Source organism: Arachis hypogaea, chromosome 7, assembly GCF_003086295.3.
Source record: "Arachis hypogaea cultivar Tifrunner chromosome 7, arahy.Tifrunner.gnm2.J5K5, whole genome shotgun sequence".
Taxonomy (NCBI): Eukaryota; Viridiplantae; Streptophyta; class Magnoliopsida; order Fabales; family Fabaceae; genus Arachis; species Arachis hypogaea.
In genome coordinates this window covers 8237409-8301890 of record NC_092042.1, presented here as the reverse complement: position 1 = coordinate 8301890, position 64482 = coordinate 8237409, and the positions used below count along the sequence as shown (strand labels likewise).

The 64482-nt window shown below is 31.3% G+C and overlaps 6 protein-coding genes and 1 long non-coding RNA gene across 11 annotated transcripts; 3 read left to right on the top strand and 4 right to left on the bottom strand.

Moving 5' to 3' along the window:
• The first annotated feature begins 13735 nt into the window (after positions 1–13735).
• On the top strand, positions 13736–15574 carry LOC140174194 (uncharacterized). The gene is made up of 3 exons (XR_011863417.1): positions 13736–13996; positions 15162–15215; positions 15319–15574. It is a non-coding gene; the product is annotated as an uncharacterized lncRNA (long non-coding RNA).
• Positions 15575–22302: 6728 nt separating this feature from the next.
• On the bottom strand, positions 22303–25056 carry LOC112703951 (protein LURP-one-related 10). Its single transcript, XM_025755560.2, has 3 exons — positions 24679–25056; positions 24027–24254; positions 22303–22708 (listed from the first exon to the last, which is right to left on the bottom strand). The coding sequence occupies exons 1-3, from the start codon at positions 25006–25008 to the stop codon at positions 22577–22579; spliced, it is 690 nt and encodes a 229-aa protein (XP_025611345.1). The 5' UTR covers positions 25009–25056; the 3' UTR covers positions 22303–22576.
• A 731-nt stretch (positions 25057–25787) lies between these two features.
• Positions 25788–29439, bottom strand: LOC112702315 (ribosome biogenesis protein NOP53). The gene is made up of 12 exons (XM_025753299.2): positions 29078–29439; positions 28417–28577; positions 28178–28226; positions 28056–28081; positions 27863–27943; positions 27656–27766; positions 27402–27493; positions 26869–26988; positions 26670–26792; positions 26444–26510; positions 26257–26345; positions 25788–26114 (listed from the first exon to the last, which is right to left on the bottom strand). The coding sequence occupies exons 1-12, from the start codon at positions 29244–29246 to the stop codon at positions 26108–26110; spliced, it is 1095 nt and encodes a 364-aa protein (XP_025609084.1). The 5' UTR covers positions 29247–29439; the 3' UTR covers positions 25788–26107.
• A 21825-nt stretch (positions 29440–51264) lies between these two features.
• Positions 51265–53185, top strand: LOC112702314 (transcription factor bHLH93). Its single transcript, XM_025753298.3, has 4 exons — positions 51265–51501; positions 51648–51785; positions 51864–52034; positions 52893–53185. The coding sequence occupies exons 1-4, from the start codon at positions 51421–51423 to the stop codon at positions 52989–52991; spliced, it is 489 nt and encodes a 162-aa protein (XP_025609083.1). The 5' UTR covers positions 51265–51420; the 3' UTR covers positions 52992–53185.
• Positions 53186–55394: 2209 nt separating this feature from the next.
• On the bottom strand, positions 55395–56290 carry LOC112702313 (respiratory supercomplex factor 2 homolog C1565.01). Its single transcript, XM_025753297.2, has 3 exons — positions 56168–56290; positions 55894–55987; positions 55395–55800 (listed from the first exon to the last, which is right to left on the bottom strand). The coding sequence occupies exons 1-3, from the start codon at positions 56214–56216 to the stop codon at positions 55611–55613; spliced, it is 333 nt and encodes a 110-aa protein (XP_025609082.1). The 5' UTR covers positions 56217–56290; the 3' UTR covers positions 55395–55610.
• Positions 56291–57696: 1406 nt separating this feature from the next.
• On the top strand, positions 57697–60272 carry LOC112702312 (uncharacterized). Of its 4 annotated transcripts, none has more exons than XM_025753296.3 (4): positions 57697–58237; positions 58550–58652; positions 59365–59434; positions 59912–60272. In XM_025753296.3, exons 1-4 carry the CDS (start codon positions 57973–57975, stop codon positions 60083–60085), a joined length of 612 nt encoding a protein of 203 aa, XP_025609081.1. In that variant the 5' UTR covers positions 57697–57972; the 3' UTR covers positions 60086–60272. The 4 variants fall into 4 exon arrangements, with proteins under 4 accessions (XP_025609081.1, XP_025609079.1, XP_025609078.1 ...); XM_025753294.3 differs by having other exon boundaries at positions 58511–58652; XM_025753293.3 differs by having other exon boundaries at positions 57699–58237; positions 58511–58652; positions 59362–59434.
• LOC112702311 (peroxidase 4) lies at positions 60243–62285 on the bottom strand. 2 transcript variants are annotated; one of them, XM_025753292.3, is made up of 5 exons: positions 62138–62285; positions 61747–61913; positions 61373–61564; positions 61130–61295; positions 60243–60928 (listed from the first exon to the last, which is right to left on the bottom strand). In XM_025753292.3, exons 2-5 carry the CDS (start codon positions 61792–61794, stop codon positions 60543–60545), a joined length of 792 nt encoding a protein of 263 aa, XP_025609077.1. In that variant the 5' UTR covers positions 61795–61913; positions 62138–62285; the 3' UTR covers positions 60243–60542. The 2 variants fall into 2 exon arrangements, with proteins under 2 accessions (XP_025609077.1, XP_025609076.1); XM_025753291.3 differs by lacking the exon at positions 62138–62285 and having other exon boundaries at positions 61747–62086.
• Positions 62286–64482: the final 2197 nt, after the last annotated feature.

The following is a 64482-nucleotide window of genomic DNA, read 5'->3' as shown; positions in this document are numbered from 1 at the left end:
AGCTTTTCTCCTAGGTTTTTTTATCTCTTTTTGGTTATTCCTTGTACTCAACTTTGTTTTATTGAGCTCTTATGGCTTAGGCTACTTTTGTAATTCGTTTTTGTTTTACTCAGTTTCTCATTTCGAATTATGAGTCAGTATGTTTCCGAGTTTATCACGATCAACTTCTATAACCTCTTTACACTGACTTGTACCTCGTCGTTTTATCCTGACGACCATCTAGGTCGGTTCATGGAATTTTCACGTTTTGTCGAGCTTAAGTCGGCGCGTTTCGTAGAAAGAAAGGGAAAACAAGAAGGAATTTATAAGAGATAATTTGAAAAAAGATCTTTATTTGTTGGGGGGGTACCTTATTGCTACTAAGGGTTTTTAACAACCTGTTTCCCTTAGCCTCTACCATGATGCCTCGTTAAAAACCCTTCTCCAGAAAAAACCCTTTGACTTTGGGAAAAAAATCATGAAGTTGGAAAAAGAGTACATCAGGGACTAGAGTTCGCTTTTAACTGTAGTACCTTTTCATATTACAATCATGCCACGACCTCGGTAACTCGGTGTCGTTCAGGTCAGTCACTTTATAATAACCTTTTCCTAAGACCTCATTGACTTTGTATGGTCCCTTCCAATTAGCAGCGAGTTTTTCTTCCCCTGATTTGTTGACTCCAATGTCGTTTCTGATCAAGACCAAGTCATTCGGGGCGAATGTTCTTCGAATGACTTTTTTGTTGTACCTTGTAGTCATCCTTTGCTTCAACGCTGCTTCTCTTATCTGGGCTTTTTCTCGGACTTCGGGGAGCAGGTCGAGCTCCTCTTTGTGCCCCTGTATGTTCCCTATCTCGTCATGGAGAGTCACCCTTGGTCTCTGTTCATTGATTTCTATTGGTATCATGGCTTCTACACCATAGACTAGTCGGAAGGGCATTTCTCCAGTGGCGGATTAGGGGGTTGTCCTGTAAGCCCATAGCACTTGTGGGAGCTCCTCAGCCCAGGCTCCTTTTGCATCTTGTAATCTTTTTTTCAGTCCTGCCAGTATGACTTTGTTTGCTGCTTCGGCTTGTCCATTGGCCTGCGGATGTTCTACCGAGGTGAACTGGGTTTGATTTTCATACTGGCTACTAGGCTTCTAAAGGTAGAGTCGGTGAACTGGGTTCCATTATCTGTAGTAATGGAATAAGGTATCCCATATCTTGTGATGATATTTTTGTAGAGGAACCTCCGACTTCTTTGAGCGGTGATGTTGGCCAATGGTTCTGCTTCTATCCACTTTGTGAAGTAATCTATTCCCACAATCAGGTATTTGACTTGTCCTGGCGCTTGGGGAAAAGGACCTAACAAATCCATTTCCCATTTTGCAAAGGGCCATGAAGAAGTGATACTGATGAGCTCTTCCGGGGGAGCCACATGGAAATTTGCATGCATCTGACATGGTTGACACTTTTTCACAAATTTTGTGGCATCTTTCTGCAAGGTCGACCAGTAGAATCCAGCTCGGATCACTTTCCTGGCTAGTGACCTTGCTCCGAGATGATTTTCGCAGATCCCACTGTGAACTTCCTCTAACACCTCGGTGGTTCTTGAGGTCGGTACGCACTTTAACAATGGCGTTGATATCCCCCTTATGTAGAGAATATTTCTCTTTGGGAAGGATGTCGAATTTCATGTATTCGACCAAAGGGTTCATCCATCCGAGGTTTAAACCGTCCACCTCAAGGACCTCTTGTTTGTCTTCTATTTTTACCACGGAGGGTTCCTGGAGAGTTTCCTGGATCAGGCTTCTGTTATTCCCTCCTGGCTTGGTACTTGCTAGCTTGGATAGGGCGTCTGCTCTGCTATTCAGATACCGAGTTATGTGTTTGACCTCGGTTTCTGCAAAGCGTCCAAGGTGTTCTAGAGTTTTTTCCAAGTACCTCTTCATATTTGGGTCCTTTGCCTGATTCTCTCCACTTATCTGGGAGGTCACCACTTGTGAGTCGCTGTATATCATCACCTTTGTAGCACCGACTTCCTCTGCCAGCTTCAATCCAGCAATCAGGGCTTCATACTCGGCCTGATTATTTGAAGCTAGGAATTCAAATTTGAGGGAAACCTCTATTTGGGTTCCTCTTTCATCCACCAATATTATGCCTGCACCGCTTCCTGTTTATTTGAGGATCCATCTACATAGAGTTCCCATATAGTTGGCTTTTCCTCTTGATCTCCTGCGTATTCTGCGATGAAGTCGGTGAGGCACTGGGCTTTAATCGCCGTCCGAGTTTCATACCTCAAGTCAAACTCGGAGAGCTCTATTGCCCATTGAACCATTCTCCCTGCGACATCCGTTTTTTGGAGGATTTGCTTCATGGGTTGGTTCGTGCGGACTCTTACTGTATGAGCTTGAAAGTAAGGCCGTAGCCTTCGTGAGGCTACTACTAAGGAGTAGGCAAACTTTTCTAGTTTGTGGTATCTTAGCTCGGGCCCTTGTAGAACTTTGCTGATGAAATACACTGGATGCTGGCCGACCTCGTCTTCTCTTATCAGGGCTGACACGACAGCCTTGTCTGCTACAGATAAATATAGGACGAGGTCTTCTCCAGCTACAGGTCGGGTCAGAATTGGAGGTTGGCTCAAGAATCTTTTGAATTCCTGGAATGCCTCCTCGCATTCAGGAGTCCATTCGAATTGACATCCCTTTCTCAATAAGGAGAACAGTGGAAGGGATTTTAGTGCTGATCCTGCCAAGAATCTAGAGAGGGCTGCGAGTCGACCATTTAGCTGCTGGACCTCTCTTAAACAGGTCGGGCTTTTCATTTCCAGGATAGCTCTACATTTATCGGGATTGGCTTCAATCCCTCTTTGTGTCAGCATGAACCCTAGAAATTTTCCCGCCTCTACCGTGAAGGCACACTTTGCGGGATTTAGTCTCATCCCGTGTAACCTTATGGTGTCAAAGACTCGCGAGAGGTCTAACAAGAGGTCGACTTCTTTCTTGGTTTTCACTAGCATGTCGTTGACGTATACTTCCATTAGGCTCCCAAGGTGGGGAGCAAACACTTTGTTCATCAGCCTTTGGTATGTGGCCCCTGCATTTTTTAATCCAAATGGCATGACCATATAGCAAAAATTTGCTCTGGGCGTGATGAAGGATGTCTTTTCCTGGTCTGGCTCATACATCGGGATTTGGTTATACCCCGAGTAGGCGTCCATGAACGACAAGTATTGATACCCCGAGCTGGAGTCTACTAGGGTGTCAATACTTGGTAATGGATAAGGGTCCTTAGGACAGGCCTTATTTAAGTCGGTATAGTCGACACACATTCTCCATTTGCCATTTTGTTTTTTGACTAGCACTACATTGGCTAGCCATGTTGGGTACTTGACTTCTCTGATGAAGCCGGCTTCTAGGAGCGCCTGTACTTGTTCTTCTACTACTAGGGCTCGTTCTTGGCCGAGCTTGCACCTTCTTTGTTGCATGGGTCGGGACCCCGGTAGACCGAGAGTTTGTGGGACATGAGCTCGGGGTCTATCCCGGGCATGTCGGAGGCCTTCCAGGCAAAGAGATCGGAGTTGTCTCTTAGGAGCTTAGTCAACCCTTGTTTTAGGGTTTTCCCTAGGTTGGCTCCTATGTGAGTATTTTTTCCTTCCTCTTCGCCTACCTGTATCTCCTCGGTTTTTCTTCCCGGCTGTGGTCGCAGCTCTTCTCTAGCCCTTGCACCACCGAGTTCTATTGTGTGAATCTCTCTGTCTTTCCTCTCAGGTTTAGGCTTTCATTGTAGCATTTCCTTGCCAATTTCTGATCTCCCCTTACCGTTGCTATCCCTGCTGGGGTTAGGAATTTCATACAAAGGTGGGGAGTGGATACCACCGCTCCGAGTCGATTAAGGGTAGCTCTGCCGATTAAAGCATTATATGCTGACCCTACATCGATGACTATGAAGTCTACACTCAGAGTTTTTGAATTTTTCCCTTTTCCAAAAGTGGTGTGGAGGGGCAAAAATCCCAGTGGCTTTATTGGCGTGTCGCCTAATCCGTATAAGGTGTCGGGGTAAGCTCTTAATTCTTTCTCCTCCAACCCTAGTTTGTCAAAAGCAGGCTTAAAAAGGATGTCCGCTGAGCTTCCTTGGTCTACTAGGGTTCTGTGGAGATGGGCATTTGCTAGGATCATAGTTATTACCACTGGATCATCGTGTCCAGGGATTATTCCTTGCCCATCTTCTTTTGTGAATGAAATGGTAGGGAGGTCGGATGATTCTCCTCCGACCTGGTAGACTCTCTTGAGATGCCTTTTATGAGAGGATTTGGTGAGTCCCCCTCCCGCGAACCCTCCTGAGATCATATGAATATGTCTCTCCGGAGTCTGTGGTGGTGGGTCTCTTCTATCCATATCGTCTCGCTTTCTCTTCCCATGACTGTCCGACCTTTCTATGAGATATCTGTCAAGCCGACCTTCTCTAGCCAGCTTTTCTATCACATTTTTAAGGTCGTAACAGTCATTTGTGGAGTGACCATATATTTTATGGTACTCGCAATAGTCGCTGCGGCTCCCCCCTTTTTTATTTTTAATGGGTCTGGGAGGTGGCAGCATTTCGGTATTGCAAATTTCTCTGTATACATCCACTATAGAAACCTTTAGAGGAGTATAAGAGTGATATTTTCTTGGTCTATCAAGGCCGAGTTCTTCCTTTTTCCTGGGCTCCCTCTCCCTCTCTTTTGTTGAGGGAAGGTGTCCGGGTCGCCAACTCGGATCTCTCAGCTTAGCATTCTCCTCCATGTTGATGTACCTTTTAGCTCTTTCCTGTACATCACTTAAAGAGATTGGGTGTCTTTTGGATATGGACTGTGAGAAGGGACCTTCTCTAAGCCCATTGACTAACCCCATTATGACTGCCTCGGTGGCAGGTCTTGGATCTCTAAACATGCTTTGTTGAACCTTTTCATATAGGCTCGTAAGGATTCTCCGACCTCCTGTTTTATTCCCAGGAGGCTTGGCGCATGTTTCACTTTGTCTTTCTGGATAGAGAACCTCATCAAAAACTTCCTTGAGAGGACTTCAAAACTGGTGACCGACCTCGGAGGGAGGCTGTCGAACCACTTCATCGCTGCTTTCGATAGGGTAGTCGGGAAAGCTTTGCATCGCGTAGCGTCGGAAGCATCAGCCAGGTACATCCAACTTTTGAAATTGCTTAAGTGATGCTTTGGATCCGTGGTTCCGTCATAGAGGTCCATATCGGGGCTTTTGAAGTTCCTCGGAACTTTTGCCCTCATGATGTCCCCGCTGAAAGGATCCTCCCCTCCTATGGGCGGCTCTTCTCGTTCGTCGCGGGAGTTCCGGCCTTTGAGGGAGGATTCCAACTTCAAGAGTTTTCTTTCTAACTCTTTTCGTCGTTCCATCTCCTCTTTTAGGTTCTTCTCAGTCTCCCTTTGTCGCTCCCGTTCCTGTTCTAACTGTTCCAAGCGACTTTGGTGGACGTGGACTAATCCCATGAGTTCAGTTGCGTGGGATGGTCCCTCTTTCTCCGAGTCGCGCCCTTCTGAAGAATTCGCCTTCGGATTTTTGACTCTGGAGGTACCTTCTCTGTGCTGATCGTTGGTTTCCTGGTGAAGGGTCAAGTCTGCGTCATTGTTTCCGGTGTCCAGATTCTCTTGTTCAGAATCTGATTCTACATGACCCTCTTCGAGGGATCTGTCCGCCATCACTAGTTGATCTCTCGGGTCCCCGGCAACGGCGCCAATGTTCCGGGGCTTACCTAGAACCGGACGGTGGTTGGGCTTGTTTGTGAAGCCCAAGCGTTGGAGGAGTGTGGTCTACGACTTGGTTTACGTTTGGGAGCCGCCTCCGAGTTGTGTATGTGAAAGAATGGGGGGTGGTACCTGCAAAGACACTCTGATGCCTAAGTCAGCATGGGGTTAAGCAGGTTTAGAGGGTATTGGGACTTAGAGATACCTGAGGAATGTCAGTGTATTTATAGTGGTGAACCAATAACCACCGTTGGAGTAGTGCCACTTTTTAGGGTGTTAACAGTCCCTTTATCTTGGGGAGGTTAAGATATGGATACTGGAAGTGGTTAGAGAGATTTTAAGGGCAGTTACCCATCTGAATGAGTGTTTATCTGCCAGCTAACCCTCGTTCCCGACTTCTTTAAAACAGGTCGTGGTGAGTGCCGACTTCGTAAGATGAAGGTCGGTGCCGAGTGAGGCTCAATCCGTGGGATTAGGCCTTTTGTTTGGACCTGGGCCTTTACTATTGGGTCAGGGTATGAACAGTAGTAGTATGAACAGTAGTAAGTTATTTTGTATTTAGCTTTTTAGTTCTAAAAGTATTTATTTTATAGAAATGTGATAAAAAGTAGTGGCATTATTATAAGAGAAGTCATTTTTTTAACTTCTCTATAAGTTCCTAAATAGCTTTTTAAAAAATTACAATTTAATTTTAAAAATTATATCAAACATTAATACTACTATTTTTTATAAATCAAAAACTCAAAAAAATTACTTTTGAAATTCCAAACGGGTCCTTAGTCTAAAATAGTAAAATGAACACAACTATTGATATCATGTGGCGCGCTGGTTAGCCCATGGATCCTTTTCACTATAATTATATGCATCATATTCAACATTATAATAATATTAATAGTGATGCTGGATGCGGCTAGTTTTGCTTGCCGTTGGATTTGACATTCACAGTTTTCCAGCACCTCCATGCACTATCATATTCATATTTTTAATATTGATTGAGGACAAAAATAAAAAATTAATGTTAAGAGTTCAACATGATTTAATTATATTTATTCTGAATATAAAAATATCTAAATTCAATAAAATATAGAAAAATAATCATCTTTATAATATTATTGTCTGTCTCATTGTATAATTAAGAAAAAAAAATATTAGGAACCAATCATTTTTAGCTAATAAAATAGTCAATAATTCATAATAAAAAAATTCAATGTTAACAATTGAACTTGAAGCAAGAATAGATTGCATAAAGATTAGTTCATGCATTGATACAGAAATTATACCCAGAGAAAAAATAGAATAGAACTTTATTCATTGAGTTAGAGTATTGTTCACAGTCTTGAACTGAAATACAACATTATTTATACACAGAGAATATAAGTACTACTAGCTAGTACAGTAGGTACCAATTCAGGGAAATAGAGACAAAAAATAACATAATTGAGGATTAGTTTACTTCTATAAGACTATAACTAACTTTTTATTTTATACTCACTAGCTCATAGTCTCCTTTAAACTTAGTAGTGGGTTGAAGAATTATTCTAAATTTGTCTCTAAACTTGTGGAATAGAGGTGCTGAAAGTGGTTTAATTTAGTAAAAACGTCTTCAATTTGATTTACAGAGGGTATATAAAGAACATAAAACTTTTTTTGATTCACTATTTTTTTTGAGACAATGCAGGTCAATCTCTATATAGTTGCACCTCGTACAAAGTATTGGATTGGCATCTAATAAACACGCACTTTGATTATCACAGTATATTATTGGTGCAACTAGTTGCTGAACTCTAAGTTCTTTTAAGAGTTGCTGAATGGATATCAATTCGAACTAAGCTGCTGTCATATTCCTGTATTCTGCTTCAGTGCTACTGCGGATAACCTTGGCTTGCTTATTGCTTCTCCATGATATACAAGATTGCTTCCTAAGTATACACAATAGCCAGTGATCGATTTCCTATCTTCCAAATCCCCTGCCCAATCTGAATCTGTAAAAGCAAATAATCTAAAATTAGTACATTTCTGAAATCAAATGCCTGTCGACACTGTACCTGTCGCATATCTTAGGATTCGCTTCACAGTCTTCCAATACTCAATTGTAGGTGAATGCATGTCGTGAGATATTTTGTTGACTGAGAAGTAAGGCTTGGTCTAAAAATAGTCAAGTATTGCAGGAATCCTACAATTTCTCTATACTGGGTTGGATTTTGAAAATGATCAGCACCACTGGATGTTAGCTTAAGGATAGAAACCATTGGGGTCTAGATCGAATTTGCAGCTTCCATCTTTGCTTTTTGGAGCAGGTCTCTAGCATACCGTTGTTGAGAGACTATAATAGAACCATCTATTAGATACAAAAATTCTATCCCCAGAAAATAACTAAGCTTACCAAGATCTTTTATTGGGAAGATATTACTTAAATCAGAAATCAGTTTAGCTACTTCACCACTATCACTGCTAGTGACAACAATATCATATACATAGGCCAAAAGAAAGGTTGTGGAAGTAGAAGTGTGTTTGACGAAAAGAAAAATATCACTTTTTCGGTCCTAGAAAACCCAAATTTCAATAGAGTTATAGTCAATGTATTGATGAACCAATCTCTTGGAACTTGCTTCAAGCCAAAGATTGCTTTATTTAGTGTGCAAACCTGGGATGTGTTACCAATTGGATACCCTGCCATTAAGGAAGGCATTATCAAAATCGAACTGTTGTAAGGTCCATCCAAGAGCTAAAGCAATAGTAAGTACAATCTTTACTGTAGTTGGTCTCACCATTGGACTGTATATCTGATCATAATCGATGCCTTCAACCTGCAAAAAATCCTTGGCAACCACCTTAGTATAATGTTACTCGAAGGGTTCCTTTTTATTGCAACAACCTATTTGGAGCTTATAATAGTTTTGTCAACTGGTAAGTCAACTAGATCCCAAGTTTTACATCTTGTTAAAGCTTGAATTTTAGCATCCATAGCAGTCTTTCAATGGGAACACTAAAGTGCTTGCTTAATATTCTTAGGAATGTTATTAATTAAATCATAGGGTTCTGCAATGGTAGCAGCAAGAGCTTGAGGTATTTGATTTTTGGTTTTAGATCTTGTCAATATATTATGAGTATTAATAAATGTGGGATGAGCAGTATGGTTAATTTGGAATTACATAATCACATACAACGATGAACTCATTTTTTTGGCAGTTGGCCATTTTCTAAACTATATTATATATAAATAAATGGTTTCATATTATTAAAAACAAATATTCTCCACATACAAATTATTTTTTAATATAAGTCCATACAAGTCTCTTTAACCTAATTCACCTCACGCGCCACTATCTAACCAACCTTTCAATTAACGCGCGAATATATAATTGCCTTTTTCGAAATGATTTCGTTTTTATTTTCAAATTTTCTCAGCATTTTCAATATATGTTCTCTTCCATCTCTGCGTTCTCTGCGTTTCTCGTCGTTCGTTTTCTGCGTTCTCTTTTTTCATTTTTTGCGATTTCCTTCATTCTCTACGCTTTTGAAATTAAGCTCTGAAATCAGTTTTGAACAGTTATCTTGTTGTTGAAGATAATGAATGATTTAAGTTCAAATTGTCAATTGAACCACAGCGAAGTGAATTATTATTTTGAATACAATCAAGTGGTTGAGGTATGGTTCAATTCTAGTTAATGTTTTCGTTAGTAGTTTATGATTCTGTAGGTGAACAATATTTTTTATTGTGAAAATTGATGTTCATTATTAATAGCTTGAATTAAATGTAATGTAGGAGTTCTGCATTAAAAAAAAATATTTTTGTGTATTTGTAGCAAATTTCGGAGTAAAACTAAGATATTTATGTGTATTGTTAAGAATTTTCGATGGATGTATACTGATAAGTTCTGCATAATTCAAAACTTTTCTTCTCCCTCCACTTCATCTTCTGCTGCTTCTTCTTCTTTTTCATCATCATCATTATCATCTTTTTTTCTTATTCATCTTCTTCTTCTTGTTTTACTTTCTCAGGTTTCTTCTTGTTTTACTCTCTTAACAAGAATAAAAACAAAAAAAAAACAAACAAAGAAGAAGAAGAAACACATAATGATACAAAATTACTTGGAAGAGGATGAACCTATATTCATTCAACTAAAAGAAAAAAAGAAATAAAAAAAGAAGAAAAAATGCAGCATTAAAGAAAATATTTCTGTGTATTTACAGCAAATTTCAGTGTAAAAATAAGATATTTATGTGTATTGTTTAAGAAATTTTTGGTGTTTTGTACCGATAAGATCTGCATAATTGAAAACTCTTTCTCTTCCTCATCCTCATCTTCTATTGCTTCTTCTTTTTTTCATCATTATCACCATCTTCTTTTTTTCTTATTCATCTTTTTCTTCTTGTTTTACTCTCTTAACAAGAATAAAAAAAATCAAACAAAAAAGAAGAAGAAATACATAATGCTACAAAATTACTTGGAGGAGGATGAACTTACATTCATTCAACTAAAAGAAAGAAAGAAGAAAAAAATAAGAAGAAAAAAGTTTTAGCATTAAAAGAAATATTTTTGTGTATTTGTAACAAATTTCGGTGTGCATTGTTTAAGAATTTTCGATGTTTTTGTACTGATAAGTTCTGCATAATTCAAAACTCTTCCTTTTCCTCCTCCTCATCTTCTGGTGCTGCTTCTTCTTTCTTTTTTTCATCATCATCATCTTCTTCTTCTTATTCTTATTCTTTTTATTCATCTTTTTCTTCTTATTTTACCTTCTAAAGTTTCTTCTTGTTTTACTCTTTTAAAAAAAATAAAAACAAAAAAATCAAACAAAGAAGAAGAAGAAACACACGATGCTATAAAATTATTTGGAAGAGTATGAACTTACATTCATTCAACTAAAAGAAAGAAAAAAATAAGGAAAAAAAGAAAAATAAAAAATACAGCATTAAAAGAAATATTTTTGTGTATTTACAGCAAATTTCGGTGTAAACTAAGATATTTATGTGTATTGTTTAAGAATTTTCGGTGTTTTTGTACTGATAAGTTCTGCATCATTTAAAACTCTTCCTCTTCTTCCTCTTCATCTTCTGCTGCTTCTTCTTCATCTTCTTATTTCATTTTCTCATAATTTTTTTCGAATTTAGTTTTAAAACTTCCTTCACTTTACGTGACGATTTTGAGATATTTTTGAGAGATCTTGATCCTTGTTTGAATTTTGAGTGTTACGGTTTTGATTGGGGGAGAAGAATCGTTTGTCATTCGCGCTATTCAAGAGTCGGGAAAGTGCGTGTTTACACTCAATATAAACTGAAAGTTATTTTTGTTGGATTTGCACCAACTTATATATCAAAAAAACTTGTATGTGTAACAAACCTATATTAAAAAAATGCATCCCTTGTTTATTTATGTACCCGATAGTCAACTAACAACTATGCAAATAAAATACATATTTAATAATTCAATTATTTCATCTCATTTCATTAGTACAATCATAATAAAACACTAACATGAAATTACCAAAAGAATAAGTAGTTCATAAATGTGAAGTTGTGATGAATAGATAGTGACAAAACAAAAAGGATTTATATCCAATAATATGAACAAAAAAATTTAAACGAAGAATAACAGAAATTATCTCAGTATACTGTAAATTTAATACTAATCCAAATTTGCAACTTTTTAAATAATCTAATGAACACAACCCTTGAAGAAAACTGAAGTCATTGCAATTTAGTCCAACAAAAATATAAAAAGTTTTATTATCTAAATTATTTTTTTATTAGTTTAATGTTAATGGTAATTAATTATAATAGGAGTACATAAGATTGATCGCAAAATATTTTTTTTAGTTTTTTGTTTTTGTTCATTTAAAATTTTTAAAATAAGAATAACCAATTTTTGTCTTCTCAACTTTTACTTTTTCTCTTTCTTTTAGTTCATCAAACTTTAGTACTTAGTTTCTGACTCAATCTTTATACATCACGAGAAGCAGGAGGAAGATGAAAAAGAGGAAAAGCAGGAGCTAAGTCATCTCGGCAGCAGATAACTCTAGTGAGATTCCATTGCCTCTACTCTTTCGCCGTCAAATAGAGGTGCAAAAGTTTCCACTATACAATCGAAATTAGCACAAACTCAATCTTGGTTTTTAAACTCAGGTCCATGACTATTCATGTATGCAAAACATCAGAATGGTAACCCAATAACATAACGGCATGATACTCAGGTATTTGGAAGCTTGCGGTAATTTCCTAAACGAACTCCTTGTGCGGGAAGGATGGATAATCCTCAAAATGCCGATTGTAGCCACAAGGGGCCGCGATGATGCATGTATAGTGTAGTTTGGTGTCGAGATTGCTCTCTTTTCTAACTCTCATCTTTTTATGCATCGGAGAAACCTAAAATTAATTGTAAGATATAAGCAACTAAATCTGTTATCTAGATTATTTTTCTATTCGTTTAATATTGATGATAATTAATTATATTAGGAGTACATAAGAAGTACATAAGGTTAACTACAGAATATTTGAAATTAAAAATAATCTAAGTAACAAAATCAAAAGCAACTAAATTAAAAACTAACATAACTATTATTATCATTATACCTCTTGTCTTTTCCTTATAAATTCTGTATTCATTTGTGCCAAGCCTTGAGTCCATATTTAAAATTAAGCCGCGATAAAAGTCCCTTCCGAATTTCATAGATAGGAATTTAGTATAATTGTAAATATACAATGAAAATTCGTAAGTTTTACCACTTCTCTCTCTCACATGCATAAATTTACCTTTGCTTCACATGTTGCAACTAGAGCATTTTGCATGGAAGAAGCTAAAAAGCACATAAAATTAAAACAGACAATTAGTTACATGATTGTTCTATTTTAAACTTAATCAAAATCTATTTTAATTCTTATGGTCACTGTTTCTGAATTAACCGCAAGACGAAATAAATTATAATGCATGGATTATAATAAAATAACAAAACAAATAAAATAGTATCAAATGAGCATAACATTAAACTATAATTAATATTTTGTTGTTAATTTTATGTACTCTTTGTGTACTCTAATTATAATTAATTACTATTAATATTAAACTAATAAAAAAATAATCTAAGTAATAAGTTTATCCTTTCTCTTCTTTCGGTATTTTGTTTTGGACATCTACATCTTATTATATGAAATTTTGAATCAAGATCAAGAATGAATTGACATAATAAAGAGTTTTAAACCATAAAATAAAACAGAATTAACATAATAAAACACAAATTGGATTTGCAAGCAACCAAAAACGTGATTAATCAAGGAAGGAATCAAAGCAGATAAATTCCTCCTCGTATAGTTTGAATAATTTTATACCATATAGATATTTGTTAAACCCTAAATTAATAATCATTTGTCTCACAGGTTTTAAAAATCGGATTGATCATCGAACTGGTTTAATCGAAAATTAACAAAAAAATTGTTTTATAATAAAATAATAAATAAATTATAAATAAACTCTTTAAAACATAAATATAATCTAATATAAACTTTAAAATGTCTAGATAGAGTATAGTCTAATATACCAATTTTTGCAATCAAAGAACTATGGACTATGGTACAAAAAAATATATTAAGTATTCATTAAAAAAATACTAATAATAATTTTGATTTATGTCTTTAATTATCTTTTATTATTGTTGTTATCTATGGTACAAAAAAAATATATTCTTGGTATTTATAATAGGTGGATACTCCTACGATGACATCTTCACATAAAGATAGAATTATGGATTATTGGATGAGTTGATATGTTTGACTAAATATATTTGATTAAGAAAAAGTATAGATGAACAATAACATTAGTGAACAATGTAAACAATGGAGTTAAAAAAGTAAATTAATCCTAAATGTAATTAATGGTTTAATTAATTAAATTCTAATAATAATCATTTTTCAAATTAAAAAAAATCAGGTTTTTTAACATTCTTGAATTAAGGCTCTCCAACTATCCTCTCATCTTATCTTCCTCTAACTTGACCCTTTTCTCTTCTGCTGTTCTGCACTCTCAACCCAGCCCCAACCCTCCGTCCGACAATGCCGCCATCACCACCAGTGACCACCGTCGCCTACCTCCTCTCTCTTCCCTCTCTTTTCTTTTTCTTCCCTCTTTCTCCATTTCTCCTCAATCCCCTGTACGCTATCCCTGGTCTCTATGCAAAGTCCAACCCCGATGAGAAATCCCAGTGCAACCCAGCAGCGGCTAAGCTTTGTGCCGCTGCAACACTGCCTCTGCTACCCCTCTCTTTCCATTCTTCCCCTTTCACCAACGCAGGTTCCATGCTTTCTCCTACCCGTGTTCTTTCGTTTATTTATTTTAACTAATTGTTAATTCTGCTTTTAGTGTTTAGATTAGGCTTAGATTAATAGATTGATACTTTTTGGATTCCAAAATATTTGATGGCTGATTTTTCTGGATTGATTACTGCTTAAATTGAGTTTAAAATCCCTGTTTACATATTGTGCACACTATATGCTCGATGAAATGCCTGAGTAAAACTTTTTATTTAATTCTTATGTTTGGCCAGCATTTGTCTTAAATTTTGTTATCTTTAGGTATTATAATTCAGAATTGTGTAATATTATGCTATTTTTAATGATGTTTCGATTGAGTTTTGACATGGCACTTGATTATTAGTTTTGTATAAACACCAAATTGGTTTAAAATTTTAAATTTGGTCATTTGATTAGTGTAATTTAAGAAGTGCATATCATGTTTAGTTAAGTGAATTAAATGAAACTACCTATTCATGTATGTTTTAAACATTCCACATGGTTGCCATTAGATTATTTTAATTCCCATCCTTATGCTTCCATGCCATGCATGCACAAACAAATTTGGTCACAACTCACTTCACAGATGGAAATATATGCTCTAATTGGAGATGTTGTTCATTTTGGATGCTCACTAAATGTGTTTTTTGTTTTTGCATTCTTTTTTATTTTTCCACGCTATATAATATTGCTAGAAAATATATGTACAGTTAATTAGCAAGTGTATAATACATACAACACTGATTACTACTATAAGAAAAATAAATTAATTAATAAACAAATAAGAAGAAGAAGAAATAAGAGAAGAATGGCAAGGAAGGAATTAAAGAAACGAAAATGGAGAATGGGAGTGTATCATTCACATCCAAGAAGAAATAATGAGCTTTTTGACTTTTCAAAGCATAAAAATGGACTTAGTTTTAAGTTGTATAGGTGCCATTTAGTTGTGACAGATCCATGCATGTTCTATATAAATACTTAATATAAGTCTAACTAATTATGTGAGATTTTTTATGATTACACTTTTCATTGTTATTATTTCTTGTAAGTTATGTATAGTAATAAATTTTTAATGATATTTTTAGAAAAAGTATTAATAAAATATTTTTAGTTGAAACTTGTTTAATAGTACGGTATCTAATTAGTTTGTGTATGTTTGATTGTAGGTCATAGAATGTACGAACATTACTGGAAGTGATGACACGGATTTTGTTAATGAGGTTTGGTCTCTAGTATATTGCTGTTTTTTCGTGAACGGCATATTTGAATCGACTATTAATCCTCATGTTCATCGAATGATGTCTGTTTTGAAATGATTCGCAGTTACCGGATCATAATTGCCTTGCCGAAGATAAAATACCAAGAGTTGGGATGTGGTTTGAGCATTTGAAGCTTGCTTAGGATTTTTATGCAACATATGCAAAGAAAGTCGGTTTCGATTCAATAGTGTAGCGGATGGTTATTTCTATTACTATCCATATGGTTATTTTGTAATAGCCTTGGTGTGGTGTGTATAATTAGTTACAATTATGTTAAACTGGATATTTGATTTAATAGGATAGCGGATGTTTATTTCTATTGTTACCCAGATGGTTATTTTGAATAGTTTGGATGTAGTGTGTGTGATTCGTTAAAAGTATTATAAACTAGATGTTCAATTTAATAGGAAAGCGAATGGTTATTTCTTTTGTTACCCAGATGGTTATTTCGAATAATCTAGGTGTAGTGTGTGTAATCAGTTGCAAGTATTTTAATATGGATGTTCGATACAATAGGATAGCAGATGGTTATTTTTACGGGTACCCAGATGGTTATTCGTAATAGTCTTGGTGTAGATTATGTGGTCAATTACAAGTAATAAAAGCTGGATGTTCGATTCTATAGGCTAACAGATGGTTATCTCTATTGTCACCCAAATGGTTATTTAGAAGAGTCTTGGTGTGTGTAAATAGTAACAAATAGTAGAGGCTGGATGTTCAATTCCATATGATAGCGGATAGTTATTTTTATTTGTACCCAGATGGTTATTCTTAACTAATAACTTTTATGCTTCACTAATATCTTGAAACAGAATCAAAGTAGTTAGAGAACTAACAATGTTATTCACCATGAAAATTTATCCTTTCTGTTATAACAAAATTCTACCACGAAAACACGTAAACAATATGAAAAAGATATTTGTGGTCTTAAGACTAAGGTCCAATTTGGGTTAACAACTTAAATAAGCTTTTTTGGAAAAAAGAGTTTAAAGTAGAAGGACTTTTATTAATAGCAACTTATAAATAAGTTATTTTGTGTTGATTTTTAGTTATAAAAGTACTTATTTTAAAGTTGTAGTGTTTGGATAAATTATTGAAAAAATACAATTTTTTTACATAAGAGAATGGATATTAAAATTCTAATTCACAATAATCTTGATGGCAATGCAAAAGAAATTATTGTATAGTTAGTATTTGTTGTTTTATTGTGCATGATATGGTAGGTGAAAATAAAAAAATGAATATGAAATGTGTGTCAATGTATATTTTGTTACGGTTTTTTAGTTTTTTAATTGTGACTTTTCATAATTTAAAAGTAAAAAAAAAGTAGCTTTTCCTACTTCCCAAACAAGCTCTACGTGAATCTATTGCTTTCTATGATTCCGGTTCTTCCTCACAGGTTCATCAATAGTCCACTCGCATTATTTAGAAAATTTTACATGCATAAAAAATATTATTTCTATATAACTATGTATTATTCTTAAAATTTTAACACGAGTCTTTACAACATCCATGATCGAAAATGATAAAGTCATAAATATGTAGACATCAAACATTATACAACAACCAATTTAACTCATATCTACTTAAGCCACCACTAAAAGTCATCTCTTTTTTGCATTCATCGTTTCTTACAAAATTGAACATCTGTGATTCATAGAAATTAAAAGTCAATCACATGAACCAGAAACAGATAAAGAAAAGAATTCTAAAAGATCAAGCCTAAACTCCATCAAATTTCATACAGTTCGCTTTAATCCAAGCATCCATGAACCATGTGATATTATTATCTTTGCTGTAATTTCAAAAAAAATATGAAAATCAACAACAGAACACCCACAGTTGTGTGCAGTATGAGTACACAGGCAGATAACAAAAAATCAAGTAAAACAAGGTCCTTGGAAGCGTAGCAGTCAAAATTGAACTTCTGTTTATGAAAGTCACCAAAACAAGTCATAATATAATCAGCTTGATAGGCTCTAGAGATTAGTAACAATAGAAATTGCTTCCTAAATGTTGTAGATCATGTCACAACGCTCAACTTTAAACATTCATCAAGTATAATTTTTCCACTGCAAGTATTAAGAAAATCAAACAGACCAATTAACTTGCAAATTCAAGGCAACGCACTATTTATTTTGATCTGGTGTGTCAAAAGTACTATTCATACCGACTTACTCACTGTTTTTAAAGTCTAAAGCTGGTTTATTTAGAATGTTCTCAAATATTGATTGCGATGGTAGTCAAATATGCTTATCAACATGTAAATAGAGTTTTTACATTATCAAACTCAAGGCTAAAACTACTTTCATTTAGATCCTATCCAATCAAATGTAAGTAGACATGTGAGGAAAAATTAAAATATACTTTCAGCTAAGACTAGAAAAATGTAAATTGATTCCAAATTATACTTACAATTTTTTCCTTAAATAATCAAACAGGATACCAATTCAAACCTATCTCTTCAAAATCAAATATGCATAATCAGAGAATTGAACAGTTATTCAAATGTGACACTTTTAGGTTAGGTATTAGAAGGAAAAAAAAGGTTAACATCCTCAACCAAATTTCAAACAACTGTGCAAAAAATTCAACCATCCATTCATGTATAGAAATGACCATCCGACTTAGAGTGCTTAAACAACTCACAAAGCAACAAATTTTAAGCACGTGCTTCACACCAATTACTGACTTACTAACACCCAGAGACAAAACAAATCCAAATACAGTCAACCATTAAAAAACAAGACGTGAAAAACTGGATCCTCAACAACATGTACGGGTCATTATTCTTTTTAGTTTTCTTATGTTAACAAACACTTGAAGAATTCAAATAGGCCCAGCGATTCCCAAAAGCAGCAAAACCCTTCTATGCAACCATAACATAAAAATTACTATGAACATCTAAACCTTGAAGAAACGGCTATCGGAGGACTGACCTTTAATAGAGGCAAGCAAACACACACCACGGTTGCTCTAGTTTTGTCCGAGGAAGACTCCAAGCAGCGCGGACATGCAAGGACTTCAACCTCGAGAGATGGCCATTAAAAGACAACGTGGGTGGCGGCTGGGCGACTTCCACGCGACAACGACAGGGGGGTTCACCTGCTGCTGCTCGTCTTCACAATGGAGGCGCGCCGGGGGATGGTCGGTTCGACGAGGGGCAAGATGGATGACGAGATGCAGCAGAGAAGAAGCGCCGGATGTGGGAAGGTCATCCTTTGTCAATGCCGTTTCAATTGGGGGTAGGGAAAGGCTACTACTTCCTGAAGGCCATTTGAATAGTGGGGAAGGGGAAAAGTTTTTACTGCTAGGTCATTAAAGAGGGGAGTGGGTGGGATGATTATGATGTTAGTAATTAAGATGATTAAAATTAGGATTTGGGGGAGGTGGTGTATACGGGTATACTGTGTTAGTAATCTAATTAGGCTAATTTTTAGGGCATGTTGTTCATATTGTTTAATAAGGTTATTGTCTACCTAGCATTCCCTGATGATTAATCATCTAAGGATTTATAATGTCATTTTCATATAAAGATATCATCATATGAGTATTCTCTTTATAATATCTATTTATCAAACGACATCAAATGATTCCAGTGAGTAGATTCTAAAAGCCTATGATTAAGAAAATGACTTTGTCTGTCAAGGTATAGTCTAATATACCAATCAAAGAAATATGAACTAAATTAAAGGTCTATCAGAAACAGGAATAACATATTATCAAAAAAATATATTCCATTTTTAGCTTTGTCGTGGAGAATAACTTGTCGAGAATCTTGGTCACGGACAATACAATTATAAGACCAAAATTCAAAATAAACCTGATTGTCTAAAGCAAATTGAAAGACACTTAATAAATCCTGTGTAATATGAGAAACATGAAGTAATTTATTCAAAAGAAACCTGGTTTTACTATTTTTGTCACAAAGAATAGATTGTCCATGAGCAAGAATTTTCGTACCTTGGCCATTACCTACAAATAATTGATCCGAATCTAGAGTTGAAGAGGTTGAGTGCAATAAATTGAAGAAATCTAGTGTCACATGGTGGCTTGCTCCCGAATTTAGGTACCATACCGACTCTAGATTGAGATTAGGGTTGGAGAAGTAGGCGCGGGGTTGATGAAATTGAGATGATGGGGGCGGTGGTTGAGTGTTAGAATAAGGATACACAGGTTGTGGTGAAGGGGAACTAGTGCCGTAGGCTTGAAAATTAAGGTTAAATCTATGGAAACATGTTTGAACGACATGACCTAAGCAACCACAAAGCTGGCATTGAGGTCGATTGCCTTGATTAGAAGAACGACCTCCTCTGCCAAACCTGTCGCCTCTTCCGCGTCGAGATGAGGAGCCCCTATCCGATGGAAAGGTAACCTGGGATAGTGTTTGTGCTAGATTAGCCATGGGGATGCCACCATGGGGTTTTTTTTTTGTATCTTTCCAACATGTCATCATAGGCTTTGAAGAAGGATTCAACTTCAGGAATTTTATAGGTGGATAATTTTGACAGTACAGAGGTGTTGAAGACTGTATACTCCTCAGACAAACCATCAAGAATTGTTGAGATATGATCGTCTTGTTAAATCTGATATCCAATCAATTGCAGAGAACCAACCAAGTCTTGGATTTGGGAAAGATAATCTTGGATGGAGCCAGTTTTTCTTACACATTTCAATTGAGCTTTCAAGCTTTGAATTCTGGTAGCTGACGTTTCAAAAATAGTCATTGAGTGTATTCCAAATCTCATGAAATTGATGACAATGAAAAATCTTGTTTTTGAATGGTTTGGTAACGGATGCAAGGATCCAGGCTGATAGAGTGAGATCATCAAGTCTCCATTATTTGAAGGCTTCAGTTTCAGTTTTGTCTTTTTGGCAGCATCTTCTTCAAATTGTTGTGGAATTTTCCTTGGTAAAGGTGATCTTCAGGACTTAAGCTTTGAATTGTAAGCAACACCTGATATTTCTATGTATTGTAATTGTTGTTGTCCAGCTTATTAGAAATTGAAGAGAGATGGATTTCTTTGTGGACAATTCAGACAGGGTGATTGATATGTTTGAATCCAAGACTGAAAAATTTTTTTCACGAAATGAATGATAGACAAGGGAAAAGAAAGAGGAAAGAAAAGGAAAAGAACAATTAAAGAAAAGAGAAAAAGAAAGGCAGAATCTTCAAACTCTGGATATCATGTTAACAACTGAAATTGAAGCAAGAACAGATTGCATGAGGATAAGTTCATACCTTGATGCAAAAACTATACCTAGAGAAAAAATGGAACAGAACTTCATTCATTAAGTTAGAATATTGTTCACACTCTTGGACTGAAATACAACACCATTTATATACAGAGGATATAAGTACTATTGGTGCAGTAAGTACTAATTCAGGAAAACAAAAATAAAAAAATAACAGAATTGAAGGTTAGTTTAATTTTATAACTAACTTACTATTTTATACTCACTCATATTTAAAGTTAGAAATAATAAAAATATCTAAAATTCAAATAAAAAATTTAGGATTTAGTGGTTATAATTTTGGATTCAGGATTTCACATTCAGGGTTTGGTATTTATGGTTTAGTGTTAGAATTTAGAATTTACTATTTAAGGTTTAGGGTTTAATGTTTAGAATTTAAGATTTAATGTTTAGAATTTAGAACTTAAAATTTAAAATTTAGAATTTAAAATTTAGGATTTAAATTTTAGAATTTAGAGTAACCACTGATGGATAGTAGTTGGTGGTGGCTGGAGATGATTGCCGACAATAACTAGAGGTTGCTGGAGCCCGGAGGATCATTGATGGCGACCAGAGTGGTCACCGGAAGGTCAGCAACCGATGGTAGTCTGCAGCGATGATTGATTGGTGATAGAACATAGAAGTATATGAAACACCATTTGAAACTTGTTTGGGAAAGAGAATAAAACTAGCTACCAATAATAAATTAAAACAAATGATGAAGCAAGTGAAAAACAAGATGCTTTTATATGATGTTGAGTTACATGTATGATGTATATATCTGGCTAATATAAATGTACATAAGAATTTATATTTTATTTTGTGCACCCAATGTGTATTATTATTTGTGCATAATAAAATAATAATAACATACTTATTGAGTTAATTTTTAAAATTGAGTTAAACCCATTTAAATTTTTTTAAATAAATTAGCTAAGACAATCTTATATTATTCAAATGAATGAATAAGAAAAGTCCTTAAACTATTTATTTTTTCCTCTTAAGAACAAATCTCATATTTGTCATTGACACTAAAAACAAGAAAGGTATTCTGTTGTGATAAAAATATGAGGTAGATGACAATTTTTTATGAGACTTAGTTTATTAAAGGTGATTATATTTAATTATGTTTAAAAGTAAAGTTTTTTTGTATTTATAAATAACAACGTAATATGAAGCATATGAGACGTAGAGCAATAAAAATATTTCTCTATATATATATTACTATAATATAAATTTTCTCTTTCTTTTATCTCTCCGTGGATTTTAAATTTACTATATATATATAATATTAGTAAATATATTAATTATTTTTATTATATTAAAATAGTAATCGTGATAAATATTAATACTAGAATCTTCAACTTTTATTTTTTTATTTTATTATTATTATATTTTTTTTATTTATTTTACAACAATTCCTTCACTTAATTATCCAGAATCTAGGCTTTATTTATTTCAGCCCATTATTTCAACCATTTTTAGCTAGACACAACATCCTCCTTATTAGGGGTGGCAATTAGTAGGGTAGAATAGGGTTTAGAGTCAACCCTAATCCTACCTGCGGGTTGAGATTTTTATACAAATTCAATCTTACCCTACTCGCGCGTTGAGAATATTTCAACTCTAACTCTACCCGCTCTTAACCCGTGGGTACCCGACTCTATCCGCGGGTTACAAAAAAAATGTAATATTATTAGATAACTTGATGATAATTTAAAATAGAAATGACTTTTATGTAAAAAAAGTTTATTAAATTATTAATTAATGATCTTCTTTTAATAACTAAGGATCTTTTGCATTTAGTGAGAGGTTTTTGGTTCAACATCCACTTAGAACATATTTTTATATAAGTATATAACATATACATATATAGGGTGCGGGTTGGTCGGGTAGGATTGAAGTTCAACCCGCACTCTATCCGACCTACATGAAAATCCTACCCGCACTCTACCCTACCCGCTGCGGATTGGGTTGACAACCCTACCCGATCAGGTAAGATCGGATTGGGTACCTGCAGGTAAGGTACATATTCCCACTCCTACTTCTTATTATTATTATTGATTTAATGTTGAGGGAAACCAAATTCAAATGTAGTCATTTACGGTTAATATTACAAGTAATGCCATGACGAAAGCATAATCCACCCCTTCATTAATCTTCACTTTATAGCTTTCTTTCCATTTGCTGAAGTTTCTGCTTGGGAACACATCACTTACCTACACAAATCAATTTAAAAAAATGTGCTTCATTTTTCCTTGGTTCATTAGTAAATAATAATAATTTCGCCCCATTTTTTGAGAAATGTTTTTGAAAAATAATGTTGAATCAAATGCACATGTCGTTTACTATATATTTATAAAAAAAAAAGAAATGTTGCATTTATTGATTGAGTTAATTTTTAAGGACTAACAGTATTATTTATTTATTTTTCTTATTTAATTAAAAACTGAATTTTTTGAGTACGAGAAATGATTCTTCACTTTTATTTTGTTAAAACAAGTTTTACAAAATTGTATTGACATAAATGATAAAACAAAATCTGCAAACCTGAATAAAAAGCCATTGCAATTGGCGTGAGCGTGATTGTATAGCATTAATATCAATATTTGAGAAAGTAATTTGCTATGGAATATTTGATTATGCTAATAGTAAATAATAATATATAAGGATGAAATATATTTGTTGTCTTTAATATTTGTATTTTTTAAATATTTTTAATAGTTAATTTTATTTATTTTTATTTTTAAATTTTTTTATTTGTATTAAAATTACCTTCAAATGTTAATTCTATCTAAAACGTTAAAAACAAATTTAAAAATGTCTAAGGTAGATTTGACACAAATCGAAAATATTATGGACAAAATTGAATGAATTAAAAATTGTTAAAAACAAAATTAAACGAAATAAAATGTTAAAAGTTTTTATTTTTTAAAAAAATCATAAACATTAAGGATAAAAAATATTCTATATATAAATATTTTTAATATTTATGGGTAAATGGTCAAATTCGTCCTTGAAAAATTATTCGTTCCTCAAATTAGTCTCTAAAAAATTTTTTTAATCAAATTCATCCCTTTAAAGATTTTAAATTAATCACGTTAGTTCTTCTATCATTTTCTTTGTTGACGACGCCAAAATTTGTCAATGTGACACGTTAAGTAATACTACAACACACACATAAGAGTTTTAATTTACTATTAGCATGTTAAATTTATGAAATTAGAACAAATTAAAACTTAATTGAGGGAAGAACTTGAAGTATTGGAATTCCTCAAGTTGGGGTTAATTTGATCTAATTTCACAAACTTATTATGTTAACCGCCAATTAGCACTACTAGATGTGCGTTATGGTGTCACTAAATGTGTCATATCAACAAATTTAGTAAGGAAAGTGATAAAAGGACTAAAATGACAAATATAAAATCTTCAAAGAACGAATTTGATTAAGAAAAATTTTGGGACTAATTTAAAAAATAAATAATCTTTTGGAACTAATTTCACTATTTAATCTAACATTTATTATTAAATTTGTACCTGAGCAATGATGGTGTCACCTTTGTAAATAGTGCAAGATTTTTGAATGTGGCTACCAACAACTTGAAAGTTGCTTACATCTTCATCAGTATTACCAGGCATGAACACATCAAGCCGTGGTTTCATGTCCATTGGGTGTGACCTTTTCACCCCAAATATCACATTCTTATCATCTGAGCTTTTCCCTCTATGAACCGTCCACCTGTGCCGGAGCGATACCATTTTAACCTGTAGCATTTTATGGGTATCGAGTTAGTTTATATTTTTCATTATCAGAAATACAACTGCTTTAATTTTGCATAATTAGAAATGATAGGTTAATAAGTAGGAAAGTATTGTTTTAGTTCTTAAAGTTTGAACTAAGGGCTGAAAATAATTGTAGTGACCGCAATAGTTATTTTAGTGATTTAAGAGAGAAATAGACAAAATAATAAGAAAAAAAATAAGAAAATAATTAAGGAAAAAAGGGTATTTTTGAAAGAAAAAAATCATTTTAACCAAATGACTAAAATAAAACATTTAGAATAAAAATATGACGTTTTAAACGTAAAAAGGATGACTTAGCCTAAATATTAAAGACTAAAACAGTCATTTATTCGTAAGAATAATGTTCAACATGCAATATTGCATATTGCATGTGTTTGTTGATCACCTTCTCTTGCATTATGAGGATTGGTGAACCTTGAGCATCACGCATAACCCTCTTTTTGTGGATGCTTAAGCTTGGCCCATCAACTTGAAGCAAGAGTTTCCCATTAACATCTTTCACTTTGTAACGTTGCTTCAACAACAATCCATTGTATTTCTTCTTCACAATCATTTCTGTTGGGTTTGCAACATAGAACTTATCATCTACTACACTTATCATATTCATGGGGAACCCATGTGCCAATGCAAAATCAGGTGCACTTGCCTCCATTACTTCACAAATTAATTGATAAGAGTTTCCTTTTTCAGTTGTAAGAAGTAAGAACACTATCATATATAGGAGATGAAGTAGTTGGTTCTCATATTTTTCATGCAACTTAAATAATTAATCACACTTTGAATAAAATGGAAAAGAAACGCGGTTATAAAGTTAGACAATATAGTGGACCATTCATCTTGCTTAGTTTTTCTTGTGCATATTATAAATTATAAATTATAAATTATTATCTAATACCAAGAATAAAGTTTGTCTTTGACCTTATGCTGATTCATTAAGAATGCCTTTGACCTTGTGATAATCGAATGAATTTTTCTTGCTAAGAAAATATTTTCATAAAATTTGCTAAAAAGGTCATGATATGCTGGTTTTACTAGATTTCTATTTCTTATGGCACGTGAGTATATATAACCAACAATTTTGTAGCTAATATATAACTGACATAAGAAAAACAAAGAAACCCACTAACCAAATATATTCTCATTTTTGTGTGTGTGAAAATGAAAACTCATTTATTCAGAGGCAGCGGTTTGAATAAGAAAAATACTTTAAAAAGAATTCAAATCTGCTAGAGGGTGACTTGTTGCTAAGAGGATCCTGAACCTCTCAATATCCATTTATTTGAGATTCATTCAATTGCAAAACAAGATTTTTACTATATATTTATATTTTTTAAATTCCTGATTCATATTAATTGAAACTTTTGGTAAAGTCTTCTAGATATTCTTAATCTCAAGCGTTCAAAGTTCAAACAGCCTAACATTGAATAAGGATATAACATATAAGATAGCAGCCCTGATTAGTTGAAAGTTGAGGTGTTTGAATAAACACAAATATGATGAACCAAGTTAAAAAGTATATAATATATCAATTTTGCATGAAATTTCTCATATGCTACAGGAAAAATTAAAATTCTATGCTATTAGTTTTGGGATTTTGATCACAAGTCTTGCTCAACAAGTAATAAATATGGTTACAAATATATGTAGAAATATCGGATTACATATTGATATGTAGACTGTAGACACATTAACTGTGACTAGGAGCATATAAATAAAACGAACACAAGAAACAAAATCTTGATTTAGATAAAATTCTTTTGGTCTTTCATCCCTGGCTTCAATGCTTGGTTATGGAACCAACAATCAAGAGGACTCTACTTCCTGCCAAAGCCATAACACAAACACAATGTCATACAAATTTTAAATGTGTCATATCAAACAGGGTCAAAATATAGATTTATGAACTATATGCAAAAATTATTTGATGATGACATGTTACATAGTGTTAGATAAGTAAACTAACCTCTTCCTCTTTGATGTTTTGGATGTTGGAACAATCAATCCTCTCTTCTCTAAGCTTTTATATCGGTCCTTTATAAGGCTACAACAACCCTACATATATGTCATTGAAATTGAGAAGTTACTTGGATGTTTGAAAAAACTCAGAAAATAGATAACAAAAAGTAAGCAAGAGAATTTTACAAGCCTACCTTAAGCTTCCGGATGGATCCATTTATTTCGTCACTTAGGAGAACTTGAACAGGAGCAGGCTCAAACCTATTAACGAATTGTGATAAATATACACTCACAAAGAATCATGTGTATGGAAGAATATTTGTTGGGTCAAAACCACTGAAGTGTACTCTTGGCAAGTCCTCTCATTCCAATAACTAAGATTTTGAAAGCAAATTAAGATAAATAGAAAAGACTACTTACTTGTGCTTTCCTAAGCGTGGTGGCCGTGCCTTTAACCTCTCTTGTTTAGCAACTTCACGCCTGAGCCGTTTCTTCTGCTTTTCCTTGTCATCTTGCTTGATTTCCTCCATAATTTCAGGTATGCTGCAACCAGAAGAATCAAAACAACTTAAATATCACCTTTTATCGTGCTTGGAAACATAGAAAATAATCATACTACCTGTCAATTTCTTTTGACAATTCCACCAACTTCTTAGCTTCTGCTTCTTTTTTCTGTTGTTCTTTGCGCCTAAGTCTCTTGTTCAACTCGACTCTAGTGACCCTCTTTGTTTTGATAGGCCTGTTGGATGAATATTCAGACAATGCAAATATATCAGATTTTTAGCTGGGATGTACGGAACCTATTTACAATTACAAGCATAATGAGTCAACATAATTCCAAAGGAAATTATGCAAATTTGACATTAACTAGTTAAAAAACAAAAGCGAATCAGAAATATATTCTCAAGAAATCAGATCAGATACGTATTATACAGGTAAATAAGTTCGACTAATTATAAGGAGAAGCCATCAATTAACTGCTAGGAAAGAAAATTGAGAATTTTGTAACATTAATGGAAACAAAAGAAGTATATTTCCATTAATTTGATGAGTAATATTTATCTTCAGGGGCGAAAAACGATTTGACGGAAAATGTCAAGAATAGTATAGTATTTCAGCAATGTCAGGTCAGTCAAAAGTTTGTCAGCAGACCTTTTCTCTGATGCACCATCCTCATTATCACCCTCGCTTTCCAAATTACCTTCATCATCGTCACTCCCATCATCAACATCAAGAAAATACCTCTGCAAAGAAAACAGAACCAAAGATTCAACCCGTATCCAAATAGCGTCACAATTAATGTTGGAACCCATATACTTGCATATAAATTCACATAGCTAAAACATTAGAAATCAGACTAAAACTCCACAGAACAGTAATGACACAAATGAAAGAACAAGCCTCACATCTTCTTCAGCAATAGCTTCTCCGGAAACAGTCAACGGAACTGGCGTAGGGCCCAATTCATCTTTGTAGATCTTTTGCATTTCTTGTGCAACAGCACAAGCTAATACATCCTGGTTAGACAATCAAATTTTTTAAAGACACGTGTAAGATTCATGACAAAACATAAAAAAAATATTAAGTAAACAAAGTATTTCTTAATAATTTACCCGATGACTTTCGTATGAGGGATTGAACGAGCATCCAGGAGGATCAACCTCTACTGCTGGAATAAGAGAAGGCTTTGTGACCTGTGATGCATGTATCCATCACACCATCAAATCAAAATGCTGAGATAAATCATAAAAAGAAAAAAAGAAAAAGAAAATCCACCAATAGAATCTATCAAGCCAAAAAGTGTACCTTCTTTCCCTTTCTAATGTCCTCATCTGCATGACAAGTTCAAAGAATCATTGTTAAACATCCCAAAATGCTAACAAAAAAGCAAACCAAGACTGCAAAAGAATAATAAGCATATGACGTACCTTTATCACCCCACATATCAAATACATCAGAAGGTAAGTCGGAATCATCCTGAGATTGATCATGAGAAAAAGAATAAATGTAAACAATACATAATCAGAATAACATTTAGAATGGAGAAGAAAAACAAATGACTGCTTCCATCTGTCCAAACATGATGATTACAACTGAGCAAATTCTTCAATCTTTGGGCAACTCTTACTGCTACTAAATTATTGCTGCATCAATGGAAATTACTTACCTTATTAGCCTCATTCGTCATAGAGACCGCTTTGTGGTTTTTACTGCCCTTCTTCCGTGTAGAAGATGGCACCGGCTTAACAAACTGGTTCCCCTGTAGCACACTATCAACATGGAGCACTTTTTCCCTGTGCTTTTCAATCTTCCTCTTCACCGCAAGATCTAGGAGCCAGCCACATTAAATTAGATAACCACAATCACATCGTCAAATGACAAATATCCAAAATCCATGGAGAAACACTAGAAACACAAACTGCAAAAGGCAGCCAAAAATCCAAAATGCTATATGCAGCTACCAAATAAGCCACCATTTGTGTATATATATATACCTGAGTTGCTTCACACATATTCAATGTACATTCTATATTCCAACATGTGTGTTATAAGAGTTGCTAATTTTATTTTTGTACAGATATCATGGTAGCCACAAATACGAAACATCCAAGTCATCATAACTCACATAACTCATCATCATATACAAAAATCAAATAATCATTACTGGTCATCTTTCACAATCTTATTTTACATAATAATTTGCAAGCAACTCCCCTGAAAATAATATATCGAAAACAAAATATTATCAAAACAAGAACAATAACAATAACCAATTTCCAACGCGCCATTGCATTCTAACCTAACCTAATTCAAGTTAGAGGAAGAACCTTTGGACTTGTCTTCGAAGAAAAGTGCATCGCTGGGAAGGGCGTCAAGAGTGCCGCCGGAGAGAGCGTCCTTGGTGGTTTTCTCGAAGAAATCTTCGATGTCTTCGGTGCTGATGTTAGCTCTCCACGCCTTCTTACCCTTCCTTGAACCCTTAGCTTTCTTCCCCATTCTTCTTTCTTCTTCTTCTTCTTCTTCTTCTTCTTCTTCTTCTTCTTCTTCTTCAGCTGCAACTAGTGCCTACGCTCTTCGTCTTCTGTCTTCTGCTCTAAATTTCGCAGACCGAAGGGTTTCTACTTTTTTTCAGCTACAACTGCTTCATACGACTGCCAGTGTTGGCGGCACAATGAAGAAAGATCGAACCATCATAGTGGACCGTACCGAATATTATTTGGGCTTCACAGTTAGCATTTTCTGGGCTTTTATTTTGGGCCTTATGTGGGTCGTTCCCATCTTTTGGGCTTTGAACTCCAAAAAAAACAGATTTACAAAGTACGCTCATTGGTCAAATTTGACAGAAGGTGAAAATTCAGGTGAAGTAGACTTCACGTGAAATTGATATTTCAGAGGCCTTAGATAAAAATTTAGTCAAATCAATCAAATCATTTAACGACTTTTAGATATCAACTTCATGTGAAGTCGATTGCACCTGAGTTTCTACCTTCCAATAACTCTGGTTTTCAATTTTGAAGTGGCGTCGTTGTTGTTATTATTATTATTATTATTATTATTATTATTATTATTATTATTATTATTATTATTATTATTATTATTATTAAAAGTAATAATCCATATATAATGTATATTTACAAACATGTCTATCAGTTTAATTTTATAATTATTAAATATTTATAATAATAAAAATTTTGAGTTTATTTAAGATAATAATTATTTTATAATCGAAAAATAAAACGTCTTAAATTTAAATTATATATAATATTTTTATGAACATATATAATAAAAGAACGTTTAAAAGGAAAAAAAGTGTACATTAAACTCCTCTCAATTTTCGTTATATATAATAAATAAATAGATAAAATATTTACTATTTTAAAAAATTACACATTTAATTAACAAAAAATATAATAATAGAGACCAATTATATATATTCCATAAGTTGGACCCGTGGGTGGTGTGGGCTGGCTTATTAGCATACAATTTGAGCATATATATATATATATATATATATATATATATATATAAAAGACATAAAAACACAACAAATGTAAAGCATCGGAAAGTGATTTTATTATCACTCTCAAAATTGATAATATTATTTTTTACATTATAATTTTTAAATTACTTTGTAATAAAAAATTATAAAAAAACAATTTAAAAAAATTAAGAAAATAATATTACGAATTTTAAAACTGGTAAAGGTACTTTCTTTACTTAGCAATTAATCTCTGCCATTCGATGGAATAGCATTATGACATGTCTCTCCTGTAAAAGACACCGTAATCGCCACCACATTATTTTTCCGATTGTCTGGTGCGGTGGATTGTGCTGCCTGCTCAAGCAGCAGCTTGTGATGTCGACAAATTAAACCTCATCTCATAAATCCTATATAAACATATTTATTTATGGAAAACGTTATTTCAATATTTTTCACTATCTTCTGCTATTCATTTAATTATATGGTACATTTTTATACTATAGCTATCTAGCTGATTGAGTTTGCTGTTTGCCTCACCCCGCCCGTGAACAAAGCTAATTAAGCAATCGTCCATCATCTTAAAATTGAACTATCAATCATGATGCTGGAATATATTTATTAAATTATTTATCCTAAAAATTTAAAATGATAAAAAATATATAATTAAATTATCATATTTTTAACTTATTTTTACAAGTAAGACTTTTTTTTTTAAATTTATATGAATTTTTATTTGCGTAACTTTTCTTCTTTTTATTTATCTGAAGTTATTTTTTTTTTAATGTCAATCATAAAAATTCTGATAATATATCATAAAATTATGGTTTAATTATTTTGTTAGTCCCTATAATTTCACCAAATTTTTAATTAGGTTTTTATATTTTTTTTCTTTTAATTGAATCCTTACACTGCTTTTAATTTTGTAATTATATAATTTTCATATTAAAAATGTTAAAATTAACATAATATTTTTACCAAAATACATGCGGTCAAAGATTTAATTAAGTTTTTAATTATAAATACTTTTAATTTACGAATAAATATTTAGTTAACTCTAATATTTTTACATTAGAAATGACTTAATTACAAAATTAAAGCAGTGTAGAGACTCAATTGAAAAGAAAAAAATATAGAGACCTAATTAAAAATTTGATAAAATTATAAAGATCAACAGAGTAATTAAATTTAAAATTATTTATCTAAAAATTTTGAATTAACAAAAAAATACATTAATAATTAAATTTCTAATTTTTACCATATCATCAAAAGTTCTTTTAATTTGAGTTGGATATGTATAATTGGGGAAAGCATATTATTAAACGTAAAGTCCAAATGTTAGGGGCAAAAGTAGAAGCTTAATATAATATACATGTTAAAATGTGTTATATATATATGGATTATGGATAGCCTTGTCTTGCTTCTTATATATTGATCAATAATATCATATATATTTGATCCCTTTACATGCTTATAGCATCTTTGTTCTTTTTAATTTAATGTTTGTAAAGGTCATAAAAACTAGTACCTTGAACTAAGTATATGTGCAAAGATAAAAGATGGGTGTTCCTAGGTTATTGGAGAAGTGATTAAAGGGTTTGTAATTAAATTAAAGATCATTGAAATGTGTGTGATATCGATCACGTTCTCGGTTGTAGTTCCATACTTTTAGACTTTGCAGACAATGAATTAGTATGAAAGAAAGATGATGATGTTCACAGGCAGCACAAAATTATATATGCCTCAGAAAAAGGACAAATTGGTATTAGCTGTCCCTAGACCATAGTGCAAAGATTTTATCCCATTCAACCCATTCCTTTATACTCAGTAAAATGTTCTCTAGGGGAGAAACCTCCCTACCTATCTACCCTTTTATCTTCACATAAATATATAATAATAATGCTGCCTTCTACATAGGGGTAAAATAGGAAATGTAGATTCTCCATATATATAATCATCACAAATATTGGACAACCTTTTCAAATATTAGACATACTATTCTAGAATTCTATATTAAAATCATTTTTCAATCCTTTATATAAAATGTAAAATATATATTAAAAATGAATTAAATTTTATATATATAATATTTTTATTAATTTTAGTATTTATTTGATCAATTATATTATTAAATATATATTAAAATTAATTATTAATATAAAATAATATATTATATTTATATTTATATATAAATATACAGTAATTAATTTAGTAATTTTTTTACGTGCGCATAGCATTTTTGTTATTAAATAATAATTACTGTATATTTATATATACATACAGTAATTATTTTATAATTTTTATTATTGATTATCTAATAATCTTATATGTATTCTATTGATCAAATTCCACACTCTAAACTTTTATTCTGTTTTCAAAGTGTATGAGTGGCACGATAATTAACTAACGTGGAATAAGCAGAATTGTGCGAGCAAAAGTGGAATAATAAAGTTGTCACAATAATTAATTAACGTGATTAATCTTAATGTCTATGATTATTACAGAAAATACAACAAAAATATATTTAACTACGAAACATGGGGAAGATATAAAATATGTGATAATAATCCGACTCAAATTAAAATCTCTACTAGTTCCCTCAAAACTAAGTCACCACAATTGAAACTAAATTTCTAACGTTAAAAGTAAAAATCATCAACTTTATTTGAATACAATAAATCATGTCACGTTATTTTGTTGAGGTTAATTAGTAAAAATCTATGGATGCTTATTAATTAACTGGTTACCGCATGTAACATGAGTGGTACTTACAATGAAGTTGTTATGCCAGCCATTAGCGTTGTCTATATTATCTTGACAGATTCTTGAATTGTCGCCAATGCAACATGTTTTATCTTTGTTCCTGTCCACGAAGAACAGAAGCACTTATAACGCCACTTTATACTTTTAATAAATTTTGTATCATTTGATGATGCACATTGCCATGTGAATGTACTTTTCCAAAGTGCAACTCACGTGAGTTTTTCTAGCTAGCTACCAACTCACATATAAATGAAGCATCCTATAATAATATTATTAATAATTGAAATCATTATGATCATATCCGTAACTCCTAATAGTCTTGTCCATTATAGCTGGATTTCAGTATATATGGTTTAATTATTCTGTTATTTTTTATAATTTTATTAAATTTATAATTAAAATTTTATATTATTTTTAATTTTATAATTAAATATTTTTTAATTTAAAATATTAAAATTAATAGAATATATTTTTTAAAAAATATGGTTAAAGATAATTTAATTAGATTTTTAATTATAAATATTTTAATTTATAACAAAATATTTAGTTAATTTTAATAATGTTTATACTAATAAATATTTAATTACAAAATAAAAAATTTAATAAAACTATAAAAAGCAACAGATGAATTAAATTTATATAAATATTTCTAAGATCAATGCATTCATTAGTAATATTACCATGACAATTTTTTTAACTATCTGTTATCGCGAAACATTTATAGATTTAATTGTGTAAATATTATAAATATTTTTTATATTTTACACCATTATTAATTACCATATGGTGTATTGTGTTAATTCTAAATTAAACAAATATATTATTGTATAATTTTTATTCTGTTAGGTAAAGTCTAGAAAAGAGATAGACTGAGACTGAGAAATAGAGACTTAAAATAAGTCTCAGTATTGTGTTTGGTATAAAGTGAGAGATAGAGACCGAAATCAGAATGAAATTCGAATTTAATTTGCATAAAGAGTAAAATTGGAATTAATTAATTGAATGAGTGTATTTTAAGTATAAAATATTATTAAATTTTTATTCTCCATCTCCAAAAATTTCAGTCTCCTGTGTTTCTACTATTTAAAGGTATTGAAATACTAAAATTTTAGAGATAAAAACTAAAATTTTAATACCAATCTCTAAACCAACAAACATGATATTGATCAGTTCTAATTTCCTAATCTCTGTCCCAATACCTCAAAACAAATGCTATCTTAAAGACATAAAATTTGATAAATATTTATATAATTTTAAAGTATATGTAATGATATCGGCAAAATATAGTGATGTTCAAACAATAGCACTTGATATAATTTTAGAAAAACAACTATATAAGCTACAAAAGTTTTAAGAAACAAAGAAAACTTTTGGTCTAGGGTTTAGAATTTAGTATCACCTCTATTATTGTTTGAATTTGTTGCATATACATGCGTGTGATCTTAATTTCTCTCCTGTCCCGAGAGCATAATAATTTTGTTGTTGAAATATTTGTTGAAGATACAAAGAGCGATACTTATTGTAGGTCTCATGCATCATCGTCCAGCTCCGAAAGAGAAGACTATATATATATATATATAACTAATTAATATGGGTTATTTTTTACTATAAAATATTATTTTTTGTTCTACTTTTCGAGACTTTAAGATTATAATTTAAGATTTAGCATTTAGAATTTAGAATATATAATTCAAAAAAGTTAATTGATATTAGGCCAAAAAAAATTAACTCCTTAATTGAATTCATATATATATTAATACATGATTTTTTTTATGAGTTTGACCTCCGTTTTAATTTTTATAATGTATGTAGTTTAAAAACCAAAGGGTGGAAGAAATAAAGAAAAAGTTAAATAGAATGGAAAATATATTGAAAAAGCTAAATATTATTAAAAAATGTAAAAATAGGCAAATAAATTTGGCTATGGTGGTATAAAAGATGAATTGCACTAGATTGATTGATACACTAGCAATTCGTTAAAGGTGAATAAACGTTTCACAATTTTATTTGTTTCTAACGTATTCAAAATCCACACTACATACACAACATAATTTTCAGAACCGAATCGATAATTAAATCGGTCAAATTATGAGATTATTGGATCACTAATTTAACCAATAAATTATAGATTAAATGATTGATTTAGTCATAATTAAATAATTCTATAAAATTTTATTTTATTTTATTTTTTTATAATATTTTTTTATTTTATTTTATATTTAATTAATTATTATTTTTAAATTTTAATAACTCACAAATTAATTTATATTTATTATACTCTTCAAGTATTTATAAATTTATATTTATTATATTTTTTAAGAATTTATACAAAAATAAAAATAATAAAAAAAAAATAAAAAATATATTGTAGTTAATAAAATATTTTTTTGTTAAATTTATAAATATAATTTAATTTTATTTACGTAATGCATTTGATAAAAAAATTATGTATAGAAAATAATTTTTTTTAGTTTAACTGAATTTGACCGAATTAATTTAAATCGATTTTAATAGATTTGACCGAATTTTATCAGATTTTACTAAGTTTACTTGAATTAATTATTTAACTGATTGAAATAATGACTCAACTCGAATTGATGATTAAGTGATCGAATTTTTGGTCTAATCAACTAGATTGAACCAAGTTTGATAACTATGCCGACCAATTCTATTTTTAGTTTCCTTTTAACAAAAAGTTACTATTCTCCTAGGCAAATTTCATTTTCAAAATTCTTTTAAACAAATCATAATTTGTCCTAACAAATTCATTTTTTAAATTAAAAAATATTACAATCCATCCAACAAATTGAATTTAAAAGTCACAAAAAATTTGAATTTAAAAAATAAAAATTTAAAAATAATTCATCCTAACGAATTGGTTTTTGGAAATAAAAAAATTACAATTTTCTCCTGCAAATTCTTTATTTTGAATTTTCTTCCATATTTTAAAAAACACAGAAAAAACTCCATTTTCCTAGCTGTGAAATCACACATTTTAAAAATCACACAAATGCCCCATATATAATTTATTTTTTGGCTGCGAAAATAACAAATCATTTCATGTATGGCTAGCCGCATAGGCATATGGTGTTGAGATTCAAAAAGAATACAGATTGAACTTAGGTGTGAAAACTCATAATTAAATACTAGATTTGGATGAACAATTGGGATTTGTACTCATTCAAAGAACAATAATCACACCATCCACGTACATATTAGGCAACCTAGCCTACCTTATTATGTTTCCCACTTCAACCGGTTTTTCACTTCAGTTGACTTACTTTTCATCCTAGAAATTTGGAATTCGCTTATTTCAGGGGATGCTAGTCTTTTTTCTTTTTTCTCGCATTCAGTTTATTTCTGGTAAAAAAAATGGCATATTAAAAATTTATTATTATTATATAAATATTAGTTGTATATTAAAATTAATTATTATATATATATATATATATATATAAACATATATGCTACTTAATTCATTTTTAATATGTATTTTTTATTTTAATATATATTTTATATTAATAGTTAATTTTGATGACTAATTTTTTTTTTATACTTAAAAATTATACAATAATTTAAGAAAATAATATCTAAAATTACCTTGTATAATATAACTTTTATAATTTTATACATTCATATTTATTATATTTAAAATTATATAATTAATAAATATTAAATAAGATAATTTTAGACTGTTCGTATTAATTTTTTATTTTTTTCAAATATTATTAAAAATTATATATTTATTTATTAAAATTAAAATTGAGGGAGCCTAACTCAACTTTAAAAATTAATTTATGAGATAAAATTATTTTATACTTATAAATTATCTAAAGACTTTATTTTTAATAGAGGTGAGATTTATAATATTATTATAAATTGAAAGTGATATATATCACTCTTGAAGATAAAACTTAAAAAACATATATAATTGAACTGATTTTATATCCTTTGGACTATATCATAGTATATATGCAAGGTGGATAAAACACATACTCTATGAAATATGTGAATTACAATCTGCAATGGATTTCATTTTCACATAAAGAGGACAAACAGTTCGGATTCATTTTTCAAATAATTTGGAATGTCACGAGAAACTTTTCTGAATTGAGCAATAGAATTCGCTGCATAATTGGACCCCCAAAATATTTTTCCTGTTTTCGGGTTTATTCTATGCTCATTTTTTGTCACATGACACTATACAAATAAACACCAAAACGCGTACAGGTCAGCAAATATTTAATATTCACAACACACACTAATTTTGTAAAGCGGATTGAATTTGTTTCTGATAACAGGACAACTGAAAATAATACGTAAAAAATAAAGATACAAAATTTTATATTTTTTATATTTTTTTGTGATAAATTAAAATAAATTATAAAATTTAATTTATTTTTATTCAAAAAATTTGAGACAAAAATATAATAATAAAAAATATAATTATAAAAAATTAATAAGAATGATGAAAAAAAATAAGTTGAATTTTTTGTTAGTATTTTTATATTTTTTTTTTAGAATGAATACAAAATATACTAATTTAATATTTTTGTACACATTATTTCTATTTATATCGGTTCTGTTAAATATGATTTTATATCTCTAAATTCTATTTCTGTAAATAAATACAGCTTAAGTGTCGATATTTTGAATCTAATTCTAGGTAAGAACTAATAGAATTTAGATTTGTAATGAATAAGATAGGAAAACCAAAAAATAAAAAATAAAAATAAATAAATGTTGTTTTAATTTGTGAATATTAAGCAAACGTGATATAGTAACCAATGGTTGTATATATACATAAATCCAATAATCATACTAAAAAAGTAGTCCACCCTACTTATCATATTCATGTAGATCATGGAACATATGCGTGTAGTAAGAACAATCAAATCCAAAAAGGAGAGAATCTTCAGTCTCCAGCTTTATTGCAACTACCAAACTCTTCAAACCCTTCCAGGACACTACTTTCTTAATTAGCACCCATAGGAGGGCCTTAATTAAGGCTCCTAAAATAAAGATTGTATTCTTAAGTAACATTAATTTAGGAAATCATAATTAAAATTTTCAGTTTGATTCTTATTATTAGTAAAACCTAATGAATTTGCATTTCTTTATTATTAGTTTAATGATCAACAATTACTTACCCATATTGATATTATTTGATCGAGTCCAGAAATATGGATGATCGATTTTGGAAATGATGATCATAGCCTACCCAATAATTTTAGTTAAGGTTGCTAGAATAATAAACATGCATTACATTATAACAAGTTCCTAATTCGTGTCATGATAAATTCCTTACCTGTATAATTTTGTATCTTGTGCGTGCTACATTTATTTTTATTATTATATCCTTAAAATAAATAAATTTAATATTTATATTGATGAGTAGTATAGTCACACACACGCTCACTCAACAAATTGTCTTTCGTTATTGTCAAATTTTCAATAATATAATTGCTGCGTACGCATCTACCTTTGTGATAATTTATTTTTACTTAAATAAATGATATATATATATATATATATATATATATATATATATATATATATATATATATATATATATATATATAGCTAGGAGATATATATTATGGGTCGTTCTAGTATGATATGCTATGGTAGTTACGGGATTATGATATTTTAAAAAGTGTTGTTTAAAAAATATTACTACAATATAAAAATTATAACTTTAATTTTAACAATATTTCATAACCATCATATACAGTGATCGTATTATAGCCATCTATACTAGAATACACCATATATTATTGATGATATATATCTAAAATTCACAAGTTTATTTCTTTCTTCTTTCTTGAGTCTTGTGAACAATAATACAATAAACGAAGCTAAAATAATATAATAGATGATACATATATAAATTATGATCCAAGAGAGCATGGTGAATTGATGATAGAGGTATAATTGTGGAGGGAAAATCATATGGGGGGTCACGGTCACAAGGAAAATTAAAACATATATAAAAATATAATGGAATCTAAAAGAGAGTTTAGAAGAAGAAATAGTTATTATGGAAGGGAAGAGACAAGGGAGGAGCAGGGATATGTGTATGGAGGAAATTGTTTTGTTGTGATGATTAAATGGTCACGCATGTGAATATTGGGTTGGTACCTGATTTGTCCTTGTGCAATCGTGACAATACTTGGAGCCCGAACCAACAACATGCAAACCTCTTAAATCTTCTTATTCTCCATTCTTCATTTCATTCTACATCTCAATATATATATTTTATAATTATTTTTATATAAAGATATTTTATTTGATCATTGGATGATAGATTTTAAAATTTAATTTTCATATGCTATAAAAGTGTTATCTTTGTTTAAAGTATGGCAAAACAAATAAGTTACACTTTTTAAAATAAAATCATCATGAAAAGATATTTTTAACATTTTTATTCGAGTAGGTGTCTATATATATATGACACTACAAGAAACACTCAAAATTGCAACGATTTTAGTTGTTATTTGTCGAAAGATTTTGGTGCTGAAAAAATAATATTTAAAAGATGCCAATAACAAAAAGAATCTAAAAAAGTTTAAATTTTGACAAAAGTGATCAAATATTAATGAATTAATTGCTGTTAACGATAAATACTGATGTCACTAACCGAAAAGATGATTTGGCGAATTATAATATACATTTAATTAGGTGGCATTTTTTTATTTTTCAAAAATTCAGCAAGAAAAATTTTAGAATCTCAAATCAAACAATTAGAATTCAAAAACCCTAATTTCTTAGTGAAATCACTCTTTTTTCTAGCTCTTAATTATATTCAATGGAAAATCACAATTTTCACGAGACCATGAGAATCAAATTGCTAAAAAAAAAGGATTGCAGTGCCCTAAGCTTCTTTCATGGTTGTTACAGTAAGGTTCTACATCGGTTGGAGAGGAAAACGAAACATGTCTTATAAAGATGTGTGGATACCTCTTCGTAGCATGACGCGTTTTGACAAATGAGTATGGAGGGTTTCGATTATCATCCCTATTATCAAAGACAAAACTGTAAAACCTTGTATGACAAAACAGACAATATTGTACTAGCGAGTAGTTTAAACTGTTATAGTTACTGTTACAATTACTGTTGCTATCACCGTATCCCCGGCTTGCCCACCCTCCGTAGTGTATGTTTGTGATTTGGGTGAGTTTCACCAGGCTCTTCTACGACGCTATTTACATTTTTTTTGTTGTCACGATAATTATTTTATTTTGATTATATTTGATTGTTGTTGTTTTTATTTTTCTTTTTGGTTGTCACTATTTCTATTTTAATTTTCTTTTTCTTTATTACCTTCCTATTCTTGGGATTTTTGTCAGTAATTTTAGATTAAAAAAATTAGTTTATTAGTAAATTTTGATTGTAATTTAGTTGCTAAAATTTTAATCTTTATTTTTTTTAAATGTATGAGTTTGACCTATTAATAGTGATACCGTAAAATTGATGGTGATAATCTTTAATTTCTAGTTGTAAAGAAAAAGAATGAATACATACGAATTTTTTTTATGTTATTTTCAACATGTAAAATATTTTTATTTTAATTAATAAATGTCATGTAATTATCAAATGATAAGAATTTTTCATCTCAGTTTTCTATTAGCTACCTCAACATTTTTCGTTAACGAAAATCTAGGTAATTGATGTTTAGTTATTTTTATCAAATTTTAAAATTATTTACGAATTTTTTTTATTAATAACGTCTTTTAAATATTATTTTTAAATTTTTTGAATACCAATTTATAAGTTACCTCATAATATATATATATATATATATATATATATATATATATATATATATATATATAAAAGAGTGCAGTGACTGTATTAGTTATGGTGATTATGTAACTTTAACCATATTTAAAAAGAGTTATGTTATATATACATCAAAATTAGTCACTAAAATCAGTTACAAATATAAAATATATGTTAAAATATAAATATACATTAAAAATAAATTAAATTATAAATATATCTGTTACGGTGGGTAACTGGAGATTAATGGACTGGACTGTATTGGCCGGCCCAATCGTCTGCGGATGGTAGCCTCCGAGCAGGTTTGTGTGCTGGAGCCTCCTTCCGACTTGTGTACGTGAGTGAATGGGGATGGTACCTGCAAAGACACTCTGATGCCTAAGTTAGCAAGGGTGTGAGCAGGTTTAGAATGTATTGGGCTTAGAGATACCTGAGAAGTGTTAGGGTATTTATAGTGGTGATCCAATAACCACCGTTGGAGTAGTGCCACCTTTTTAGGCGGATAATCGTCCCTTTTATCTAGGAATTGTTGGGATATGGCTTCTAGAAGTGGGTTGAGAGATTTTAGGGGCAGTTACTTATTTGAATAAGTGTTATCTGCCAGCTATCTCTTGAGCCCGACTTCCCGACTTCTTTGGAAAGAAGTCTGTGTTGAGTCCGACCTCTTCTAAAGAGGTCGGTGAATAATGAAGGCCAATCTTTGGATTGGGCCTTTTGGTGTATTTGGACCTGAGCCTTAGTGTTAGGCCAGTGTATGAATAGTGCCCCTACTCGAGTTCAATCTCTTTTTCTTAAGAGTTGGATTCGAGTATTTAAACTCGGGCTTGTAGGCTCTGTATAATTGGTTTTAGCACATCTTACTTAACCAAAGAATATTTCTTGTCCTAGTTTCGTACAACTCGTTCAATTCGAGTTGTTTTGAGGATACATGACTTGTTTTAATACAAATCACCTTTCTGAAACTTATTCTGATTTCTTACGACTTGTTTTGATACAAATCGTTTATTTCAAAACTCGTAATTATTTTTTAGTATAACCTCATCTAGCTCGTTCGATGCGAGTAGTTTTAAGGTCTTACGATTTGTTTCATTTCAAATCGTTTAGTTAAAACGTGGCTATTTCTTGATCTAATTTCATACAACTCATTTAAATTCGAGCTGTTTTTTAGGACTTCACAACTTGTTTCAAGTACAAATTGTTTATTTTGAGTCCTTTTAAACTATCAGATCATCTTTATAACCATCGGACTTCGTTGCTTTATCCATTATGCCCCTGCTCGTGGTCGAGCTTTATGAAGTCGGACTCGAGCAATCAAGCAGAAAGGATTTTCGAATGAAGCCTTTTTTTTGTTGAACTCATTCATTCTGAGTTTTCTAGATGACTTGTTTTTTATACAAGTCACTTTTTTGAAGCACAACTCGTTATATATCAAGTTGTTTTGCGCAATTTACAAATTACTTAGATCATATGGTTATTTTTTACTCGATTTTCTTCAACTCATGGGCTTGAGTTGTTTTAAATCATCAAGCCGTATTATAACCATTGGACACCAATTTATACCTCGTCGCTTTATCCGAGCGACCATTGAAAAGGCCAGCTCGTGATTTTTGCGCTTTGTCGAGCATAAATTGGCGCCTTAGGTGAAGGGATTATATGCTTATTTCCTCCCCTTTCTAGTTTTTACAAGGTTGTCGTCCTTGTGTATGATACAACTTGTTTTATCCAAGTTGTTTTGGAGGATAGTTTTTACGTTTCGATTTTGTTCAAAAACGTTTACAATCCTTCCTTTTTAACTCGTTTCTATACGAGTCGTTTGGTTGAAGTGATTCATTTTGATACAAATCACTTTTAAAGCTTTGCTTTTAGATAGACACGACTTGTGCTTAACACAATTTCGTTGAAAATATGGTTGACTGGCATAACTCGTTTAATCCAAGTTATCCTTATGTTGTTGTGAATGCTAGAACGAGTTTTCTTGGAACAACTTGTTTTTGTGAAAGTGTTCCATTTTATACGACTAGGTCGTTTATTTTTAGAACTTGTAGAGATGAGATTGTGGGCTTGAGATTTTGTACGATCCATTTGTTATCCGTGTGGATCGAGTTGTTAGATCGTATTTATGCCTCAAGGGGCATATTTAGTTAAGTTATTTTTGCGACTTGTTCTAAACACAACTTTTTCAACCCGTTTGGCCCGAGCTGTTTCAAGGTGTTTTCTTTCCAATTCGCATATGTAACTTCTTTCCACCAATTGGTTCCTCGTCGCTTCATCCAGGCGATTTCTATATGATCGGCCCGTGATTTTCGCGGTTTATCGAGCTTTAATTGGTTTGTGTTAATTGTAGAAAATCAATTTTCATAAGGAATTGTTTTACTCCTTATGTTGGAGGTGTGTTGCGATCTGGGTAGTTTTTCACCCTCGAAGTTAGACACTTTGTAGTAGCCCTTTTCTAAGATTTCAGTAATCTTAGAAAAAACCTTTTTGATCTTTGTTTTGAAAAACCTTTTTCTTGGCTGACTGTCCCTTTCTTTAAGTTAAGTTTTCCTTAACAACTCGGGACAGCCTTTTGCCTTAGTGCTTTCAATAGGTTTCCTGATCTCTTTTTGGTATTCCTTATACTCAATTTTTTATTTATTGAGCTCTTATGATTTAGGTTATTTTTGCGATGCATTTCCTTTTTTCTCGGTTTTTCCGACTTGTAAGTCAGATAATTTCCGAGTTTATTACGATCGACTTTTATAACCTCTTTACACCGACTTGTACCTCGTCGTTTTATCCTGACGATCATCTAGGTCGGTTCATGGGATTTTCACGCTTTGTCGAGTTTAAGTCGGCGCGTTTCGTAGAAAGAAAGAAAAATGAGAAGGAATTTATAAGAGATAAAAGATCTTTATTTATTTGCGAAGGTACTTTTACTGCTACTAAGGGTTTTTCACTATCTATGATCCCTTAGTCTCTACTATGATGCCTCGTTAAAAACCCTTCTTCAGAAAAAATCCTTTAATTTTTGGAAAAAAATCATGAAGTTGGAAAAAGAGTACATTAGGGAGTAGAGTTCGCTTTTAGCTATAGTACCTTTTCATGTTACAAGCATGCCACGACCTTGGTAGCTCGGTGCTGTTTAAGTCGGTCACCTTGTACTAACCTTTTCTTAAGATCTCAATAATCTTGTAGGGTCCTATCATTTTTGTTGTCAGCTTTCATTCGCCCAAACTCAGTAGCCTGATATTTTTTCTTATCAAGATGAGGTCTTTTACGGCGAATCTCGTAGCCATCCTTTGTCTCAAGAGCTCTTTCCTTATCTGAGTTTGCTCTCAGGTTTCTGGAAGGGGGTCACGTTCTTCTTTCGTGCTCTAGCATCATTATAGAATGTTGTCTTTAGTTTTTAATAATTTTGGACTTAGCTTTCATGATAAGCCAATGCCCCTACTCGAGGTCGAGCTTCATAAAGTCGGACTCGAGTATTCAGTCATGCCATTCTTGAATCTTACTATTTGTTGCTATGTGACTTTTACAAGTTATTTTGGACTCTCTTTTTGGGAGGTCGGATAACTTGTTTTATACTTGTTGTGTCAACTTAGTAAGGTTGGATACTTATCTCTTGGCTTGAGGAGGCATTCTTATAAATCGCCATCCTTTCTCAATTTGTTTTAAACAAATTGTTGTGACGTCGGGTTTACATCCTCTTTGTGTTGATGTTTGATTATGATCACGTTGTCCTTAAGTTATTTGTGCAATTCGTTTTAGGCTTTGCCACTTGCCAGTTTGATTTAGTACAAGTGGCTTAATGAGGTCGGACCACGATTTGCATTTATAACTTCTTACGCCACTTTGGATCTCATCACTTCAAGTTAGAAAAAGTGTGCATTAAGGAGTAAGGTGCGCTTTCTAGCTGTAGTATCCCTTTTGTTGTAAACATGGCACAATCTAGGTAGATTGTTTTCGAGTTAGTTGAGTATGTTGTAGTAGTTCTTTTTCAAGTCTTAAGTGACTTTGTTGGATCTTTTCATTTTGGTGTTGGCTTTTTTTCGTCCGCTTTTGGTCCGATGTCATTTTGGATCAAGACGAGGTTGTCAGTTGAGAAATTTCTTCGTATGACCTTCTCATGGCCATTTATGCTTGGGATTTGGTTCTCGAAGTTGTACCTCAAGAAAGAAGTCGGACTTTTTTTTGTAAGCTCTTAAAGGAAGTCGGATTTTTATTTGTAGACTTGAATCCTCAGAGGAGGTCAAATTATCTTCATAAGCTTGGATCTTTAGAAGAGGTCGGATTTTTCTTTCTAAGCTTGGAAAGAGGTCGGACTTTCTTTCTAAGCTTGGAGGTTTTCGACCTCATTGTAGACTCTGATCTTTAAAAGAAGTCGGAATCTCTTTCTGATATTCTTCGAGGTTTTTGACCTCATTTTAGAGTTGATCGTGAAAGAGGTCGAATTTTTTACAGACTCCAAAACGAGATCGGATTTTTTTCTTGTCGGATCTAAAGAGGTCGGATTCTTCTGAGCAATGAGGTTTTAGACCTCATTGTAGAGTCTAACCTTTAAAAGAGGTCGGACTTTCTTCGTGGGATCTAAAAGAGGTCGAATTTTCTTTGTGAGCTCCCAGCTCATCCGACCTTGTTGTAAAGTCTAACCTTTAAAAGAGGTCGGACTTTTCTTCATGAGCTCTCTAAAAGAGGTCGGATTTTCTTTGGTGAGCTCCCAACTCATCCGACCTTATTGTAAAGTCTGACCTTTAAAAGAGGTCGGACTTTTATTCGTGAGCTCTCTAAAAAAGGTCGGATTTTCTTTGTGAGCTCCCGGCTCATCCGACCTTTGAAGAAAAGTCTGACCATCATTCTCTCCAATGAAGACTGGGCCTTTGTCACCCCGACTTTCTTTTTTCTTTGGATCGGATTCCAGTTTTCTTCCTGGAAGACATCCATCTTTATTGGTGTGCAAACAACATCAAATTCTACCACATGAATATTTCTTTCCATATTCATTGGCAGTGATGTAATTTGTGAGCAACCAACGAAAGATGTACCATGAGAATTCTTTGTGTTATTCACTGTTGTAATTGACAGGTGAATCCACTGAAGAAAAAACTGGATTCATCACTCCGTTGTCGAATTGGATTGCGTTCAAATTGGCTGATGCTGTGTATTTGGAACATGCAACTGTTCCATTTCATGAGTGGGTATCATGGATTTTTCCGAGATTGTAAGTTGGTACAGATGTCATTGTCCATCCTATTTCACGAAGAGGTTGGGATTAGTCACGTTCCCTTTTCCTCTTTTTTTTTTCTTCACGTAACTTCTTTTGCCAATTGAATTTTCTGAATTGAAAATTCTTTTATTCAATTGGCTTTCGAGTTCATATTTTTTTCAAGTAACTTCTTTTGCCAATTGAATTTTCTGAATTGAAAATTCTTTTATTCAATTGGCTTTCGAGTTCGTCTTTTTTTTTTCACGTAACTTCTTTTGCTAATTGAATTTTCTGAATTGAAAATTCTTTTATTCAATTGGCTTTCGAGTTCGTCTTTTTTTTTTCACGTAACTTCTTTTGCCAATTGAATTTTCTGAATTGAAAATTCTTTTATTCAATTGGCTTTCGAGTTCATCTTGGTTTGCTTTCTACAATGGCCTTGGGACGGTGCTTTCTTCTCTTTTAATCCAATTTAACTGTAGAAGTAGAATCATCATCCCTATTTGATATCCTCTGCCCATTGGGAGAAGTTTTTACGGGATTTCTGGTATCCATAGAAACTGTATTCCAGCTTCTTTTTAACATGCTTGCATCTTATTCATGTCGAGTGGTTGTCTGACTATGTTATTGATCATCCGCCATTATCAAGAGTTGAGCTCCAGGTCCCCGGCAACGGCGCCAATGTTACGGTGGGTAACCGGAGATTAATGGATTGGACTGTATTGGCCGGCCCAATCGTCTGCGGATGGTAGCCTCCGAGCAGGTTTGTGCGCTGGAGCCTCCTTCCGACTTGTGTACGTGAGTGAATGGGGGGTGGTACTTGCAAAGACACTCTGAGGCCTAAGTTAGTACGGGTGTGAGCAGGTTTAGAATGCATTGGGCTTAGAGATACCTGAAGAGTGTCAGGATATTTATAGTGGTGATCCAATAACCACCGTTGGAGTAGTGCCACCTTTTTAGGCGGATAATCGTCCATTTTATCTAGGAATTGTTGGGATATGGCTTCTAGAAGTGGGTTGAGAGATTTTAGGGGCAGTTACTTATTTGAATAAGTGTTATCTGCCAGCTATCTCTTGAGCCCGACTTCTTTGGAAAGAAGTCTGTGTTGAGTCCGACCTCTTCTAAAGAGGTCGGTGAATAACGAAGGCCAATCTTTGAATTCGGCCTTTTGATGTATTTGGACCTGAGTCTTAGTGTTAGGCCAGTGTATGAACAATATCTATATATAAATATATTGATGATTGATTTTAGTGACTGATTTAAGTATATAAATAGTATTTTTAATTTAAAAAATATTGGTAAAAGTAATGTCACACATTTTTACATCTTTTATAAAAGTAATGTTTTCTCTCAATATGAAATCTCACATCGATTATAGAGGAGAATAAAACATGTCTTATCAGAATATAATAATATTTTTTTGGTAGAAACTCAGATGCAGTTAACTTCACGTGAAGTTGATACCTGAGAGCCGTTAAATGATTTGACTGATTTGACTAAATTTTCATCTAACGTCTCTCATATATCAACTTCACGTGAAGTCGATTTCACCTGAATTTTCACCTATTTTCTTTGCATTTTGTTACGGTAGTTCACCATATTCTAACACTTCCATTTGCAATCCGTTTTGACAATTTTGTCTACGCCATCGTTTTTACAGTTTCACCGGCACCCTAACTTCGGTAATTTTATCTGCATCCCGTTCCAGCAGTTTCATTGATACTATTTTCAAATTTATTATTCTTGGGTTTTATATATTACGATGAATTCTATCATATAAAGAATTCATTTTACTTCTTTTTCATTTCAAACGTTTTCAACTACTATTTGTACGGTAACTGAACCCCACATTGTCTTTGTAGTGTGAAAAAAATCAACTCTATCCTTTGTGGGGTTTGTATATTAGTCTTTTGTAATCGTATAAGTAAAATCTAGCCATGTATTATGAAAGCCCTAGTGTTATAATAATAATAAAGGGAATGCTCCCATAAAGATACAGAAAATATTTTTTTTAAATATATTTTTTAATAATTAAAATTTAACATATATAATTATTTAAATTATATTATTTTTGTCAAAATTATGTCAGACAAATTAATTTGATCGAAAAATAGTGAATTAAATTTTGAATTTGTCTAAATTAATATTATTTTTTATAAAAAATGACTACAATATCTCTATTATATAAAATGACTAAAATACTCTTATTATATATATTAATTTTAAAAATTCTAAATTCTAGCCCTTTTCTTCTCTATAATTATAGGGTTAGAATTTAAAAATTTTTAAAACGAATATATATATATATATATATATATATATATATATATATATATAATAGGAATATTTTAGTTGTGTTTTATAATAGGAATATTGTAGTAATTTTTTATAAAAAATATTAATTTATACCGGTTTAAAATTTAATTTATTAATTTTTTTGCTAAATTGATTTGTCCGGTCTAATTTTAATAAAAATAATACAATTTAATTTATTTTATGTATTAAATTTTAATTTTTAAAAAAATCTTTAAAAAAGACATTTTTAACATATTTATTTAAGTGGCTCCCTAATAATAATTATGAAGTTGTGAGTGTATCTCTTATCTTATAAATTTCTCATTTTTCTTTACTTTTTTTGGCATAGGACTAACTTCATACACTCCTTACACTAGCAATATTACCACTAAGTATATGTGTTTGTCAGTTTCCACACATTTCAAACATCATTTCTATTCCTGCTAACACGATATTTTGTTGAGAGTGTCCTTTTGTTTTTTCAGAGCAGAGCAAAACATTTTAATTGGAAGCGTGGAAAAAGCCATAAACAGCAATAAATTAAACCTCTATAATCTATATATACGTTTATAAAAGAAATTAAACTAGTCGCTACACACAATTATATATTACAAGGCTATATAGTTAGTAGTTACCTTAATTAATAGTTTTTGTTCCCTCACTCCATATCTTACACATATATGAGTATTTACCTTCTTAAAATTTGATACCAAAGCAGATATATACAAGTAACATCTGTATGTTTTTTCTCCACATAATAACCTTTGAAATGATAACAAAATTTGCCGGAGATCACAAGGGAAAATGATGATATTTAATTTGAATCCATTTTATTGAGTTGTAAATAATATCCAATATAAATAGAAAAGAAAGAAAATATAATAATAAAAAATAAGAAAAAATTATTAGTAGACCCATATTTTTGTGTGTATAAAACTAGGTATAGGTATAAACATTAACATACATGACACAGTATTAGAGTTTTTATATCCGAAAAATTTACAAATCAATCTTTATTGAATCTCAAAAAAAAAAATAATATAAAAAAATGTGAAAAGACCTATATAAAATTCATGCAAATCTAAATAAAAAAATATTCTTGCATACGAGAGCATATTAAACATATAATTATTTATATTTTTTATTTTATTTTTTTAAAGTTTTAAGAAAAATAATTTTATGATATAATAATAACCTTCTATAATAAAAAAATTTAGAATTTAATTCTTATTATTCTTTTAAAAAAATCTTCATAAGAAGACACCAAAAAAAATTCTTCATATGACAAATAAAAAAATCTATATAAAATTTAAGTAAGTCTAAAAGAGATAGACTCTTGTATAAAAACCTATTAAAAATATAGCTATTTATTTATATGTTTTTTTATATTAATTTAAACTTTAGAAAAAATAGTATCACTAGAGTGAGTTCCAATAATATTGTTAGACGAGAAAATGATCAGAAAATGAGGCAGAAATCTAGGATCCACATTATATATTATATACTCTTGATCCATGTTTCATTTCCTAATAATTCTTCTAACTAATACTTAATAATGAAAGCTGCAAATGAAAAGGAAATAAATACACCACAAACATACATAAAAAATTCGATAGTATATATTTAATAAATTATATGTAATAATTAGAAGAAGTATTGGAATATGATAGAAGTAAGATAAGTGAGAATAAATTATGAAAAATAATGTGAATCCTATGACACGCATATACCGGTTTATTGGAAGAATGCATGTTATATATTATTATCATTATCAAGCCAGCTAGCAAGAATAATTGTATGAAAATCATAACATCAACATGTACCAAATAATTAATAGAGAAATTAGAAGTATTGAAATATACCATTGAATCATACATATATATTTTTAATTATAAAAAATGTTACATAATTAATAATAATTTACACTCATATTTACATAAATTTTACGTACAAAATTAATATAATTTATATTTATATTTTTTAAAGTTTGTATTTATTAAAAATTTAATATTTTTATTGATTAAATAATAACAAAAATATTAAAAATTGTTGATGCCAAAAATTTTTGTTTAATTATTTAAAGTTGATTAGTTTTGAAGAAAGAACATAAAAATGAATATGAAGAGTTATTATTGAATGTGTGATGATGAGTATATAAGATAAAAGATTGGCACGTGTGGTGAGAGAGAAAGAGAGAGAAGAGGACAAAAGGTTGATTAGGGTAGTGGTGTGATGTGAGAGTGAGTGGATATTGAGAGACTAAGAAAGAAAGAAAGAAATTAAAGCCCCCCGTGAGGAGTGTTTGGAGGCATTCCAATATAACATTACACACATCATTTTGTTACCTTCCTCTCCCTTCTCTTCTTTCGATGCTTATTATACCTTTCACTATACATCACGAGTTCATGATTCCTCTCCTCTTCATTTTCCTATTCCCCAAAATTTATATGTATTTTCCCTTTTCCCCATCTATCCCTCTTTTTTCTTAGCTTAAGGGACAAAAATTTAAATAATTCATTCACCTATGTATGCTTTCATCAAGTTATTAATCAAACTTGAGAGATTGAGAACCTAAATTGTTAACTCTTGTGGCCTACGTTTCTATACATGCACACATTAGAAAAAAAAATCATAATAAACACCAAAATTTTAATACTATACTTATGTCAAACACAGTGTTTACTGGCAGAAAATTACCTAAATTTGTTATGATGAAAATGATCTCTGTAGTAAAATTCGGCAGAGTTTTGGTTTTTCAAATTAATTTTATTAAAAATATAATCATTTGTATTTTCTTCTCAATTAGTTTAAATTTTTTAAAGAAGTAATTTCACGAATTTCTATAAACTAAATGTTTAGAATTTAATTTTGGTTGATCTCTTAAAACAAATTTCAGTATAAAACAAATAAAAAAAGAAAATATTTATAAAAAAAATAAATGATAAGATGAAAATTAAGAAAGGGCATTTTGGTAAATTCAGGCATGTATATAGGATTTCTTTGTAAGCAGGGAAGAAAACACATGAGATGAATGATATATAGATTTGAGAGCTCATCCTCACTCTTTTAAATGAGTTCATAGCAAGAGATCTCTCATAGGAGAGAAATTAAAGAAGAGAGCCAAGAAAATAATAATAATAATAATAATCATAATAATAAGAATAATAATAATGGTTTCAAGAGAGCAAAAGAGAGCAGCACTACTGCATGAGAAGCTTCAACTCCTTCGTTCTGTTACCAACTCTCATGCTGTAAATATACTTCATTCCTCTCTCTCTCTCTCTCTCTCTTTTCATTGGTTCATGAATTTTCTGAAGAATCATTTACATTATGTCTATTCTTTCTGCATCATCCATGTTAAGTATTATTAATTTAATATCTGAATTATATTATGCAGGTGAACAAAAGCTCCATCATAATCGATGCATCAAAGTATATTGAAGAGCTTAAAGAAAAGGTAGAAAGACTCAATCAAGAAATAGCCACAGCAGAAACTTCAAATCATCATCATCACCATAATCCTAATTTGCCTATGGTATGTATATATATTGTTGATATTAATTATTTTATTAATTGTTTTGATCAAGTTTGAAATAATTAAAGATATGTGCAGGTGACAGTAGAAACCCTAGAAAAGGGATTTATGATAAATGTAATTTCAGGAAGAAGCTGCCAAGGACTACTTGTTTCAATTCTTGAAGCCTTTGAAGACATGGGTCTCACCGTTCTTGAAGCTAGGGTTTCTTGTACGGACACTTTTCGATTCCAAGCAGTTGGAGGAGAAGTAAGATCACATACACATACACATACACATTCTATATATAAACACAAAAACATTCAATAATAACACAACATTTGTATCGGTGAATAAAGTTAAGGACATTTAACTTAATGAGAAATTAATAGTTTAGAGTCGTTAAATGATAATTTAATTAAATCTGTTAAACTATTTAACGACTCTCAACTATTAATTTCACGTGAAGTTAACTCCATATTCACCTAACCATTGTTACCTTGTGTTATTACTCCATAGGCTTTTTGGAAGTCACATGTTGTCCTTGTATAAAACATTTGTTCCTCTCTCTCTCATCATCTCTCTATTGAGGGAAAAAATATAAAAAGAAATAGGATCTATGTAGTTACGTTGCTGTGCAATATTGTTGATGATCATGATCATGAATCTATAGTGCTTTTTAAATCTTAGCCTATATATATTAATCATCTTCAATAATATAATATTTATTTACTTCATATAGAAACAACCAATTATTTTTCTCTCCTACAGATATAAATATATCAGAAATTCTAGAGATTAGTAATTTTTAGTAATTTCAATCACTATTTAATTAACATTATACTATTTTATTTTTAATAAATAAATTTTATTAATTTATATATGTAAATTTTAAAAAATATAAATACAAATTATATATGTATAAATTATATATTTTTTGTGTATAAATATAGATGTAAATTATTATTGATTAAGTACTGATCTAAAATAATAATATTTGTTGGTCACATAACATTGTTGATAAATATATTTCATGCACATGAATAATGAAGGCTATACATAATAATGCAACTTTTTATCTTCTTCTTTTCCTTTTATTAATTACTTTTATTTATTTATTTTGTGTAGAATGATGAACAAGGTGACACTATTGATGCACAAGCTGTGAAACAAGCAGTGGGACAAGCAATAAAGAATTGGAGCCAACAAAGTGCTGATCAAGATTAAATCAAGAGCCCGCTTATAATAATATAAATATTTTTTAATTTGTATCTTATATATAGATGGTTGTCTTCATTCTTTTCTTTTCTTTTCTTTTCTTTTTCTTTTTTCTATTTTTCAAGTTTCTTTTTTCTCATTATCTTAATCCTATGTTTGGCTAACTGCCAATTTTGTTTATTAAGGGAAGAATCTTCGTGAAAGAATGCGTATTGATATCTTCTGAATGATCCTTTCAATGCTTCAATAATCTTCAATGAAATTATATTCCAGTAAAAAAGAAGAAGAAGAAGAAAGAGTTGGTTGTGTTCATCAAACTTATATATGATGCCAAGATACCTAACACTACTACATATATAAATTCATAGAAGATTTTAATTAATTAGTTATTAACTGTCCTAATTAATTATATAATTAATGATTAATGATTATTCATCAATTTTCAAATATATATTCGATTATTATTATTGTTCACATGCATGGGTTGCACAAAATAATCCAAATAGCATGTACAAATTTTGAATTTACTGTGTATTAAAATTAAACATAAAAAATATATATTTTTATGTCTGATGGGTAAAATTGATTAAAAAAAAAAAAAATTCCTAAAGCAAAAGTGTAAGTGCCCTATAGTGAAGCAGAAAGCCGTTGAAGTTGACACTTGTTAACTTTAGAACAACATTATATTATTTTCAAACAAGATTTTTGGCACAATCAAGTAATAATGAATTGAAGCCACGTGAGGTACTTTTTTTTACTTCACCCAAATGGTCAATAGTCAATACATGGTAAACAAGTGAGAGCGTTAAGGTCAATACTTTGGAACTAATGAGCCATATTTATAAATTGAGAATTACACACCATATTTTTCTATATATATACTTAATAATGGTGTGTAATAATTGTTGTGAGTATTGTACAAAATAAGATTAAGAATAAATAATTGATCTAATGCTCGTACCAAATAATCAGATGTTATATCATAATATTATTTTTTTTAAGTTTAAGCTAATAATAAAAAAAAATATAAATGATTATATTTTTAATATTTCTGTTTAAATAAGAGTTTTTTTTGGAATTTGTTTAATGTTTGTATATACTTTTTTTTCTTTTTTTATTTGTTTTATGCTATTTATTTATGTTTAGAATTTTATCAAAATTTTTTGGATATAAAACTTTAATACTACGTTATGATACTATTTTTTTAATTTTAAAGTAATAATAAAAGGAGAAAACTTAAAACAATTTTATGTCTGAGTATAAATTAATATTAGATAGTAGTGCTTGAGTACTGGTTTTGACTATGAAAGCATGGATTATAAAGAAGTACATTGCGTTAATAGTAGCATGCAATCCATGTTAGAATAATAGTTACATATTATGATGTAATTTTCTTAGATGATGAACAGGACAAAACTTTTTATCTTTAATATTGAAAGCAAGCAATTGTGGTGAAGAGTTTAACAAACATAAATTCACAATTGTGCTCATAGAAATTGATCTGATCCACTTTAACAAAATGAAGTTGCATCAATAAAGGTAATATTTCTCATATAATATTTCAGGAATAACTTCATATAATATTGTTTTTTTTTGGGGGGGGGGGGGTGGTTAAAGCGGGCCGCTTGGTAGTTAACAGTAAATAACTGATGTTAGTATGTAGTTGGGCCCATCTTAATAACATAAGGCTGGGCCTGTTTCTGGCCCAATATCATTTTAGTCTAATTTTTTTGAATGTATTGCAATTATGTTAAGAAAATCTAACAAGATTCAGACCAAAAGATAAGAGGATATGATTTGATACCAAATTTTCAAATCCTGCCTGCAGTAATTCATTGGCCAGCGGTAGATTTATAAATGGAGCTCTAATCTACGACGAATTAGTTCTTAACCTCTCGGCTTGGAGAATACCATGAAAAAAAAAATCTTCATACAGAGTAGCTTCTACAAAATTAAAGAACCACAAAATGGATATCCTTTTTTTTTATTGTCCCCCATATTCTCTGACTCGACAGACCACCGGCAGAAATCTAAACTGAAATCTAAACTTCATTTAAAAGCTTGTTGCCAATGAATTGATGCACACAATAGGCCAGATTTGAACTTAAATATATATAATTGTAAAAGGTGGGCTTTTTTTTTTTTGGTATTCGTCATTGTTAACGGTTTTGTACGTATTCACAAAGGCATGGGTCATTAAAAATGTTATTTCCTGACCAAAAATAAAATGTTACCCGAAGGCCCAAGTGGCTCATTCAAACCAAGTTAGATTACTCAATTTTTTTTTCTATATAAAAAGTTAATCAAATAAATAAATTAAAATTTGATAAACTTATAATTAAAAAAAATAGTAAATTTCAAATAGGCCTCAATTTGCATTCTGGAGGGAATTATGGAAAATAACGAGACACATTTGGAGTCAATAAACTTCTAATTAATCGTCATCATCATACATCATTAGAATTCATACATATTGATCCTACTACATAGATATAGATCGAGATTACAACTGCTGCTAGCTTTCTCAGTTCCCTTCCCCCAGGTTCTTAATTATATAGATAACAATAAACATTAAATAAAAAAAAAAAGAAGAACGAAAGCAATTGCAATATATAATAATAAGTTGATTTAGAAAGGACTAAGGAGCTCCCATTGGTGTGACACACTTGATGAAGTTGTAGTATTTTCTTCCATAAGTGATTTTGTGATATTTGGTTCATTATTATTAGCCATGGCAATGTCACTGCTTCGTTTCTCATAGTAGTGATAAGCTGCAGCACCCGACAACACTGCTAGTGTTAATGCCTGTGCATGCATCCTGCCAATTTTAATTTAAGTTAATTAATCAACACATAAATTACATTATTAATTAATTAAAATAAAGATATGTATATGTATTTATTTAATATACCTGGCATGTATAAGCCTAAGACTTGGTTTCATTGGAGACCTTGCTCTTGAATAAGCAATCAGTGATGCTCCTATTCCTGAGGCCCATAGCCCCCCTGAAAAATTATTCATATTTTCTATTAAATAACAAAATTAATTAATGGTATTATTATTATTATTATTAAGACTATTTCTGAAATAATAATCTATTTATTTTGTACTTAATTTTCAGCATGCATGTTCAAATTAATCTCATAGATCTGATAAACAAAATAGCTAGTAATCAATAAACTTACCAACTGTAGTGAGCTTGTGCTCTGAAACCCAGGACTGAACTGATTCCATGTTATTTGTGTTGTATAGTGTTATTGTGAAAGGAAAGAGTAGTAGATATACTACTTATATAGTAGGTGAAATTAAATTATTAATTAATTGAAATGTTATATAAATGTGGCCCCTGGGTTTGTTTGTGTTAGCGGGTTTAGACTTTAGTGTGTTGGGTCACACCTTTAGTTTGTTGGAACACAGAAAAGTGGTTAAACTAGAGGCTTAACCCGGTTTTGTCTCTGCTCTTCTCAGTCTCAACTAAATTACTTTGAGTAACTGATTTTTATGCACGTGCCTTATGATTTTCTTATGTTTCCATGTGAAAATAGCTTTTTAACATAAAAACTGATAAAAAACAAAGTGGCTTTTGAGTTTTGAGGCTGTGACTGTGTGCTGCATCAAGTTAAGGAAAAATGAGCACCATTTATATCTGTGACCTGTGGGTTATATTTAATTATTTATAATCATATACCTTTTTTTCTGAGTAGGCACCGTCCATGCATTAGATTCATTAAACTACCACCAAGTACAGGTTGAGATTTGAAAACGGTTATCAATCTCAAGAAGGGATAATTTTACTACATTTTTCATACTCAAAATACAACTAATCTCCACATTTCCGGTAGTAGAGAAATTAAAAAAATAAAAAATAAAAAAGACAAAATTTTCAAGGAAAAATCAAGCCGTTTGTTCTCTGTCATTCATTATTTAAGATGTGAGCAATAAAATTGTATTCTTTTTATTTTAAGTTAAATTTTTAAAGCAGCTATAAAAAATTACTCATGATCTAAAAGATTAATAAATTTGTATTACGGACATGTCAAACAATGAATAATATAAAATAAAGTAGATTTTTTGGTACTTATAAATTTTTTTTGTCTAACCTATCTAAAAATAGAGATAGAATAAAGTGAGACTCATCCCTTTATTTTTAAATTTTATAAATAAATATTAGGCACTATATTGAGCTAGAATCTCATCTAAAATCCGCACCCTACTCTACCCTATAATGAAGGAAATGAGAGTTGAACCCATAACGTTTTTTATGTAATAACTTACAATAAGTAAACAACCATTAAAACTAGTTAGTTAATTTAGTAATTTAGAACATTAATTTTTTATTTTTTATGTTATTAATATGTATAAAATTCAAAATGATTGAATTTTATATTTACTTTAAAAAAATTTGATATTTTTTGCGGATAGAATAGGATATGTTAGGGTTTAGAATTTTAGAATGCGGGTAGGGTTAGGGTTGAGAAATTCTCCACCCACAAATAGGATAAGATAGAGTTTAATAAAATTTTCAACTCAGTCCTAATGTCCTCATTTTATCAATGAAATATAATATCTTAGAAAAAAAAAAGCAATTTGGTTTTTCTTCCATGGGCCTATTTTGGGCCTATTCACATGTATTAAAACATGTGAATCGGCCCAGCTTGTATGAGTGTTATATCAGTGGCCCATATAAAACTTTATTCATGTCCAAAAAGACACTATATTACCAAAAAAAAAAAAGCAGCTGAGGTTTCTGTTCGTTGTCATTGACTATAATCAGTGGACTATTGGAGTCTTCCTCTGGAAGCTTGCCTCAGGATTTTTAATCCTTCTTGTTCAACTGAAAATTCCCGCTATTCAGGAAAGACGAGAAAACACTACACACTCAACGAACAAACAAGCAGCTTCTTCAATCTTCCATTTTCAATCATCGCATCACTACTTCTTCTTCTTCTTCTTCAATTGAAATGGGAACCGAGTTCCCGAAGATCTAAAGATGGAAGCTGACCGAAGCACTAAACGCAGAAACCCTCTATCCGATCGCACCAACACTCTTAACTCTTCTTCTCCAATTTCCACAAACCTTATCAAACCCAAACCCAAATCCAAACCTCCTTCTTCTACTTCTTCTAAACCTCGCCTCAATAAACCTTCTTCACGCGCCTCTTCTACCAACGCTTCCACAAATCTCCAAAGCACTTCTTCGAACCCTGCCGTTGCTCCTCCTCCGCCTTCGTCGCCGATAACCTCCTCTCCTCCCGGTACTTCAATTATTCTGCTCTCAATTTCTTGAATTTGTTTCCAATCTCATTTCAGCTTTTATCTATAATTTGCGCCTTTTAGGATTATTCGCTTGCAATGCAATGATTTTACAAATTAGGATGAGATTCTAGCTCAATTTGAGTTAAGCTCAAGTTGCTTGGGACCAACGCCAGATTTACAATGATATATAAACTGTGATTGTTAATAATTGATTGTGGATTAGAGTTTAGGGTAATTTATTGAGTGTGCAATTTTATATGCTTTGAATTCAGGTAATTTTGTTGATCTTGAGGATTTTGAGCCTATTTCAGTAACCTACAGCCGAAGAAGTGCTCCGAATAAAAGGAAGGATAAAGGGAAGGCTTTGGCATTTCCTGACATCAGCACACCCATTTTGAAGCTCTCTGATACAAGGTAATTCTTCCTCCTGTTTTACTAAGTTACTGATAGTATTGCTCTAGAACTTGGACGTAGGTGTAACCGTGTGATTAACATTGGTTACAGAAATTGGTACTTGGGCTGAGTAAGATTCATGGAGTAGTAGAAATGGAAAAGAAATTAAGCTGGAAACTTTTATAATTTGAGACTTCTGTAAAGTATGAATGAAGTGCTTCAATAGGGAAATAGTTAACAAATAGATAAGAAATTTTTAAAACAAAAAAGATACAAAATAGGGATATAGTTCCACATGAAGAGTTTTTGTCCTGTTTTTCTCATGATAGTTTCACGTCCTGCAAGTTGGAAGAATTTTGCTTAAGATATTCTGATGAATGTTGCGTGCTACATGGATTGGTCGAGTTAGGCATGTAGGTCTTGATTGAAAACTTGGAAAGTCTATCAGGGTTTATTGTGGTGCATGTGATGCTATATTGAAGTGCTTAATGATTAAGATTTCTCCTTTTTGTTTCATCCGTTTTAGCCTTCAAATAGAATCCGTCAAATTCTTCAAGTTCGTGTTTCCTTAATTGCTTATTGATATTGATATATATGTTATAGTTGGACACATCCACAGTAATTATGGACTTAATAGAGGCAGCCAAGTTTCATTGTTATTTGTATTGTCTCTTTCCTAGAAAGCATACCATATAATTATTTGTCACGTATGGTCTATTGTCATGAAAAGCAGGCCGAAAACTGATGATGGTAAAAGTGCAAATCTACCTAAAGCCAAGGCATTGACCGTTCCTTTGAGAAAGGTAAATAGATTGATTATTACTCTGTTTCGGTGGATTTGTTTGGACCGTCAAACTCCTATGTATATGTGTGTTGATTGATTATTATTGTTTGCAAGTTATTGCTGTTTCCTGAAACGGTCCATTCTGAAAATACTGCAATAAGAATTTTGCATACGGTGTGTGTGTATAATAGTTAAAGTTAGAGTACTCCTGCTTTTCTAGTTGTTTTTCAAATTTCTTAAGTATGTCGAGTTTAAGTTTCGAGTAAATTGCATAATTTGCGATTGACAAAAAGTCATAACTCTTTTGGTCGTTACTTATTGATCTACAAAAAGTCTTAAATAGTTCAGTTTGAAGTAGAATGTGATTAAAATCTTTGCAGTACTTATCCACATATGCCATATATTTTTGCATGGTTATTATTTTGCAATTCCTGATTGAACCATGTCGTATTAGATACAATGCTGAAGCTTTTTGGTTTATTTTTGCTTTTTGCAGAAGCAACGTACCACGTCATCAGAAGATACGCTCAAGGATTCCGAGCTGCAAGATTACATTGAAAAACAAAAAGCCTACTTTAAAATGATTGATGAATTTGAACTGATGGAAGAGGAAGTTGAAACAGATGATGAACCGGATGAAGTGGAAAAGACGCAATCCAAGTGTAACTAGCAGTTAGAAAGTTGTTTTTCGTTTAGCTAGTTGTATAGTAATGATATACCAGTTTTCTAAACAATGTAGCGTCAACCCCTCTAACAAAATATAAAGTTCTTGTAAATCTTTTGGTGATGATGAATTCTTGATTCCACAGTATTGCAAATTGTATGGATAAGCTGAATAAATATTATGATTCCTTTCATTGCATCTTTGCTGATGACAAATTTATAGTTATAGGATCACTATAATCAAATAGATATAGCAAACAATTAAACTTACATTGACACATTGACGTAAATATGTCTACAGGGAAACTGAGGAGCTTGGGAAAATCATGTGCACATTCATATAAACCCAGAAGGTTTATTGATGAATAAACCAGGTTCCTTGACACCAAGAACAAATTATCAGAATTCAGACATAGTTTTGAAAAAAAAAATAACTATTATACATAATTTTAAGTAGCTGATGTTTAGTTGACTTTAGCACAATTGAGTCTAATCTCCCCCTTTTTTCCTGTGAGAGGCTTGATCCTGCTCATTTTCACCATGCCCTTGGCAAAGTCATTAAAGAATGCAACTCTATCCGTAGCATATTTCCCCACCAGATGGTCGGTAGAACCGCCGTTGTACAGCTCCTGGTCGGAATGAAGAAGAACCTTCTTCTGAACTAAATTCTTATAGTACAGGTTATCGAAATGGAAGGGAGTTTGACGGTCGAGGGGTTCGAGCAATCTGTCTTTTCCAGTTCTGGGACACTTGCTCCGCAAGAATTTGGCATAGGAGGCATCAATGTTGGTGTCATTGTAGATATGTGGTCGGAAGAGTCTGCATTGAGCTAGGCCAATGGTATGTGCCCCTGTTATGGAAATCTACCCTTATTAATTGAAATTTTATTATATATAATTGGTGGCATTATTCAAGTAAGGTTACTACTTCCATGATAACGTTTTTATGTGAAGATAAATTTGTAAATCATTAGATGATTTGATATGTTTGACTCTAACGATTACAATATCATCTATCTTCACGGAAGTAACCACCTTCAAATAGTAGTTACCTGAAAGGGCCACCAAGTCTTTCTCTGAGAGGCCTTGGTTAGCAAAATTCTGTTTGAGAGTACTTAGACTGAAGGAGGGTGCAGGAATGGAGTTATTAGCATCAAGTCTGCTTGCTGTAGTAGAATCTCTTCTTCCTAAGCCTACTTCCCAAGATGGCCCTCCCAACTGCAAAATTATCAATGTTTTAAGCCCATAATTTCACTTATAACACTCATCACTGAGATTTGATTGGTATGCATTACATAAACTACAGAGTCTCTAGCAGCCAATGCAAGAATATCAGCACATGACACCACCCCAGGGCATTCTTTCTCCACCATGGCTTTGATGTCATCAATCACATTGAACCCCCTTGCTGAATTGTTGTTCGCCGCCGCCGTCTGCTCTCCTATGAACTTGCTCGTATCGTCCAGCAGTATCGATGCATCACATCCCTGATTGCATCACCATATAAGGTAGTTTCAGCAACAAGTAACAAACAAAGTAACTAAACATTCTTTAGACTAAAGTTTAGGTTGGTTCATCGTGTCGAAGATATAACCATTTATATGACTTTTTCTATTGGCTTTAAACTTTGGAATAAGTGGTTTCATAATATAGTACCAGAGCTACTGACATTTACGAAGCAGTCATGGAAATGAAGGCGGAGTATGGAAGCTCCCATGCGAGCTTCTTTCTGAAGGGCTTTGGTGATTCCGGTCTTGACTATGGCCAGAAGGTTCCGGCAGCTGCAGGAGTAGAAATCTGCACGCAGCTGAGCAGCATTTGCTTCAGAAACTGTAGCTGCAGCAACAAGAGCAAACAAGAGCAAAGAATCAGTAGAAGCCATTTATGTTGAGTTTCTTCAATTTTCTATTGTTGCTTTCTCTTATAGTCACAAATGTTTTGGACCAAAATATAATGATTAATTATTTGGTGAATTATATTGAACCAATTGAATTATTGAAACTACACTATATCTCCATATATTTATTAACATAGAAAGTAGAAACACAATTATTACGCACGTAACGTAACACATTCAAAATTAATCACTCATGAGTCATGACAGTTCAATCAACTTTTCTTTGATTAATTAAAACTAGCTAGAATCTTAACGAAGGTGCTCTCTTTTTTAAAAAAAAAAAAAATTAACAAACTGGTTATATATTTAACCATGGATATTTTTAGGGGAAAAAACAAATAACGAATGGGCACCAAACATAGAAAGAACAAAATTGAGTGTACGTGTATCATCTCATATCATTAAAATGGATTCACATTATCTTTATAGTGTGATTTATTCCTTGTAAGATAAATTTGATTTATAAATATGTAATGGAAAAATTCAGCCACCATAATGAGAAGGATTTTTAGAGACATTCATATGTATTCTCTTATCAATTTTAGTTTTTAAAAAAATTATAATATAATATCAAAATTTCTATAATCGAATAATGTCTAGAGTTTGATTCTTGTTATATTTTATATAAAAAAAAAAATAATAAGAGACAAATAAAAAAATGCAAAAGATCATGTAAATAAAAAAACTCTTATTTAAAGGGAAATTCTACTATGCTGAAGGCTTCTCCTTTCTTTAGGTGCTGAAGACACATGTACAGACTGTAGAGATGACACGCGAGAAGTGAGAAAGCATGGAAAAGTTAATCTCTGCTTTGTAGCAGATTATGGGTCTTACAGAGCAGCATCTGTCGGTTATTTACCAAAGTGTTTATGATATTAACGTTGGGTTAATCTTTGCAATAACTAAAGTGTTTAGTATTTTTGTAACTATTATTGGAAGTTATTACAAAAACTGTTATGGGTTATTTAAAAAAAGAGCGACTCGGATTTAAGAGGACTAATATGTTTGGGCTTAGCAAAAAATCTTAAATAAAAATTGCCACAAAAAAAGGACCGGATTGGATTGACCAAAATAAAAAAAGGAGTTATACTTATTATGCTAGAAAATTTTTTGTTTTCCTGAAAAGCTTTAAATGAAAATGTCATTAAAAAAAAGTCTATAAAAATATGTAATTTAATAATTAAAGTTGTGATAATATTTGTTGACAAAATAAAAGATAGTGATAATATAATTTTTGAATTGAAAATTAAGTGTTAATTTTTTTTTATGAAATTAAAGACCATTTCTTAAAAATTAATTGTTAATAATAATCACTTTTATTTACTTATAACGTAGAGAATACGGTACTCCTAATTATTTATTACTTAATTTTCTTATCGCTATATTTATAATTTTTATTTTTTTTAAATTGTTAATAATTTCAATTAACATTAATAAGTGAACGAAAATACAAATAAAAATAAGAAACATAAATATGAGAAAAAGAAAGTAAAAATAAAAGATTATAAAAATAAATTAAAATAAAAATATGAAGGCTATAAAAATAAATAATCATAAAATTAAATAATTAGTAAAGATTATTAATATAAAAAAAGTCTTTTTTTTGTCGCAATTTTTATTTAAGGATTTTTTGCTAAACCCAAATATATTAGTCCTCTTGAATTTGAGTCACTCTTTTTTGAAATAACCCATTACAATTTTTGCAATAACTTTTAACAATAGTTACAAAAATACTAAACACTTTAATTATTGCAAAGATTAACCCAATGTTAACATCATAAACACTTGGGTAAGGAACCGACAGATGCTATTCTGTGGGACCCATGATTTATTATAAAGCAGAGACTTAACTTTTTTATACTTTCTCACTTACCGCGTGTTATCCCTACAGTGTGCACATGTGTTTTCAACACCTAAAGAAAGGAGAAATCTTTAATATAGTAAAATCTCCCTTATTTAAAATGATATATTGGATATATAATTATTCATGTGCCTTCTACTATGATTAAACTTAGATAATGAATTTTTGATGTAAAAAAGTATACTACAACTTCATATCTCTCAAAAATAAAATTTTTAAAAAATTTATAAATATGAAACATCTATCATCTCATAAATTTATTTTGGAAAAATCTAGATGGCCGGTAATTTTATTCAATTTTGTCCAGCATGTAACCAGCAGAGAAAGGTGAGCTATTGGATGAAATCTCATACCAATCTCACACTATTAAATCATTATTGATGACTATTTGATAGCTACCAATCACAAAAATTGATGCCCTAATATTGCTCGAAGTTTAGTTAGAACCAGTTACCCTCAAATTAAACACTTTCAATGGATTAATTTATTAGAGGTCGGTATATATAGACAATATTGTATTGCTCATGGGGTATATACATAACACAGACATGACACAACCCCATGATTTATATTTGAGCATTTTGGTGATATATAAAGCAATTGCCATGTACTTTGATAGTTCTGCATGACCTGTTCTATTTTCATTG

What these genes read in the sequence shown, in the direction of transcription:
- LOC112703951 (XM_025755560.2), bottom strand. Translation starts at nt 25,008, where the DNA reads ATGATAGTGTTCTTACTTCTTACAACTGAAAAAGGAAACTCTTATCAA. An exon ending in TCCTCATAATGCAAGAGAAG is followed by an intron (nt 24,255 to 24,678) that starts GTGATCAACAAA and finishes AAAATGCTACAG; the next exon opens with GTTAAAATGGTATCGCTCCG. An exon ending in GTGACACCATCATTGCTCAG is followed by an intron (nt 22,709 to 24,026) that starts GTACAAATTTAA and finishes TGATTTGTGTAG; the next exon opens with GTAAGTGATGTGTTCCCAAG.
- LOC112702315 (XM_025753299.2), bottom strand. Translation starts at nt 29,246, where the DNA reads ATGGGGAAGAAAGCTAAGGGTTCAAGGAAGGGTAAGAAGGCGTGGAGA. An exon ending in CCACGCTTAGGAAAGCACAA is followed by an intron (nt 26,511 to 26,669) that starts GTAAGTAGTCTT and finishes ATTCGTTAATAG; the next exon opens with GTTTGAGCCTGCTCCTGTTC. An exon ending in GATCCATCCGGAAGCTTAAG is followed by an intron (nt 26,346 to 26,443) that starts GTAGGCTTGTAA and finishes ACATATATGTAG; the next exon opens with GGTTGTTGTAGCCTTATAAA.
- LOC112702314 (XM_025753298.3), top strand. Translation starts at nt 51,421, where the DNA reads ATGGTTTCAAGAGAGCAAAAGAGAGCAGCACTACTGCATGAGAAGCTT. An exon ending in CTGTTACCAACTCTCATGCT is followed by an intron (nt 51,502 to 51,647) that starts GTAAATATACTT and finishes TATATTATGCAG; the next exon opens with GTGAACAAAAGCTCCATCAT. An exon ending in TCCAAGCAGTTGGAGGAGAA is followed by an intron (nt 52,035 to 52,892) that starts GTAAGATCACAT and finishes TATTTTGTGTAG; the next exon opens with AATGATGAACAAGGTGACAC.
- LOC112702313 (XM_025753297.2), bottom strand. Translation starts at nt 56,216, where the DNA reads ATGGAATCAGTTCAGTCCTGGGTTTCAGAGCACAAGCTCACTACAGTT. An exon ending in GCACAAGCTCACTACAGTTG is followed by an intron (nt 55,988 to 56,167) that starts GTAAGTTTATTG and finishes ATAATTTTTCAG; the next exon opens with GGGGGCTATGGGCCTCAGGA. An exon ending in CTTAGGCTTATACATGCCAG is followed by an intron (nt 55,801 to 55,893) that starts GTATATTAAATA and finishes TAAAATTGGCAG; the next exon opens with GATGCATGCACAGGCATTAA.
- LOC112702312 (XM_025753293.3), top strand. Translation starts at nt 57,973, where the DNA reads ATGGAAGCTGACCGAAGCACTAAACGCAGAAACCCTCTATCCGATCGC. An exon ending in TTGAAGCTCTCTGATACAAG is followed by an intron (nt 58,653 to 59,361) that starts GTAATTCTTCCT and finishes TGTCATGAAAAG; the next exon opens with CAGGCCGAAAACTGATGATG. An exon ending in TGACCGTTCCTTTGAGAAAG is followed by an intron (nt 59,435 to 59,911) that starts GTAAATAGATTG and finishes TGCTTTTTGCAG; the next exon opens with AAGCAACGTACCACGTCATC.
- LOC112702311 (XM_025753291.3), bottom strand. Translation starts at nt 61,959, where the DNA reads ATGGCTTCTACTGATTCTTTGCTCTTGTTTGCTCTTGTTGCTGCAGCT. An exon ending in TCCATGACTGCTTCGTAAAT is followed by an intron (nt 61,565 to 61,746) that starts GTCAGTAGCTCT and finishes TGATGCAATCAG; the next exon opens with GGATGTGATGCATCGATACT. An exon ending in AGACTTGGTGGCCCTTTCAG is followed by an intron (nt 60,929 to 61,129) that starts GTAACTACTATT and finishes TTTCCATAACAG; the next exon opens with GGGCACATACCATTGGCCTA.